The sequence below is a fragment of the Somniosus microcephalus genome, unplaced genomic scaffold (genome assembly GCF_052327205.1).
Source record: "Somniosus microcephalus isolate GS21.2 unplaced genomic scaffold, FLI_Smic_1.0 unresolved_chr6, whole genome shotgun sequence".
In the NCBI taxonomy this organism is placed as follows: Eukaryota; Metazoa; Chordata; class Chondrichthyes; order Squaliformes; family Somniosidae; genus Somniosus; species Somniosus microcephalus.
In genome coordinates this window covers 41,814,665-41,886,753 of record NW_028225184.1, presented here as the reverse complement: position 1 = coordinate 41,886,753, position 72,089 = coordinate 41,814,665, and the positions used below count along the sequence as shown (strand labels likewise).

At 43.7% G+C, this 72,089-nt stretch overlaps 2 protein-coding genes and 1 long non-coding RNA gene across 3 annotated transcripts; all 3 read left to right on the top strand.

Moving 5' to 3' along the window:
* Positions 1-12,264: 12,264 nt before the first annotated feature.
* Positions 12,265-56,372, top strand: LOC147087236 (Fc receptor-like protein 5). The gene is made up of 6 exons (XM_085978128.1): positions 12,265-12,283; positions 24,432-24,725; positions 26,502-26,795; positions 53,460-53,753; positions 54,425-54,730; positions 55,762-56,372. The coding sequence occupies exons 1-6, from the start codon at positions 12,265-12,267 to the stop codon at positions 56,061-56,063; spliced, it is 1,509 nt and encodes a 502-aa protein (XP_085834254.1). The 3' UTR covers positions 56,064-56,372.
* Positions 56,373-57,974: 1,602 nt separating this feature from the next.
* Positions 57,975-65,419, top strand: LOC147087235 (immunoglobulin superfamily member 1-like). Its single transcript, XM_085978212.1, has 3 exons — positions 57,975-58,258; positions 62,410-62,706; positions 64,306-65,419. The coding sequence occupies exons 1-3, from the start codon at positions 57,982-57,984 to the stop codon at positions 64,464-64,466; spliced, it is 735 nt and encodes a 244-aa protein (XP_085834338.1). The 5' UTR covers positions 57,975-57,981; the 3' UTR covers positions 64,467-65,419.
* Positions 65,420-68,019: 2,600 nt separating this feature from the next.
* On the top strand, positions 68,020-70,788 carry LOC147087234 (uncharacterized). Its single transcript, XR_015075602.1, has 2 exons — positions 68,020-68,203; positions 69,260-70,788. It is a non-coding gene; the product is annotated as an uncharacterized LOC147087234 (long non-coding RNA).
* The last annotated feature ends 1,301 nt before the right edge of the window (positions 70,789-72,089 follow it).

Sequence of the window (72,089 nt, the reverse complement as noted above, 5' to 3'; positions counted from 1 at the left end):
ATTCACCGGAACTACACCATGTGGTCCCATTTTCCACATTGTGTCCACTCTCTGGGTGTTGATGGGTCTCCTAATCTCCTTTTTGGAAAAGTTGAAGTAAATGATCATCTCTCGGTTTTATACGGCACTTTTTAATTTGTTACTGGAATGGATTTGGAGAATTGTGTATATTGTCAGGAGAATAGTGGAGCATATTGGTCTCCTGATAGCTCAGTAAGTGCCTGCAGTGCAGAGCTAAGAAATAAATCATAGTAAGACCGAATGATTAACATCCGCTCCTTGCTGTGTTCCCTGATCTCCAACAAGCGGAGGTACTGGCGCTACCATTCAGCTTAATGCTCCGAGGCCACTGAAGGAAGCCTCAACCAAATGTCGTGATGTAGCTCTTTGATATCTGTTGCCTGCTGCAGAGCGAGCATGTGCGGTAGGAGGTTAAAGTTCTGCCGGGCTCACCACTGCTGAACTCGCGTCAAGCAACCCACTCAGTGTCTGGACTCAAACATGAACAGATAATGCCGGGGGTATTAAAGATTTCGAGAGAGAAACTGGATGAGAATGATTTTAACACAGTCACTGTATATTGTAGTAAATATATTTTAGTATTTTCTTTGGTTCTGAGACTTTGTTCTTTCTGTGAGCAGCTAAGTGCCGCTTTTTATGAATTAAAGCTCCTTCGGCTTGAAACCGCAGGCTTCCGTTTTCACACCTAACTGCTGCTACTGTTGTCTGCAGCACTGACCATTTTCCTTTATTTGATTATACTTCTTTCTCTTTTCTGTCTTGCATCTCAATTTTAGGTGCTCTTTGATATAGTTGAGCGTCTGTCTACTGTCTGTACAACTAATGCTTTCTGGTGAATAATTCAGGCAGCTTTCAGATCCAGGAATGTATTTTAATTCCATTTCCTCATTCAGTCTGCTGGAGCTGAGCATATCACTGAGACAGATATCTGCACAGTGGGCGGTGTTGAAAGTCCTTCGAGTAATACAGTGCTGCATCTGCCTTTGGTGCTGAGAGTTTATCTCTTAAACTCCAACGCTTTCAATCTCAATTCCTACCGTTATTGCCAACAAACATTCCGTAATTGAGTTTCCACAATAGCCTTGCCATTCTGTTTCGTGCTATGGTCGCCTGTGGAGATCTGTACAGAAGATCATTCTTTGCACACAGACTTCACCCAGCTGCTTTCCTTTGTCTTTCAGTGATGGTTTCACTCTGTCACACAATGGACCATTGGTCAATCTGTGCATCATTTAATGGTGTTTTGTTTCTTTAAGGCAAAGGCACATTTTGTTCCTAGCTATGGATTATTGGAATTGTTTGCACATGGCCGTCTCGATAGATCTTCTTTAGTTAGAGTCACTGAATCTTAAAGTGCCGAAGAAGGCCATTTAGTCCCAGGCTCGAGCTTTTAACCAATAAACTTGCAAATTAGTGCTCTTCAAATAGATTTCCAATGGTCTTATGAAATTTCCTATGGAATCTGACTCCACTAGCCTTTCAGGTGTTGTGTTCCAGATCTTAACGACCCTGTGCATCAAATCATTTCACCTGGTCCATATAATCCATCAACTAGTGGGAACAACATTTTCCCATCTAGCCTATCCAAACCCGCCATAATTGTGCAAACCTCGATCAATCGCTCCTCAACGTTCTTTGCTCTAATGAAAACAAATCAAGCTTCTCCAACCTGTCCTTTTAGTGAAGACCCCCATCCCCAGAACCATTACGGTAAATCTCCTCTGCACCCTCTCAAGTGCCTTCACATTCTTCCTAAATTGGATGCCCCTGCTTTATCTGACAATTCCTTTGGCCAGTAGCCCAACCATCCCCTGAGGCTCTCCCACCTCCTTGCCCTGATCCTGAGTCTGTTCCAATTTCTCTCCTAGATCTACATATGCAATGTTTGTGTTGAGTTTGCCCAACAATCCAGCTCCTGCTCCCTTGTTATTATTCCCAGTTAACAACTGATCAGACAACTTCCTTTCCAGTGGACAAGACCATTGAAGTTCCAATCACTCCGTTTCCTCATCTTGTTTCATCCTCCAGCAAAACTACCTCATGCAGTTTGAGTGCTCCGATTTCACCCATTCGCTTTGCACCGTCTCCCTAATTGTGTCCGCTTATTTACAGGAGATGTTATGTGGCAAACAGTGATGATAAAATCAGTCGACTGCAAAAGGACATCAAATGGCTGGCAGAATGGGCAGACAAGTGTCAAATGGAATCAGTACAGGGAAGTGTGCGTTGGTGCATTTTGGCAGCAGGAACAGGGAGAGGCAAAATACACTTAATGGTGCAGTTTTAAAGAGAGGGACCTGGGGGTTAATGTGCAAAGGTCCCTGAAGTTCGCAGGACTTCTTGAGAGACTGGTTGACAAAGCATATGTGATATTGGGCTTCATAAATAGAGTGCAAAAGTAAAGAAGTTATGCAGAAGTTTTATAAAGTGCTGTTTAGACAATAACTGGAGTATTGCACCCAGTTCAATTCACCGTAATCTGGGAAAGAGGTGAAGGCCCTTGAGAGGGTGAAGAGGAGATTTGCTGCATTGGTTCCGGGGATGGGGGTCTCAACTACAAGGACAGGTTGCAGAAGCTTGATTGTTTTCATTAGAGCAAAGAAGGTTGAGGAGTGATTTGATAGAGTTGTACACTATTATGATGGGTTTGGATATGCTAGACGGGAAAAAATTGTTCCCATTAGTTGATGGATTACTTTGACTAGGGAACACAGATTTAGTGTTTGAGGTCCCTGAAGGTGGCAGGACTTATTGAGAGAGTGGTTAACAAAGCATATGGGATCTTGGGCTTCATAAATAGAGGTTTTATTTTCATTAGATCAAAGGAGGTTGATGAGTGATTTGATAGAGGTGTGCACTTTTATGTCGGGTTTTGATGGGCTAGATGGGAAAAGGTTGTTGCCACTAGTTGATGGATTACATGGGCTAGCGACACTGATTTAATGTTTAAGGTCCCTGAATGTGGCAGGACTTACTGAGAGAGTGGTGATGAGTGGGAAAGTATTACGCAGCGAGTGGTGATGACCTGAAATTCACTGCCAATGGAATTGGAGGATGGGGAGACCCTCAATGTTTTCAAGAGGGGACTGGATAGTCACTTGAGGAAATAAAGCTGCAGGGATACGGGGATAGAGCAGGGGAATTAAACTGACTGGATTGCTGTGCAGAGAGCCAGCATGGACTCGTTGGGCCGAATGGCCTCCTTCTGTGCCGTTATGACTCTATGACTTTATGACCCGAAAACAACGTTTATTTATATAGCGCCTTTAACGTTGCAAAACGTCCCAAGGTGCATCACAGCAGTATTATAAGACAAGAACATTGACAGCAAGTCTCATAAGGAGAGATAAGGGCACGTGACCAAAAGGTTGGTCAAAGATGTAGGTTTTAAGGAGAGACTTAAAGGAGGCAAGAAATGGTGCGAAAAGGAAAGGTTTTGGCAGGGCATCCCAGAGCTTAGGGCCTAGGCAACAGAATGCACGGCCACCACTGGCTGAGCGATTATAATCAGGGATGCTCAAGAGGACTGAATTAGAGGAGCGCTGATATCTCGGCGGGTTGTGGGGCTGGAGGCGTTACAGAGAATGGGAGGGGAGAGGTCTTTAAGGGATGTTAAAACAAGGTGGTTTACAACGTATTCATTATTTATTCATTGAATGTGTATCAGAAGGTTTGTCACAACGTATTTATATTCAGTACATTTAAACACATTCTTGGCTCTCAGGCACTGTTTCTACTGTCGGGGTAAACTTCCTGTTTGTCCGAGTGAAGAGTTTCTGAGCTGAAACCGCAGGTTTCCATTCTAAGCATTTGTTCCCATTGTTAACATCAGCCTGAAATATTTTCATATTATTTAATTATTGTAATTAAATGTTTCTTCCTTCTTCCATGCTGATTGCACACGCATTGTGACATTTGTGACAGTGCGTAAACTGGCTTTAAAAGTTTCGGTTTCCAGTGAATTCTAACACCATTCGGTTCTACTTATTTAAACTCCACTTCCTCATTCAGTATACAAGAGCTGACATATCACTGAGATATAGGTCTGCCCAGTGCGCGGAGACTAATACACTACTAAGACACAGAGCTGCATTAACCTCTTAATCAACAACGTCTCCAAACAAAATTGCCACTGGTAATGCCTGAATCCATTCAATAATGGAGCTCCGGCTCTGCCATTGCCATTCTGTATCGTGGTGTAGCCGCATGTGGAGATCTGTAAAGATGCTCAGTGTTTGCACCCACATTCCATGCAGTTGCATTCATTTGTCTTTCAGTGCCGTTGTCACAAAGCCACAAAATGGATCTGGTATCATTTCACGTGTTTTGTGTCATTAGGCCCAAGGGCACATTTTGTTAATTGCCGTGCATTATTGGAATTAGATGCAAATGAACATCTCGGTAGAATTTCTTCAGTCACGGTGGGTGAATCTAAAAAAAGGAGCAGGATATCTAAACTGATGCCAAATAATTTGGAGTGAAAACTGGAAATACTTTCTCACACAAAGTGTAGTGTAAATCTGGAACTCTCTGTAATTCGTGTCTGCCTACATTATGTGTTCATGTACTGGAGCGGGAGTTGAAGTAAAAGGAGCCAGAATATCACCAACTCAGTCACACTGTGAAATGTCCATAAAACAATACACGGCAGTCAGTCAGTATATTCAGCCGCTAAAGGTTTTGGTGTTTGAGTAACTGATTCATGTTCTCTCTTTTTAGTGGTTTTTGGGGCTCGGAGAATCGTTACTCAAGGTTAGTGTCGACGCTTTTCTCTAATATAATGAAATTGAGCAATTAAATTTCAAACTGCTCAATAAATGAATTTGTTATTATGTAATTGAAATTCATTGCTCTAATGCATCATCTTGTGAAGTTTGTAGCAGTAATGCATGTCTGCATCTCAGTAGCTTTCATTGCTCAGGTACTATGAGAGATGTCTTTGTTTTCTAACATTTTGGTCAGCGATTCAAGGAAAAGTACAATAAATATAGGAAGACATATCTAGGTTCAATATACGTAAAAAAATGGTGATGGAGAAGATAATGAAATCAAAGATAGAAAAAAATTCCAGGACCCGAGTGTTTCTACCCGATGGGCGTGTGGCGGGAGGGGTGGGGGCGGTTAATATAACTAGGTGAGGAAATTGCTGATGTGTTAGTCATGAACTTCCAAAAGTCTCTCGATTGATGAATTGGCCAATTCGATTGGAAACTAACAGGCACTGTTTATTTACGACGGGAGGAGAGATGAACTTGAAAATTTTTGGCCCATCAGTCCACATCAGTTTTGGGGAATGCACTACAATCTATTATTAGGAACAGCATGACTGAGCATTTGGAGAGACATGAACTGACCAGAGAGATCCAGCATGGATTTGTAAAGTGCAAATCACGTCTATTGAACCAATTGTTATTTTGAGAAGGTACCTAATTGGAGTTAAACAACTGTCTATGAATGCTATTTATAGGGACATCCAGAAGGCATTCGAGTAGCCATGCGTGCAATTGAAGGCAACGTATTGAATTGGAAATGAAATGGTTATTTTGTTGGAGAGAGTTAGTAGGGATAATGGCTCTGAACTCACATTGGCAGGATGTGAATAATGGTGTCCCCGGGGATCTGTACTGGGAACTCAGCTTTTCACCATATTTATAACTGACTTGGATGAAGGAATAGAGAGCCATATATCAAATTTCGCTGGCGAAAATAAGTTAGGTTGCACAGTACATAATGCACACGTGAGCAAAAAGTTGTAAAGGGGCATTGTTTGATTGGGTGAGCGGGAAGACAGTAGCAGATGGAATTTAAAGAGAGAAATTGTGAGTTCTTTCCCTTTGGACGTACAAACAAGATTCTTCGATTTTCTAATTGCTAAAAAGCTCGGGAAATTGGAAACATGGAGTGAATTAAAGGTCCAAGTACAGGGATAGCTAAAATCTAGTGGACAGGTACAGATAATTACAAAGTTTAATGGAATAATGTGTTTCATCTCAAGAGAGCTGGAATACGTGGCGGTGGAAGTTAAGTTGGAGCTGTACAGAGTCTGGCTAGACCCCATCTGGAGTAACTGGAGCTGTACAGAGCTTTGGCTAGACCCCGTCTGGAGTAACTGCATTATGATCAGGGAAGCGGGCCTCAGGAAGGATATAATGGCCCAACAATTGCATCGGGCGCATAGATACAGATATAGAGATTCAGAGAATGGATAGTTGCTCCTTGGCGATGCAGAGTTGTGTGCCACGTATGACATCACTAAGGCCAGGAGTGCAGCGTACATCCTCTGCGTAAGGGAAGAAACACCCATAAATTCTGTTAAAAATAAACCACGCCCAGAAAAGGCTCTTTCAGTCTCTTCCATTGATATTATTTTTTCAAAACTTATCAAAACTTCTAAAAAAAGATAGTTTATCTGGTCTTACTTCATATATCAATCCTTTGTTTTATGCTTTCATCCAGACCCACAATCTATTAGTCCCTTTGGATACAACTTCCTTTTTTGATCCTCAGTAAAGGGCTAAAATTGTCCTTTATCTCTTACAGGTAATGTTGTTGAACTTCAGAAAGAGATTCCCAACCATATATTCAAAGTTAATTTTCAGTATTAAATATATTATTCAGACCTCATTTAGGCTGGTAATAAACAAATCTATTCTCCATGATAAAGAGAGATTATTATATAAGTTATCTTGTTCATTTATTATTTGGAATAATTTTTTCACTGAAATTTGTTAGAATTTCATTTTATTTTACTTTCTTTTTCAACTTCCCAAATAAGTAAAATTAAACTCAAACAACAAAAAAGTCTCCTCCACCAAAACGTCCACAATTTACAGTCACAGATCTTTTAAAATGTGACACAGCCTCTTGTGCCCATTTTCAGTAACCATAAGATATGCGGATGTAATTGCTAGGCAGTTTGTAATTCGGCCAAATCTGCACCTTTCATTAGTACTTCCCCATCGGTGCGGATCATGTGTTAAGGCGAACCTGGAACAATCACAATTTCGGGAGTTAGTGCCTGTGCAAGCACTTGTGGAAATCCCGAACTTGCAGTAAATGTGACGGAGCACTCTCAGAGTACGCCGCCATACACACTGCAAAATCTGCCCCATTGGCTTTGGAGGGGGTGCAGCGGAGATTGACCAGAATGATAACAGGTCAATAAGGGTTAATTATGGGGAGAGGTTCCATAGTCTAGGCTTGCATTCGCTCGAGTACAGAAGCTTAACGGGTGATCTAATTCAGCTGTTTCAGTTCATTAACGGATTTGATCTGTTAGAAAGAGAGAAACGATTTCAGCTGGTGGGAGAGTACAGAACAAGCGTGCATAACCTTACAGTTATAGCTAGGTCCTTCAGGGGTGATGTGATGAAGCACTTCTATACACAAAGTAAGCTGAAAACATTGAACTCTCACTCAAAATTACGATTGTGACTAGATCAATAGGAAATGTCAAAACTGAGATTAGTAGATTTGTATTAAGAAAGGGTAATACGTTTTATAAAACCAAGCCAGGTAGATGGAGTTAGGATACAGATCAGCAATGATAGTATTGATTTGTGAAACAGGCTAGAGGGGCTCATGACCTAGTTCTGTTCATATGTTCTTACATCCTTAATCTGGTGTTGGTTTATAAAGTGCACTCAGCATTCCAAGTGGAATGTATATCTTGCTTAGGTCTAAAGTGGGTGGCCTCATACTCCAACCACACTGAAGTGAATCGACTTGAGTTTTGCACACTCACTTAATCTAGCAAAGTCCCCTTGCAACATTCTGCTGCTAGCTCCTGAATTTGCAATGCCACCTAACGTAGTTTCGACATTAATTTGGATGTAATGAACTATATTCATTCCTGTAACTCATAGAGCAATGCAGTGAAAACATGAGGCCACATTACAGAATCCTGGGGACACCACTTATCACATCCTGCCAATGAGATTACATACCCGTCATCCCTGCTCTCTGTCTCCTAACTCCTTATCAATTCGCTACCAATGTCAATAGGTTGCATTCAGTTCCATGTGATTTACCGGACAAATGCTCTACTTAATGTCACGATTACTGATTTTGATCACACAAGTGGATCATTTTGTTAGCACCCCATATACTGACATTTGGCTTGAGCCAGAGATGAGCTGCAGGAGTTCAAGTGTCAATCTGCCATGAGTCCCATATCCCTTTTATTAATTCGCTCTTTTCTGTATTTCTCTATTCTGCCCTTACTTAACGGCCAATATCCCAACACTTCACTACTCCACTAGGTTTCCAATCCCCTGCATTTCTAGAATTGAATTATTCGTGAACAGGTCCACAGTGACCCTCTGTGCCTCTCCTGGCATTCTTTGAAAGGCCCATCGAGAGTTTTATCAATCGTTTCATGCGAGCTGCAAAACCAGTTCCCGCTCCTTCGCTGTTGCTGCTCCTCACACACATCACCTTTACTGAGGCCAAATCTCACCAACTACTAATCCGTCCCAGTCAATGAATCCTCCACTGATCCTCACACACATCGCCTTTACTGAGGCATAATCTCACCAACTACTGATCCGTCCCAGTCAATGAATCCTCCACTATCCCCTTGGACTCTTCAATGGATCAACGAACGCCCCTGCCAATTTCCATCCAGAATTATGGTTTACTATTATATATGTATTTATATAAAAAGTCTGATGTGGAAGGGTATACTTGGTATAACCAATATACTTGTGATATGGATGGCAATTACTCCTTGGAAAAAAAGTATCTAAATGGTGTAGAGGAGAAGAGGAAACTGGGGGTACAGGCACACAAATCACTTCTAGTTGAGACGCAGGTTAATAAGGCCATAACTAAGGTGGGTTTGCTCACGTTGTTTTCTATGGAACAGAGAAGTCTGAGGAGAGACTTGAATAAGATGTTTAAAATGATGAGGGGCCGAGATTGAGTGGACAGGAAGCACCTGCATCGCCTAGCATAGAGGACAATAAAGAGGAGGCATAGATTTAAAGTAAATTGTAAAAGGATTAGAATGGAGTTGAGGAGAGCTTTTTTACACCCAGAGGGTAGTTGGGTTCTGGAACTCACTGGCTGAAAGGGTGGTAGAGGGAGAATCCCTCATCACATTTAAAACGTGCTTGGCTATGCATTTAAGTTCCATAATCTACAAGGCTATGGACCAAGAGCTGGGAAATGGGATAAGGCTGGATGGCACTTTATCGGTAGACTCAGACACGATGGCTCGAATGGTCTCATTTAGTGCCAGAAATTTCGGTGATGCTATGATTCTAGGAAAGCAAAGAATACCCTGGCATTCACTTCTAGAGGCCGAGAATTGGAAAGCAGGGAAGATAAAATAGGGAGCTTCATTAAAAGTCATGAAGGTGGATAGGAAAAGACAAAAATTTAAGGAACGAATGCATGAATTTCAACAGTTATACATTCCTTTCTGGCGCAAAAACAGAAAAGGAAAAGCAGCCAAAACACGGCTAACAAGATATATTACGGATAGTATTAGATCCAAGGAGGAGTCACAAAAATGTGCCAGTAAAAGTAGCAAGCCAGAAGATTGGGAGCAGCTGAGAGTTCAGCAAAAAATGACCAAGAGATTGATTAAGAGGGGAAAAATACAGTATAAGAGTAAACTTGCAAGAACCATAAAAGCGTATTGTAAAAGCATCTTCAAGTATATAAAAAGAAAACGATTAATGAAAACAAATGTATGTCCCTTACAGTCAGAAGCGGGAGAATTTACAATGGGGAACAAGGAAATGGCATGGCAATTAAACAAATCCTTTGGTTCTGTCTTCACAGAAGAGGACAGCAATAACTTCCCGAAAATTCAAGGGACCCAAGGATCTAGTGAGAAGGAGGAATTAAAGTAAATTAGTATTATTAAAAAAATAGTGGTGGAGAATTTAATGGGACTGAAAGTTAAGTGAGGTTTAAACAGATGCTGCGAGTTGGGAATTGGTTCTTACTTTGCACCAAGGAAAGTGTCCGAGAGCGGGAGCAGTCAGACAACAACCTGCGAAAGCGAAAAAGCAACGGGACAATCAGGGAAGGAGCTGATTGTTAATAGGACCTGGTGACTATTTCTACAGTCCAGTCGTTAAAGTAAAAGTAAAGTCTCTAGTTCAGAGTAAGTAATATTTAAAGGGAAGTAAGGTCCCTAGTGTATTTAATATTCTTTAATTTAAAGGAAGAAAAGGGAGTATATTAAGGGTAGGACATGGCATGGCAGCTCGGCAATGTGGAGTGCTCCTCCTGTGCTATATGGGAAGTCAGGGACATTTTCGGTGTGCAGTGCGAACACATGTGCAGGAAGTATCTATTACTACAGCTACTCGAATTCCACACTTCGGAGCTGGAGCTGCGGCTGGAGTCACTGTGGAGCATCTGTGAAGCTGAGATCTTCGTGCATAGCACGTTTAACGAGGTCGTCATACCGCAGTTAAACAGTGCACAGGCAAACAGGAAATGGGTGAACGCCAGACAGAGTGAAAGAGCTAGGATGGTAGTGCAGAAGTCCCCTGGGTCCATCTCCCTCTCCAACAGTTTTTCAGTTTAGGATACTGATCGGGGAGATGGTTTCTCAGGGGAATGCAGCAAGATCCAAGTCCGTGGCACTACGAGTTGCACAGCTGCACAGGAGGGAAGGAAAAAGAGTGAGAGAGCAATAGTGATAGGGGATTCTATCGTAAGGGGAACAGATGGACGTTTCTGTGGCCGCAGACGTGACTCCAGGTTGCTATGTTGCCTCACTGGCGCTAGGATCAAGGATGTCACTGAACGGCTGCAGGGCATTCTGAAGGGGGAGAGCGAACCTTCAGAGGTCGTGGTTCAAATTGGTACCAACGACATGGGTAGAAAGAGGGATGAGGTCCTGCAACAGCAATGTAGTGAGCTAGGTAGCAGATTAAAAAGCAGGACCTCAAAGGTTGTAATCTCTGTATAACTCCCGGTGCCACATGCTAGTGAATATACAAATAGCACGATAGAGCAGATGAATGCGTGGTTGAAGAGTTGGTGCAGGAGGGAGGACTTCAGTTTCCTGGATCATTAGGTCTGCTCCTGGGGAAGATGGGGCCTGTACGAATCAGACGAGTTGCACCTGAACCGGAACGGGACCAAAATATTTGTGGTGAAGTTTGCTAGTACTGTTGGGGGGCGGGGGTTCAAACTAACTTGGCAGGGGGACGGGATAAGGAGTGGAGCTATAGTAGCGGGTGATGCACACCTACATATATCAGAAAAAACAAGTCAGCCTGGAAGACAGAGCAAATATGTAACAGCACATGGGAGTATGGCAACGCTGGATGGCATTTTTTTAATGCAAGGGGTCTTGCGAGTAAGGCAGATGAATTGATGTTGGTGATAAAAACATGGGAGTCAGATATTGTTGCAATAACAGAGATATGTTTGAGAACTGTCAGCTCAATATTCCGAGGTGTAGAATTTTTAGGCGAGAAGGGGGAAGTGTAAAAGAGGAGGGGTTGTCGCATTATTAATCAAGGAGTCAATTACTGCTGTAAGGAGGGAGGTTATCTTAGCAGGTTCCTCTAACGAGGTCATATGGGTAGAACTTAAAAACAAAAAGGGGCCAAGCACTTTGCTGGGGGTGTACTACAGGCCGCTAAACAGTCAGGGGGAGATAGAGGAACTGATATGTTGGCAAATCTCAGAGAATTGTAGAAACAATAGCGAAATAATAGTAGAGGATTTCAACTTCACCAATATCACCTGAGATAGTCAGAGTGTGAAAGGCATAGAGGGGGCAGAATATTTACAGTGCATCCAGGATAACTTTTTGAGCCATCATGTAGAAAGTTCTGAAAGAGAGGGGGCGGTACTGGAGCTAATTCTAGGGAATGTATCCGGGCAAATGTTAATAGTGTCAGTAGGAGAGCATTAATTGCGGTGACAGCGACCATAATTCGGTGATATTTAAGGTAGACATGGAAAATGACAAAGATGGACCGGAAATAAAGTGTGCAATTTGGGGGAAGGCCAATTATAATATGATAAGGCAGGATCTGACCAAAGTGGACTGGGACCAGCTAATTGTAGGGAAATGCACATCAGAGTAGTGTGAGTCTTTCAGAAAGGAAATAGAGAGAGTACAACGGCATCATGTTCTCGTACAGGTCAACGGTGGGACCAACAAACCCATCGCACACTGGATGTCAAGGGACATACAAGAATGGATTAGGAAAAAAAGGCAGGCTTCTGGCAGATACATAGGAATGAAAACATTGGAAGTCCAAGATGAATAGAGAAAGTGCAGGTGGGTACTTATATATGCGATTAGGAGAGCGATGAGGGGCATGAAAAAACACTGGAGGGCAAAATAAAGCAAAATCTCAAGTTGTATAATAGAAAAATAGAAACATAGAAGATAGAAGCAGGAGTAGGCAATTCGGTCTCTCGAGCCTGCTCCGCCATTTAATGAGATCATGGCTGATCATCCAAATTCAGTATCCTGTCACTGCTTTCTCCCCATATCCCTTGATCCCTTTAGCCTTAAGAAATATATCTAACTCCTTCTTGAATATATTTAATGAATTGGCCTCAACAGCCTTCGATGGTAGAGAACTCCAGAGGTTCACCACTCTCTGGGTGAAGAAAATCCTCCTCATCTCTGTCCTAAATGGCTTACCCCTTATCTTTGGACTGTGGCCCCTGGTTCTGGACTCCCCCGCCATCGGGAACTGCCATCCTGCATCTAGTCTATCCAGTCCTGTTAGAATGTTATAAGTTTCAATGAGATCCCCTTTCATTCTTCTAAACTCCAGCGAGTATAAGCCCAATCGACCCAATCTCTCCTCATACGTCATTCCTGCCATCCCAGGTATCAGTCTGGTGAGTCTTCGCTGCACGCCCTCCATGGCAAGAACCTCCTTCCTCAGATAAGGCGACCAAAACTGCACACAATACTCAAGGTGTGGTCTCACCAAGGCCCTGTACAACTGTGGAAAGACATCTTTGTTCCTATACTCGAATCCTCTCGCTACGAAGGCCAAAATACCATTTGCCTTCTTATCCACCTGTTGCACCTGCATGCTTATCTTCAGCGACCGGTGAACAAGGACACCCATGTTGCGTTGCACTTCCCTTGCTCCCAATCTATTGCCGTTCAGATAATAATCTGCCTTCCTTCCTGTTTTTGCCACGATAGTGAATAATCTCGCATTTATCCACATTATACTGCATCTGCCATGCATCTTCCGAATAATCCGACCTCTCCAAATCATACTGGACTGTCTCGGCATCCTCCTCACAGCACACACGCCCAACCAGCTTTATGACGTCTGCAAACTTGGAGATATTGGCCCAGTAATTCCGTTCCAAACGCGTGCCTACGGTCGGGGTACTCACGCGTCTGGCCGGCGGAAATGCCGGTTTTCAGCATGCACAGCGCATGCGGAGAAAACTGGCGTTTCCTGTCCTCTGAACGAAGGGGTTCAGAGGCACAGCGCATGCGACTGCACAGGCAGTGCGTGCGCAGTGAACTTCATCAATTTCATTCATGGATTCAGTGAGGTTCAGTCCTTACAACTTACACATGAAGAAAGCATGTGTAAAGTTGATCCAGAGGCTCCGGAGGAAGATATATTTTATCGTGGAGCTTCCGAAAGGCAATATTTTTGTTTGGGAAAGGGAGGAAAGTTATTTTAAGAAATGATGAGATAAGTTTTAATGTTTAATTTCTTTTTTAATCGGGTTTTCAGTACTGTAGGTAAAAGGAGCAATTGTGGCTGTGTGAATTGAATTTGCTGTGTTTATTAAATGTGAAAATGACTGTTCTAAATTGAGTAATGTAACATTTCCAACATTTTTAAGAAAGAAACGGTTCATCAGTAATATATTCTTTTAAGTAATTATGTATATATATCCGAATATATTCCTTTACGTATATGTATATATTCCTTTACTAATGTGTATGAAGGTATGTATTTAATTATGATTTTCCAATAAGTTACTTTCTCTGAAAGTCATAATTAAAAACATACATTCATACACAAGTAAAGGAATATATACATACATATACACAAAGGAATATATACAGACATACATACATAATTACTTAAAAGAATATATTACTGATGAAAAGTTTCTTTCTTAAAAATGTTGGCGTCATTTTCACATTTAATAAACACAGCAAATTCAATTCACATAGCCACAATTGCTCCTTCTACCTAAAGTACTGAAAACCCGTTTTAAAAAAAAAAAAAACTTTAAAACTTAGCTCAGCATTTCTTAAAATAACTTTCCTCCCTTTCCCAAACAAAAATATTGCCTTTCAGAAGCTCCACGATAAAATATATCTTCCTCCGCAGCCTCTGGAGCAACTGTACTCATGCTTTTTTCATGTGTAAGTTGTAAGGACTTAACCTCAATGAAAGCATGAATGAAACCGGCGAATTTCACTGCGCACGCGCTGCCTGTGCAGTTGCATGCGTTCTGCCTCTGAACCCCTTCATTCAGAGGACAGGAAATGCCGGTTTTCCCCGCATGCGCTGTGCATGCTGAAAACCGGCATTTCCTCCTGCCAGATGCGTGAGCACCCCGATCGTACTCACGCATTTGGAACGGAATTACTGGGCCAACATTTTACATGTCAATAAAATGAAAAATTTAACAATTGCACGATTTGCCCCCTCGCATCTGCGACTGTGGGTCCAAGGAGGTGCATTGCGCAAGAGGTTATCGTCGTACGTATCCTCACACTGTTCCCTTTCGGGATCTGTATGAAGTGGTGGAAGGATTTCTGGCCATGTTAGCACTCTTTCCGTGACCATAACCATCTTCATACCAGCCATTAGGGTGGTTAGTCCTATGGCGTGAGGGTTTTACGGGCTCCCACAACCCATCTGAGGGGGGGGGCACCCACACCCGCGGACGCAAGTATCCCACTGGATGTCCACCCAGAATTTATAGTTGGAGCTCCGACTCCACTTGCCGGGACTGTCTGGAGCGGGGCTCGCAACCCTATTCCTTCTGGCCCAGCAGCGGGGATGCTTACCGCTATGCAAAAGGCCCACTCCGTGCAAAAGGTGACACCCATACATTTCCTGCGCCTTTTCCCTCCCCGTGCCTGGAGCCCTATGCTGCCACTTGAAAGACCAAGCTATCATCTGTCCTTTTTGCGGCGCCTTGGACTTCTCATTACCAATGATGAGCAGGCGCTGCGCCTCCACCGCGTTGAGGAGATTGCTGAGGTCATCATCAGTTCAATTGTGAGATATTTTAATGCCGTGAATTGTGCTCATTCCAGCCATTTCACGTTGCTAATGTGAGTGGGCCTTTGGCGTAGTGGTAGCATCCCCGCCGCTGGGCCACACGGCGTAGGGTTTCTAACCTCACTCAAGACAGTCCCGGCAAGTGGAGTCGGAGCTCCGGCACTAAATTCTGGGTAGACATCAATTGGGATATTTGCGTCCATAGGTGTGGGTGGCCCCCCCCTTCATATAGGTTGCGGGAGCCCGTAAAAGCCTCCCGCCATAGGTCTAACCACCCTAATGGCTGGTGCAAAGATGGTTACGATCACAGAAGGAGCGTTAATCACGGCCAGAAATCCTTCCACCACTTCATACATTTCCCCAAAAGGGAACACTGTGAAGACACATACGACGACGACGTTGCTAATTAAATAAATGGAATGAAAAAAATGCTTTCACGGCTTTTAAAAGGCTTTAATTCTGTTTAAAACTACTTCAGATTCTTCAAAAAAAGTAAACGTTTATAAAAGTTATCAAAAACTTCTTAAAAATACCAAAAACCTGTTTAAAATGCTGCTCTACATGTAAAAATGCTTTGCAGCTTGTGAGAAACAATGGGGGCGTGTCCTTTTAAAATGAGACCTCAAGGGGCGTGTCTCACTCGCACTGCGTGCTCCAGGCTTCGCGCTGGCTGCACTCCTGGGCGGCGTGACGTCAGACGCTGCCCGGGAGTCAACATTTTAAAACAGGAATTCCAGGCGTCACTGATGCTCAACGGCCAGCGCGTCGGGTAAGTGTAGATCGGGGGCATGCACGCGCGGCAAGCCCCCGACCCGAATTTCTGCCCCATTACAACTAGTTCCATCGTCTAGATCATTCATATATATTGTGATTAGCTGGGGTCCTAGCACCGATCCCCACTAGTCACTGCCTACCACTCGGAAAAATAACTGTTTATTCCAACTCTTTGCATCCTATCTGCCAACCAGTTCTCTATCCAATTCAGTAACTTGCCCCCAATCCCATGTTCTTTAAAGTTACACGCTAAACTCTTGTGCGGGATCTTATCGAAAGCCTTCTGAAAGTCCAAATACACCACATGCACTCGTTCTCCCTTATCTATTCTACCAGTTAAATCCTCAAAAATTCCAGTAGTTTAGTCTATCATGATTTAACTTTTGCAAATCCATGCTGACTTTGTCCGATCCTGTCACTATTTTCCAAGTGCTATATATAAGTATATTAAATGCAAGAGGATAACCAGGGAAAGAGTAGGGCCCATAGGGACCACAGTGGCAATTTGTGTGTAGAGCCAGAAGATGTAGTTGAGGTTTAAAATGAATATTTTGCGTCTGTGTTTACGATGGAGAAGGACAATGTAGACATAGACATCAGGCAGGGGAATTGTGATATAAATGAGCAAAATAATCAGAGATTCATACAGTTATACAGCACAGAAGGAGGCCCATCGACCCATCGTGTCCACGCCGGCCATCAAGCCCTATCTGTTCTAATCCCACTTCCCAGCACTTGATCCGTAGCCTTGTATGCTATGGCGTTTCAAGTGCTCATCTAAATGCTTCTTGAATGTTGTGAGGGTTCCTGCCTCTTCCACACTTTCAGGCGTGAGGTCCAGATTCCAACCACCCTCTGGGTAAAAAAGTTTTTCCTCAAATCCCCTCTAAACCTCCAGCCTCTTACCTTGAAACTATCACCCTGGATATTGACCCCTCTACTAAGGGGAAAAGTTCCTTTCTATCTACCATATCTGTGCCCCATATAATTTTGTACACCTTAATCAGGTCCCCACTCAGTCTTCTCTGCTATAAAGAAAACAACCCTAGCCTGTCCAGTCTCTCTTCATAGCTGAAACGCTCCAGCCCAGGTAACATCCTGATGAATCTCCTCTGCGCCCTCTCCAATGCAATCAAATCCTTCCTATAGTGTGGCTTAACTAGCGTTTTGTACAGCTCCATCATAACCTCCCTGCTTTTATATTCTATGCCTCGGCGAAGGAAGGCAAGTGTCCCATATGCGTTTGAACCACGTTATCTACCTGCCCTGCTGCCTTCAGGGATCTATGTACATGCACACCAAGGTCCTTCTGATCTTCTGTCCTCCCTACGATCCTGCCATTCATTGTATATTCCCTTGCCTTGTTAGTCCTCACAAAATGCATCACCTCAGAATTATCAGGGTTAAATTCAATTTTCCACTGTTCTGCATATCAAATCAACCCGTCTATATCGTTCAGTAGCATGAGGCTTCCCTCTTGCTGTCTTCCACTCCACTAATTTCCGTGTCATCTGCAAACTTCCTGATCATACCTCCTACATCCATATCTAAATTATTGATATTGTGGAGATGCCAGTGTTGGACTTGTGTGGACAAATGTGAGAAATCAGAAAACATCATGTTATAGTCCAACAGCTTTATTTGAAATCACAAGCTTTCGGAGCGCTTCTCCTTCATCGGGTGAAGTGGAGAGATGCATACAAGCACAGAATATAGAGTCAGAGTGCACTGCCAGATGGTTACAGGTAAACCTTCTAACTGCCCTTTATCACACCTCGGCAGAGAGATAATCATAGCAATCGAAGGTGTGAATGGTGTCCAAACAGATCAGTCAGGAAAACATTACATCAAAGAACAAAGAGGTGGTGTCATAAGGGGTCAAATGCTGCAGATGCTGGGGTCTGTATGAAAAACAAAAAACAAGCAAAAAACAATTTTTTGCTGGAAATCACAGCAGGCCCGGCCGCACATGTGTAGAGCATTGTCGTGTGTCTTGAAGGCCGCTTTGGAGAATGCTTACCCGAAGTTCGGAGCTGAGTGTTCCCCGACTGGAAGGGAACACTCCTGCCTGGCGATTGTTGTGCGGTATCCGCTCATCCGTTGTCGCAGTTTCTGCATGGCCTCGCTGATGTACCATGATCTGGGGCATCCTTTCCTGAAACGGAAAATCTCATGATGCTCCACTTCTCCAGCTTCCACCCTAACCACGTTAGAGATGCCATCCCCTATAGACAAGCCTTGTGAATACAGAGGATCTGCTCAGAGGAGGAGGAACGCGATGGACACCTACAGACGCTGAAAGACGCCCTCGTAAGAACGGGATATGACGCTCGACTCTTCGATCGACAGTTCCGACGGGCCACAGCAGAAATCGCATAGACCTCCTCAGAATACAAACACGGGACACAACGAACAGAGTACCCTTCGTCGTCCAGTACTTCCCCGGAGCAGAGAAACTACGCCATGTTCTTCGCAGCCTTCAACATGTCATCGATGACGACGAACACCTCACTAAGGGCATCCCCACGCCTCCAGTACTCACCTTGAAACAGCCGCCTAACCTCAAACAGATCTTCGTTCGCAGCAAATTACCCAGCTTACAGGGGAACAGTGACCACGACATCACACAACCCTGCCACGGCAAACTCTGCAAGACATGCCAGATCATCAACACAGCTACCATCATCACTCGTGAGGACACCACCCACCAGGTACATGGTACATGCTCATGTGACTCGGCCAAAGTTGTCTACCTCATACGTTGCAGGAAAGGATTCCCCGGAGCATGGTATGTCAGCGAGAACATGCAGACACTGTGACAACGGATGAATGGACAACACACAACAATCGCCAGGCAAGAGTGTTCCCTTCCAGTCGGGGAATACATCAGCAGTCAAGGACATTCAGCCTCTGATCTTCGGGTAAGCATTCTCCAAGGTGGCCTTCGAGACACACGACAACGCAAAATCGTCGAAAGAAACTGATAGCCAAGTTCCGCACTCATTAGGATGGCCTCAACCGGGATCTTGGGTTCATGTCACGCTACAACTAACCCCACCTGACGTATAGTCATCCAGACTCGAGTAGTCATTGGCTTGTTATCTCTACACAGCTGCGGCCAGACCTGCTGTGATTTCAGGCAAAAAATTGTTTTTTGCTTGTTTATTGTTTTTCATACAGACCCCAGCATCTGCAACATTTGACCCCTTATGACCCCACCTCATTATTCTTTGATGTAATGTTTTCCTCACTGACCTGTTGGGACTCGATTCACACCTTTGATTGCTGTGATTATCTCTCTGCCGAGGTGTGATAAAGGGCACTTAGAAGGATTACCTGCAATCATCTGGCAGTGCTCTCTGACTATATATGCTGTGCCTATATGCATCTCTCCACTTCAGCTGACGAAGGAGCAGCGCTCTGAAAGCTTGTGATTTCAAAGAAAGCTATTGGACTATAACCTGGTGTTGTGTGACTTCTCACATAAATTATTGATGTATACTACAAGGAGCAACGGAACATGCACTGACCCCTGCAGTACACCACTGTACACAGGCTTCCAGTCATAAAAGGAACCTGCGATCATCACCCTCTGCCTCCTGCCACTAAGACAATTTTGATCCAATGTGCCAAATTGGCCTGGATCCCATGGGCTCTAACCTTCTTGACCAGTCTCCCATGCGAGTCTTTGTCAAAAGCCTTACTTTGAAAAGAAAACCGTGTTTGACCAACCTACTGGAATGTTTGAGGATGTAACTGGCAGATATATAAGGGAGAAACTGTTAACATGGAGTATTTGGATTTTCAGAATGCCTTTGATAAAGTTCCACACAAGAGTTCAGTGTGCAAAAATAAAACACATGCGATTGGGAGTAATATACCGGCAGGGAGAGAAAATTGTTTAACAGACAGGAGACTGAGGGTAGGAAGAAATTGATCTTTTCAGGGTGCCATAGGGATCAGTGCCTGGGCGCCAGCTATTCACAATATATATCAATGATTTGGATGAGGGAAATATGTAATATTTCCATGTTTGCTGACGACACGAATTTGGTGGGATTTGTGAGTTATGAGGAGAAGGCAAAGAGGATTCAAGGCGATTTAGACAAGTTGAGTGAGTGGGCAAATACATGGTAGTATAACGTGCATAAATGTGAAATTATCCACTTCGGTTCGAAAAACAGAAATGTAGAGTATTACATAAATGTTGAAAATTTGGGAAATACTGATGTACAAAAGGAACTGGCTGTCCTTGTACACCAGTCACTGAAAGCAAACATGCAGGTGCTGCAATCAGTTAGGAAGGCAAATGGTATGTTGGCCTTCATTGCAAGATGATTTGGGAGGGAAAGCAGTGAGTGAGGGGGACATAAAAAACCTTGCAAATGGACATAGACAGGCTAAGTGAGTGGGCAGAAATTTGGCAGATGGAATATAATGTTGGAAAGTGTGAGGTTATGCACTTTGGCAGAAAAATCAAAGAGCAAGTTATATCTAAGTGGAAAGAAACTGCAAAGTGCTACAGTACAAAGGGATCTGGTGTCCTGGTGCATGAAACACAGAAGGTTGTTATGCAGGTACAGCAGGTGATCAGGAAGGCCAATGGAATCTTGGGTTTTATTGCAAGGGGAATGGAGTATAAAAGCAGGGAAGTCTTGCTTCAGTTATACAGGGTACTGCTGAGGCCACACCTGGAATACTGCGTACAGTTTTGGTTTCCATAATTAAGAAAAGATATATTTGCTCTCGAGTCAGTTCAGAGAAGGTTCACTCGGTTGATTCCGGAGATGAGGGGGTTCACTTATGAGCACAGGTTGAGTAGGTTGGGCCTCTACTCATTGGGACTCAGAAGAATGAGTGTCGATCTTATCTAAGCATATAAGATTGTGAGGGGGCTTGATCGGGTGAATGCCGGGAGGATGTTTCCACTGATGGGTGAGACTAGAACTAGGGGTCATAATCTTAGAAGAAGGGGCTGCCGTTTCAAAACTGAGATGAGGCGAAACTTCTTCACTCAGAGGGTAGCAAATCTGTGGAAGCTGCAACATTAAATACATTTAAAACGGACATAGACAGTTTCCTAGCTTATAAGGGAAGTAAGGGTTATGGGAGCGGGCAGGGAAGTGGACCTGAGTCCAGGTTCGGATCAGCCATGATACTAATGAATGGCGGAGCAGGCCCGAGGGGCCATATGGCCTACTCCTTGTCCTACTTCTTATGTTCTTATGTTCTTATTTGAATACAGGAAAAAAGCTGTCTTACTACACCTGTACAGGGCCTTGGTGAGACCACACCAGGAGTATTGTATGCAGTTCAGGTATCCTTACCTCAGAAAGGATATACTTGCCATAGAGGGAGTGCAGCGAAGGTTCACCAGACTGATTCATGGGATGGCAGGGCTGTCGTATGAGGAGCGATTGGGTCGACTAGGCCTCTATTCTCTAGAGTTTAGAAGAATGAGAGGGGATCTCATTCAAACGTATAAAATTGTGACAGGACTAGACCGACTCGATACAAAGAGGATATTTCCCTTGGCTGGGGGTATATAACGAGGGTTCACAGTCTCAGGATACGGGGTAGTACATGTAGGACTGTGATGAGGAGAAATTTCGTCACTCACAGGGTAGTGAACCTGTGTAATTCTCTACCTCAGAAGGCTGTGGCGGCCAAGTAACTGATTGTTTTGAAGAAGGAGATAGATAGATTTCTAGACGCAAAAGGCATCAAGGGGTATGGGGAGAGAGCGGGAATATGGTATTGAGTTAGAGGATCAGCCATGATCATATTGAATGGCGGTGCAGGCTCGAAGTGCCGAACGGCCTACTCCTGCTCCTATTTTTCTCTGTTCTTTGTTTATAAGTTAACCTTGTATAGACCAGGGTATTACTACACTTGGAGCATTCTGCAGAGTCCTGGTCTCCATTTTATAAAATGGATATCGAAGCACTGGAGAAGGTGCAATGTATAGACCAGGGTTTAACTACACTTGGACATTGTGCAGAGTCCTGGTCTCCATATTATCACATGGATATCGAAGCACTGGAGAAGGTGCAATGTATAGACCTGAGTTACACTAAACTTGGAGCACGGTGCAGAGTCCTGGTCCCCATTGTATAAAATAGATATCGAAGCACTGGAAAAGGTGCAATGTATAGACCAGGGTTTTACTACACTTGGAGCACTTTGCCGAGTTCTGGTCTCCATATTATCAACTGGATATCGAAGCACTGGAGAAGGTGCAATTTATAGTCGAGGGTTTTACTGCACTTGGAGCACTGTGCAGAGTCCTGGCCTCCATTTTATAAAATGGATATCGAAGCACTGAAGAAGGTGCAATGCATATTGACAAGGAGGATACCAGAACTGAAAGGCTATATCTATCAGGAAAGATGGAACAGGTTTGCGTTCCTTTCTCTAGAAAAGGGAGGACTGGAGATGGGGATCTGATGTAGGTCTTTAAGTTTTTTTAAAAGTTTTGCCAGGGCAGACGCAGAAAAGATCAGTCCACATGTGGGGGAGACCAGAAATAAGTTCCATAAATAGAAGCTCGTCACTAATGATGCTAATCGGGGATTAAAGAGAAACTCTTTACCCAGAGAGACACCAATGCAAATGTAGATCAGTAATTTAAATCCCTTTTATATTTCGGTTGATCATACAATCATGGAATCATGAAGATTTACAGCACAGACGGAGGCAATTTGGCCCGGCCTGCCTGTCCCGGCTTTTGGAAAGAGTGGCCCATTTTAGTCCCATTCCTCAGCTTTTCGCTTAATCCTGCAAATTAGTCATCTTCAAGTACATGTCCAATTGCCTTTCGAGAGTTCCTCTGGAATCTGTTACCACGACCCTGTCAGATAGTACGGTCCAGAGCTTAGACTTGTACGGCCTTCAGCCCTCGCTCTCCCTTTATCTCCCTTATCCAGTCTCGCTGATTCCCCCTCGTTCCATTGCTCAATGATTCTCGCAGTCCTTCTCTCTCTGTTTCTCTCCCAATCCTGTTATTCATCTTTCTGTCGTCTTCTCTTTCTATCGTGTGCTCTCTTCCACTTCATTTGCGAATCCATTTAACCTGTTAATTGTTCTTTCCTCTCTCTGGATGCTATCTTTGATTTGTCGTGATCTCTCTCTCTTCCTCTCCCACGCTGTTCCTGTCTATCTCTGTCTCAATCTCTCTCCCTCTCTTTGTATTTCTCTCTCTGCTAGCCATCACGTAGCTCTGTGCCTTATAACCCCGGGTAGTTTGATGTGGACAGACTAGATAAGGTGGGGTTATACGCTTGGAGCAGAAAATAATAATTGGAGTATCAATAGAGTTGTTCCAAACTATGACGCGTATCGATAGAATGAATAAAAAGAAACTGCAACCAAAGGACAAAGATTTAAATTAATTGGCAAAAGAACCAGGATGGATAAAAAGTGAATTGTTTTCCAAAGCGAGTTTTTATGATCTGGAATGAAGTGCCTGAATTGGTGGTGGAAACAGATTGAATATTACCCTCCAAATAGAATTGAATGAATACCTAAAAACGGAATAGCTGTATGGCTCCGGGAAAAGGGCAGCGGTTGAGACTAATTGGAAATCTCTTTGAAAGCTTTTGGTGGGCCCACAGTTTCAAATGTGAATCCAAGGAGTTTAGCAGGTTGTTCACTCCTTTTTTTCGAATTAAGGGCAGCAGGCACATGGGAACACCATCACCTCAAAGTTCCCTCCAAGTTCCACACCATCCTGAATGGGTTCAATTAGAAGGCCACCGACCTTCTGAAGGGAAAACTAATGAAGGTCAGCAGTTGCTGGCCATGCCAGTGACTGTCACAGCGGTAATGATAACAATATTGCGGGCCCACCAAAACTTGTCAATTATTTGAAATGTGTGACCGTCACAGCCTCGCTGAGATTGGTTTCTAATGCCCTTCCCTTGGTGGAGGATTCATAATTGCATTGGTTCCAGTAACGGTGCGGGTACAATGGTGACTTTCGCTCTCTCAGATCGCATCATCACCTGGGCTAAATTCGCAGCACTGGGCTTTTCAAAGCAAACTTCTTTGTTCTGCTCGTATCCCAGAGTAAAATGTTCAGCCTTAAACCAGACTTTTGACAGCAAACTCGAGCTGATTTAGGTTCTTTGGCACCGCCGTTTGATTTCCTACATTACAACAGCGAATACACTGCAAAAGTAATAAATTGTCTGCAAAGTGATTTTGGACGTCCCGCGTTCATGAAAGGTGCTACAGAAATGCAAATCTTTCTTTGTTTCCTTGTAATCAAATCCCGAACTCACCTTTTGTGGAATCTCTGTAAGCAATGTGAAACTGCACTTTAACACTGCACAATCAACATTGAGTTCCCAACCTGGCACTGCACATGAAAGTCCGCAGATCCAATTCTAAAGGCTATTTCTATGTATTTTACCACAGATCCGCTAACAGCGCCAGTGATATCTGTTGACCAACCGACTGGGCTTTATGTAGTAGGAGCGACAGTCACCATTACCTGCACTGTGACCGGAGATTATCGCTATAAAACCATTTACTTTTACAAATATAATCAACGGCTGTACTCCGATCAAATTGTCACAAAGGACAATGTTGGAACATTCCCGGTTACCAGTAAAGACCAAGGAGGGCGGTACCAGTGCCGATATGATATCTTCGTTCATGGAAGGTGGTTAGAATCTCACCTCAGCGAGTCTGTGACGGTCACTGTAACAGGTGAGTGACAGGGAGCAGAGGATTTTAGTATGTTTTTTTCAAGCTCCTGAAATTCTTTATACAATCATGCTTTAATCATTGGAACAATATGAATGGTTTATTATTAGGAGAGAAGAAGATAACCTAATGGGATTTGATCTTATTGCTCAACTGTAGACAGGATTTGTCCACCCGTTTTATGCCTCGCCTGATAATGATTTCCATTTATTTATTTGTGTAAAATCGAATCGTGACCACTTGTTTCAAGGAACCACCTAAGAAAAATTATCCTCTACATGTTCGAACTATCAAAGTTTAATGCCACAATGACAGCACGGCGCCAGGGATTTACGTCCACTGAATGTAACGTCACGTCAGAAACCTCTCCAGACTGACTGGCGTTGAAACATTACAGGTTACGCTGTCAGGGAACAGAATCTGCGTGCCGAGACTTGCAAAATGGTCCTGTATTTTAATCTAATTACATTGTGAGGTTCCAGATCAGTCTCTGCATTGCATTTCGGCAGCAACTCACAAACAGGTGACCTTCTCCACCCAGGAGGACCAGGGCAGCATGCACATGGGGAAACCATCACCAACAAATTCACAAACAAAAACATCAATTGCAAATTTCCCTCCATATAAACACTACGGCTGCTAGAGCAGATCTGAGGTGAGAAATTCTGCGGCGAATAACTCACCTCCTGACTCCGAAAAGGCACTCCACCATCTGCATGCACAAGTCAGGAATGTGATGGATTACTCTCCACTTGCCTGGATGAGTGTAGCTCGAACTCAGGAACCTTGACACCAACCAGGACAAAGCAGCCTGCTGGATTGGCACGCCAGCCACCACCTTAAACATTTACTCCAACCACCACCAGCGCAATGTGGCTGCAATGCATACCATCTACAAGATGCACTGCAGCAACTCATGAAGACTTCTTGAGCAGCACCTCCCACACCCACGACCTCTCGCTCCTAGAACGACAGGGGTAGCAGGCGCATGGGTGCACCAACACCTCAAAATCAACTCCACATCACACACGATCCTGCTGTTCCTTCATCGTCGCTAGATCCAAATCTTAGTACTCACTATTTTGTTATACACTTTGACCTCACCGGACTTGCTGCGATTCAATTAGAAGGCCACCCGTCACATTCTGAATGGGAAGCTAGGGATGGACAGTAGTTGCTGGATATGCCAGCGACTATTCCAGCGGTAACGATAACAATAATATCGGGCCCACCAAAACAATTCAGTTATTTGAAATGTGTGACGGTCTCAGCCTCACTGAGATTGGCGGAGGTTTCATACTTGAACTGGTAGCGCTCGCACTGTGAGTACAATGGAGCCTTTTAATCTTTCTGATCGCATCTTCATCTGGGCTAAATTAGATGCACTGGGCATTTGAAAGCAACCTTTTACGTGTTCCGCTCGTATCCCAGAGTAAAATCTCTGGCTTAAAACCGGGCATTGTACAGAGAACTGGAGCTTATTTAGGTTATTTTGCTCCGCCATTCAAAATCCTATGTTACAACAGCGGCTACAGTTCAAAAGTACTAAATTGGCTGTAACTTGCTTTGGGACGTCACAAGGTCATGAAGGGCACTATAGAAATGCAAGTCTTTCCTTCTGTGTAATCAAATTCCGAACTCCCCTTTTGTGGAATCTCTCTATCTGATATGAAACTGTGCTTCAACACCACACATTCATCAGTGAGTTCCCAACCTTGCACTGCACATGAAAATCCGCAGATCCATTTCACATTGTACTTTCTATTTATTTTACCACAGGTCCACTAACAATACCACTGATATCGCTTGATCAACCGACTGGGGCATATGTAGTAGGAGAGACGGTCACCATTACCTGCAACATGACTGGAGATAGTCGTGATAATAACTTCTACTTTTACAAAGATGATCAATATCTGCAATCCGAACAATTTGTCACAAAGAACAACATTGGAACAATCCCGGTTACCAGTACAGACCAAGCAGGGTGGTACCAGTGCCAATATAGGACCTCCGTCAATGGAAGGCAGTTTGACTCCCTACGAAGCGCGTACGTGACGGTTATTGTAGCAGGTGAGTGACAGGGAGCAGAGATTTTTCATATGTTTTATCATCACTCGTGGTATGTTTATTAATTTCTGCTTTAATCACTGTAACAGAATTAATGGTTTAATATTAGGAGAGAGGAATATAACAGAATTGGTTTTACGAATATAAGAACTTAAGAAATAGGAGCAGGAGTAGGCCATTTGAACCTTCAAGTCTGCTCCGCCATTCAATAAGACCATTGCTAATGTTCTACATCATCTGTACTTTCCTGCAATATCCCCATATCCCTTGATTCTTAAATATTCAAAAACATATCTACCTGTCTTGAATATACTAAACGACTGAGCCTTCACAACCCTCTGAGGTAATGATTTACAAAGATTCTTGACCCTCACAGAGGAGAAATTTCTCCTCATCTCATTCCTAAATGGCGGACCCCTTAATCTGAGACTGCGCACCTTGGAGGTAGCCTCACATTTCTCCACATTATGTTCAAATTGCCGTGTTCTTGCCCAATTACATAGCCTGTCTGTATCCCCTTGAAGCCTCATTGCATCCTGCTCACAACTTATGTTCCAACCCTGCTATGTATCATCAGAAAACATAGATATAATAAATTCGGTCCCCTCATCCAAATCATTGCTATAGATTGTGAATAGCTGAGGCCCAAGCACTGATCTTGCGGTATCCCACCAGTTACAGCCTGCCAACCTGCAAATGACCCGTTTATTCCTACTCTCTGTTTTCTGTCCGTTAACTGATCCTCTATACATGCTAGTATATTACCACCAATCGAATGAGCATTAATTTTGTTTAATAAACTATTGTGTGGCAACTTATAGAATGCCTTCTGCAAATCCAAAAACACCATATCCACTGGTTCCCACTTATCTATTCTGCTAGTTACAACCTCAAAAACCTCCAACAAATTTGGCAAACACGTTTACCATTTCATAAATCCATGTTGACTCTGCCAATCCTATTATTATTTTCGAAGTGCCCTTTTACTAAGTCCTTAATAATAGATTCTAGCTTTTTCTCGAATACTGATGTCAGGTCAACTGGTCTGCAGTTCACCATTTTCTCTCGCCCTCCTTTCTTAAATAGTGGGGTTACGTTTTGTCCTTATTGCTCAAATCTTGACAGGATCCCTGTAACACTGACCCTGCATTCAGACCCTATGAATCTATTAGCGGCAAGGGGCGTTACTGGAGATAATGGGATGAAAATCGTCACGGGCGGAAGCGCAAAACGAGCGAATGCAAATCAGCCTCCCGTTTCACACCCCATGAATTCAGATTCCATTGTAGGCAATGGGAACGAAAGTCCGGTGATGTGTAAAACGGGCTGATGATGGGCTATCGCTTGTTTTAGGCTACTGTACAGGACTAATGATTACCTCATTGTGTCAGAATTTTGTTAATTCAACCCGGCCAAAGAATCATGACAGCGCAGCCCGTGGCCAAACTTGGAGAGTAACTGTAACCACATTCTCCAGGCGGGAAAGAGGCGGAGAGTGATCGGCCTCCCGTTTTATTCTCCGCCCAATTATAACCTGTATTGACTTGAATGGATTGTAATATCGTGCTAGTTTACAATTGCCCCTGTGACTGAGTACTGAGGGAATGCTGTGTGATGGAGCTGAGAGACCCGATAATTAGCGATGTGAAGACAAGCCATTCTGACAGGGGAACTGCAGGCTGGCTATTATAATTACACAATCAAAGTCCCTGATTTCAAATTTTACTCCCTAAATCTCTGGGCCTACCACAGCGAAATGTTTAATGCCAAATGTCATCATCCTGATATGTTTTTATTCCACTGAATGTATGGTCAATTCACGAGACACCGCCAGATTGGCTGGCCATGTCAGATTACAGATTCTCAGTCAGAAAACCGGAACTGCAGAATGAGATTTTCAAAATCATCCTGATATGTGAAATATTTAACTTAAGCACATTGTAACATTCCATATCACTCAATGGGTTGCATTTTGACGGCACTCCGCACACCCACGACCTCCATCATCAGAAAGGACGATGGCAGCAGCTGCATGGGAACAGCATCATCTCCCAGTTCCACATCCAAGTCAGACGCCATCCTGACTGGGAACTTTATCTGGCGTTCCTTCTGTGTCGCTCGCTCAAAGGCCTGAAAGTCCGTACCAAACAGCATTGTGGGAACACAAGTGGATTCAAGAAGTGGGCTGGCAATCATCTCAAGGGCAACTGGGGTTGGGCAGTAAATGTCGGCCTTGCCAACGACGCCCACGTCCTAAATTCCAGCAAAAATGAATTCCTTCATATGAAATGCACATCCCCACGTTTCATGGGAGTTGTTCACTCTGGTTAATCAGGTTATGGCTCCACAAAGTTAGTAGAATTGTGAATTCAATCCAACCCTTCTCTTGGTATCAAAGAGGGACATTGCATCGATGAGCCCACGTTATTGAACTGGATCCCCAGCTGGTTTATTTTATGTCCCACTTCTGTTTGAAACCATCAGTTCCCCTTTTATAGAATCTCAACCACTGATACGGACCTTTCAATTTTTCACGTCACAATGGTAATTGAGTTACCAACATTTGACGGCACAAGAAAATGCAGCAATCCATTTCTGTTGTTCTTTTCATTTACTTTACCACAGATTCGCTAACAGCAGCAAATATATTAATGCAGAAGAGTGCGAGGTGATACATTTTGGCAAGAAGAATGAGGAGAGGCAATAAATGGTAAAATTCAAAATGAGTGCATGAACATAGACATCTGGGGTTATATGTCGACAGATCGTTGAAGGTGTCAGGGTAGGTAGAGAAAGCGGTTAAATAATCATACCTGATCCTGAACTTCACAAATAGAAGCATAGAGTACAAAAGCAAGGAAGTTATGATGAATCTTTACAAAACACTGGTTCGGCCTCAAAGCGATTATGTCTAATTCTTGGCACCACAGTATAGAAACGATGTGAAGGCAGTAGAGAGGGTGCATAAAAGATTTACGAGAATGATTCAAAGGGTGAATTACATCAGTTACGTGGATTCAGCAGAGAAGTTGGAGTTGTTCAGCTGAGAGCAGTGATGGTTGAGAGGAGATTTACTTTACATAGGATTACATAGGACTAAGTCGGATATACGACACAGAAACAGGCCATTCAGCCCAACCAGTCCATGCCAACGTTAATGCTCCACTCGAGATTCCTCCCGGTTTACCTCATCAAAATCTATCAGCAGAAACCTCTCTTCCCTTTTCCCTCATATGCTAAACTCGCCTCCCCTTAAATTCATCGATACTTTTCCCTTCAACCAATCCCTGTGATAACGAGTTCCACATCCTCACCATTCTCTGGGTAAAGACGTTTCTTATGAATTCGCTATTGCATTTCTTGGTGACTATCTTATATTAATGGCCTCTATTTATGAACTTCCCCACAATTATAAACATTCTCTCTTTATCGAATCTATCAAAACCTTTCATAATTTTAAAGACCTCTTTCAGGTCACCCCTCCACCTCCTCTTTTCAAGAGAAAAGAGACCCAGCCTGTTCATCCTTTCCTGATATGTATACCCTCGCATTTCTGGCATCAGCCTTGGAAATATTCTCTGCACCATCTCCAGTTCCTCTATATTATTTTAAAATATGGCGACCAGAACTGAGCGCAGTTAGTGTGGTCTATCCACGTTTCGATTCAGGTTTAGCAAAACTTCCCTACTTTTCAACTCTAAACCTCTAGAAATAAACCCTAATTCTTGGTTTGCTTGTTGATGGCTTTGCTAACCTGTGTCGCAACTTTTAGTGAATTGTGTAGTTGTACTACGAGATCACTTTGCTCTTCTACCCAAACTAGACTCGCACCATCCAATTAATATTTGACTTCCCTGTTCTTCCTACCAAAACGTAATACATCACATTTATATGTGTTTATGTTCATTTGCCAATTATATGCCCATTCTGCAAGTTTATTCATGTCAGCCTGTAGTTTGTTGTAGTCCTCCTCAGTATTGACTATACCCCAACCAATTTGGTGTCATCCACAAATATAAAAATTGTGTTTTTGATTTCAAATCTAATTCGAAAATATAAATTGTGAACAACAGTTGTCCCAGCACTGATCCTTGTGGAAAACCACTACACACTTCTGCCACTGTGATAAGCTACCCTTTACTCCCACTCAATGCTTTCTGTCTTGAAGCCAGCTAACTATCCATTCTGCTACTTGTTCCCTGACTGCACATTATCTGATATTGTATATCAGTCTATTATGGGTTACCTTATGGATGGCCTTTTTAAAATCTAGGAAAATTAAACCTACTGCATTATCATTGTCGACACTTTCTGTTAACTCTTCAAAAAATTCAATGATAATGGTCAAGCAAGACTTTCCCTTTTGAAATCCATGCTGACTAATCATTTCTATGTCTTTTGTTTCGGGATGTTCTTCTATTTTATCCTTTAGTAAGTGCTCCATTTTTTTCTACTATCGATGTTAAGCTGACTGGTCTATAATTCCCTGGACATGTTCTATGCCCCTTCTTAACTATAGGTATTACATTCACTATCCGCCAATCTCTGGCACAACACTTTTTTAAACGAATTATTAAATGTTTGTTGTAATACCTCTGCTATCGCTTCGCTAGATTCTACTAAAATGTGTGGACGCAATCCATCCAGATCAGGGGTTTTATTCTCTTTGAGTTTGATTAGTTTAGTTAATAAATCCTTTTTATTTTAAATGCACTTATCTCGTTACTAATCTCATCATCAAATGAGATGCCCACCTGTTCTATCTCCCTGGTAAATACTGAAGCAAAATAATTATTTAATGTTTCTGGCATCTCTCTATCGTCACCTGTGGTATTATCCTATCTACCCGTTAATGGCACTATTCCCATCCCAATTCTCTTACTTATTGAGGTGCCTGTAAAATATTTTACTGTTGTGTTTTAAAGATGGTTCTAGATGAAATGTAAAAGCCAATTGCTGAATTAAAGACAGCTGCCATGTGAGGGAAAGAAACCAATTGATACAGGCAGAGGTTATGATCTGAAATTGGTGAAGTCGATGTTGAGTCCAGACGGTTGTAATGTGATTAATCGAAGAGGAGGCAATGTTCCTCGAGCTTACGTTAAGCTTCACTGCAACAGTGTAAGAGGCCGAGGATGGAGATTTCAGAGTGGGAGTGAAGTGGAGAATTATAGTGACAGGTGACCGGGAGCTCAGGTCACCCTCACGGACTGAATGGGGGAGTTCCACAAAGCAGTCACACAATCTGCGTTTTGTATCCCCAATGTGGAGAAGACCACATCGTGAATACGAATACAATATACTAATTTGCAAAACATAAAGTAAATCGTTGTTTCAGCTGTAAGTAGTGTTTGGGGCTCTCGACAGTGGGAAGGGAGGAGGCAAAAGGGCAGTTGTTGCATCTCTTGCCCTTGCACGGGAAGGTGCTGGGCGAAGGGGGAGGGGTGTTGTGGGGGGGGAGCTGTGGACCAGGGTGTCGACGAGGGAGCAGTGCCTTTGGAATGCACAAAGCAGAGGTGAGAGGAAGATGTGTTTGGTGGATGAGATCACGCTGGTGGTTTCGTAAATCCTGGAGGATGATCCATCGAAGGTGCAGGCTGGTGGGATGAAAGCTGAGGACAAGGCGAAACCTACTGTCGTTCTGGGAGGGTTGGGATGGAATGAAAGCAGAAGTGCGGGAACTGGAATGAACACAGCAGTGGGCCATGTGAACCATGGTAGAGGGGAATCCTCGGCTGAGGTAAACGAATTACAAATCAGAAGCACTAGTAGGGAAGGTGGCATCGTCAGAGCAAGTTTGAAGGAGACACCGGGAGAATGGAATAGTGGATGCATTGGTTGTCATCTTCCAAAATTCTATAGGTTATGCAATAGTTCATGTAGATTGGAGGGCGACAAATGTAATACCACTACTTAAAAAAGGAGGGAGAGTGAAAACCGGAAACTACAGGCTGGTTAGCCTAACATCAGTAGTATGGAAAATGCTAGAGTCAATTATAAAGGATGTGATATCAAGACACTTTGGGCTACATTTTCAGTTGCTAGCGCCAGCAGTTAGCGCCTTAAGAGAAGTGATTTTCGGGCGCTATGCGTGTAGTGCCCATGCGCAGCGCAGTTTGCGCACCGCCCCAAATTAAGTTGCCCGTTAGCGCCGGCGCAAAATTTAGCGCCCGCCCGGATGCGCACGCAGAAAATGACATCACATCCTCGTGCAACGCCCTTTGGCCGCCCCGATTCCAAACTTCAGTCGGACCGCCCCATTGTGCGGCTGGCGGCCGGAGCGTTTGGAAAAAGGAACGCAACACAATCAGCGCGGGCCCTGGGGGGCGCAAATTAAAGGGGATGTGCACTCCAGTATAAAGGCCAGCCTTTTTTCAGAAAACACTCTTGTGCAACGCATTTCTGGAGACACAACAAGGAGGATAGCTAACTGGTTTCAAGCAGCAAGAGCCAGGTATTTTTGGACTCAGGCCAGAGCGCTGCAAGTGGCCTTTTGGAAATTTGAGTGTTTGCCAGGATTTTACGTGGGTTGCATGGGGTGCCAACGCGGAGCTGCAGCTCCATGCCTGTAGGGCTCGCAGACGCATTGTGAGAGGGGCAGCCCTGGCTAGAGGCAGAGGGGGCTACAGGCGTCGGCCACGTAGGCCTTACCCAGTCAGGCTATACCGCCAGCAGCACTCCTACCTAAACATGAGTGCTGCGCGATGTGTTAAAAGGATCCGATTCCGAAAGGAGGTGATTGCAGAGATCTGCCACCTGCTTCGCCGAGATCTGCGGCCAAAGCTCAGGTGCAGGACGTCTCTGTCGGTGGAAGTGAAGGTGACGGTGGCATTGAACTTCTATGCCACTGGCTCCTTCCAATACGCTGCTGGGGACATAGCAAACATCTCTCAGTACAGCACGCATCACTGCATCCGCCAGGTGACCGAAGCACTGTTCAGAAGGAGAAGCCAATTCATCTCCTTCCCCATGGCCCTGGAGAGCCAGCATCAGCGCGCATTGGGATTTTCCAGACTCGGGGAATTCCCCTTGGTGCAGGGTGCCATTGACTGTACGCAAGTGGCTTTGTGGGCCCCTCTGGAGCATGGCGAGCAGTATCGCAACAGGAAGGGCTACCATTCTCTGAATGTGCAGCTGGTGTGTGACCACAAGCAGCGCATCATGGCAGTCAAATGCAGCTTCCCAGGCAGCAGCCACGATGCCTTTATCCTGCGGCAGAGTACTGTGCATGACATGTTCCAGGCACAGCCTCCCCCAAGAGGATGGCTTCTCGGGGACAAAGGCTATCCTTTGTGCACCTGGCTCATGACCCCGCTCCGCGCGCCCAGGACCGCTGCTGAAGAGGCCTACAACGAGAGCCATCAAACCACCCGCAACATCATCGGGCTAACTATTGGGGTCCTCAAGCAGCGGTTCTGCTGCCTTGGTCACTCCGGAGGAGCTCTCCAGTATTCGCCGGAGCGGGTCTCCCAATTTGTGGTGGTTTGCTGCATGCTACACAACCTGGCTATCCGCAGGACTCAGGCACTGCCACCTGACGTTGGAACAGCACCTCAGGAGGAGGAGCAGGATGAGCATGAGGAGGAGGAGGAGGAGGAGCAGGTGTACATTCCCAGGAGGGAGCGACCAGGGTCAAGGGCCGCACGACGCCACCTTATTACACGGTACTTCTAAGCCCCCTGTCAGGGAATGGCCAGGGGCCATGAGGGAAGATTAATGCAGCCGCTCTGCAAGCCCTGAGCCGGCGAAGCCACCAAACACTAAGAAGAACAACCATGGAGACTGCATGAATAAAGATAATTTTTTATTGCACAAAAATGAAAAGCCCTTCCCACATGAAACCCCAAAAACAATAAACGGGCCCCACAAAAAGCCCAACAAACGACTCACTCCCACAAACTGGGGAGGAGTGACTCCACCTTTCTTCAAACCGGGCCTCAACGACGGCCTAATGCAAAAAATAAGCCCTCCAAAAGCACAACCATGGGCAAAATAAAGATGGCCACCGCCATATTAAAGGAAAGCTGTCCACACCCTCTACTGAGTGGCCCGCGAGGGCAAGACCTTGGCCAGCTTTTTGCCTCCCCTGCCCGGCCTGCTGCTCCTTCGCAAGCTCTGCCCAGTGGCTGCTGCGAGGCTGGGGGAAGTTGTCTGAGGCTCAGATGCCCTTCCACCAGATGCCGCTGGGGGGCGGCCTACACGGCGTTTGAGCCTCGAGGGGCCGTCTGCTGAGTGGCGCACCTGAGCCTGGCCACCATCAGCTGCAGCCGCTTGCCCTTGACGCCCCAGAGGGGGAATGGCGGCGACGGATGGCGTAATGTGGGCCAGCTGGCGTCTGGGATGCGCTGGCTGGTGCTGTGGCGCGGTGGCACTCGGCCGGGCCCGCACTGCAGGATCCGCAGCAATCAGCCGACGGGCGACTTGCTGGGATGGTCCAGTGCGGCGGCTGTCCTGGCGATGCCTGCCTGAGACAGCGTGTGTGGCAGCAGTGAGTGCCACTGTGATCCTGGTGTGCGTGCACATCACAACCGCCAGGCTCTTGACGGCATCAGTCAGCATGTGGCCACTCGCGGCAGTTGCTGCCCCGAACTCGCGCACACTGGTCGCCAGCGACTTGATGGCCTCAGGAATGCGCCCCACCACGCTCATGAGCTCCGTGTGTCGCCGGTCCGAGTCGTCGGCCATCTTATCCAGCTTCCGCACCTCCTCCGAAGTGAAGGTGTCCGGACTGGAGTCGCGACTCTCCCGCTGGGGAGGAGGGGGCCGAACTAGGGGACCCTTGCCGCGTTGGTGACGGCGAGTGTGCCGAGCAGCAGCACTCCCCTCTGATCCTTCCCCCCTTTGGGGGGAAGGCCACGGGCCATGCGCACGGCTGCTGGGTGGCTGGACGCCACTGGTCCCAAAAGCTGCATTGCCCTGCGACAGTTCCTGCAGGCACTCGTCCAGTGAGGAGGTGTCAAGCATTTCCTCCTCTCCTGCGGGACGTGACTGTTCCCCCGAAGGTCCGGCTTGCTCCTCCTCCTCCTCCTGGTCGGAGTTGTTGTCACTGGCAGCTTCAGGGTCCTGGTCGTCACCAGCTGAAAGCAGGAATGCACAAGAGTAGCTTCAGAGTGAGGAGACGGCGTCAGCGAGGGAGTTCGGACTGGTGGGATTCAGCGCATTGGTGGGACAGTGGCAAAGGAGGTAGCTCGGATGGGCCAGTGCGACGCGAGAGGGCCAAAAGGCGAGGTCCTTACCATTGCCGGGCAGTGGAGGGTCGGATACACCGCACACTGTGGGGACAATCACACGGGCTCCCATGAGCACACACACGCGCTCCTCCAGCCGAGTGAGCTTCTGCAGCTTGGCGCGGCCACCCCTGGCACGGGCCTGGCGATTAAACGCTACTTTAGCCTGCAAGGGAAAGAACGGGCTGTAAGTGCGCAGTGAAGCCCTGATGTAGTGTGCACTGCCTCCCATGGTGGAATAGCTTGGACAGAGTGAAGCCCTGATGTAGAGTGCACTGCCTCCCATGGTGGAATAGCTTGGACAGAGTGAAGCCCTGATGTAGAGTGCACTGCCACCCATGGTGGAATAGCTTGGACAGAGTGAAGCCCTGATGTAGAGTGCACTGTCTCCCATGGTGGAATAACTTGAACAGAGTGAAGCCCTGATGTAGAGTGCACTGCCTCCCATGGTGGAATAGCTTGGACAGAGTGAAGCCCTGATGTAGTGTGCACTGCCTCACATGGTGGAATAGCTTGGCCAAAGTGTAGAGTGCCGAATGGCCATTTGATGCTCATGGCTGTCCCAATGCTGCTGGCTGAGGGCTGGCCAATAGGACTTTCAGCTCCCTTTGCACATCATGTCACGTGTACATGCAAGAATGAGGAGGAGACTGGAAAGGCTACTCAACTTCACAATCCTGGTCAGATCGTTGTATTTTTTACGACATTGTTTGTGGGTCCTGGGGGCCTCGCCGGTGAACGTCACCCTCTGGGCGATCTGCTTCCAGGCTTTGGTGTAGTCATGGTGGGTTGGATTCCTCCCACTCTCTGGAAACAAGATCTTGCGCCTCACCTCCAGAGCTGTGACCATTATGTCCAGATCACCCTCTGAGAAGCGCAGGGCACGCTGACGGGCCTTCTCTGGCGTTGCCATGACTCCCTGGGGCTGAGCAGCAGTGTTGAGGCCTCTTTGCAAGGCTGCAGTGTGCAGGGCGTGGCAGCAGACCAATTCGTCCCTTCCCCCTTTAAGAGCTGGTCGGCACCACGGGGTCTGCTGTCAGTGCAAAAATGACCGCACCCGCGCTGCGCCCCGCCTGGGCGCTATCACTCTGGACCGCCGGCTTAGCGCCTAAAGGTAGGAGGGGAACGCCTCTTTTAGCGCTCCACCACTCTCTTAGGGCGAAGCCACTGAATTTCCGGCAACGGGGCGCTACTTTGGGGCGGGCGCTAACTTCGGGCGGGCGCTAAGGTTAGCGCCCCAAAACTGTCTATACTGAAAATCTAGCCCTTTGTCTCTTAATGTGAGGAGCTTTCCTAATAAGGTGGATGAATTAGCTGTGCAAATAGATGTAAAGGGATATGATATAATTGGGAATACGGAGACATGGCTCCAGTGTGACGATGACTGGGAATTCGACATCCAGGGGTATTCAATATTCAGGAAGGACAGGAAAAAATGAAAATGAGGTGGAGTAGCAGTGCTGGTTAAAGATGAGACTAACACAATAGTAAGGAAGTTTATTAGCTCTGATGATGTGGAATCTGTAGGTGCAGAGCTGAGAAATGCCAAGGGGCAGGAAACGATAGTGGGAGTTGACTACAAACCCCCAAAGAGTAATGCAGAGTTTGGCGATGGAATTACACCGGGAATTAGAGATGCGTTCAATAAGGGCACAGCAGTTATTATGGGTGACTTTATTCTACATGTAGATTGGGCTAACCAAATTAGTAACAATACTGTGGAGGAGGAACTCCTAGAGTTTATACGGGATGGTTTCCTGGAACAATATTCGAGGAACCAACTAGAGATCAGATCATCTTAGACTGGGTATTATTTAATGAGAAAGGATTAATTAGTAATCTTGTTGTGTGAGGCCCCTTGTGGAGGAGCGATCATAATATGATAACATTCTTCGGTAAAATGGAGAGTGAAGTAGTTGACTCAGAGACAAGGGTACTGAATTAAAAAACTGGAAACTACGATGGTATGAGGCAAGAGTTTGCTAGGATGGATTGGGGAACGTTACTTAAAGGGTTGACGGTGAATAGGCAATGGCAAATATTTAAAGATCGCATGTATGAACTATAGAATTTTTTCAGCCCTGCTTGCATAAAAATAAAACAAAATGTGACTCAACCGTAGCTAACAAGGGAAATTAGGGATTGCATAAGATCCAAGGAGAGGACATACAATTTGGCCAGAAAAAGCAGCAACCCTGAGGATTCGGAGCCCTTAATATTCAGCAAAGGAAGAGAAAGGGATTAATTAAGAATAGGAAAATAGTTCATAAGTGTAAGCTTCTGGAGAACATAAAAACAGACTGTAAAAGCTTCTATAGATTAGTTAAGAGAAAGAGATTGGTGAAGTCAAGCGTCGGGTAACATAGGTCTAATGAGAGGGAGGAATTGAATGAAATCAGTATTTGTTGGGAAATGGTGTTAGGGAAATTGATGGGATTGAAGGCCGATAAATCCCCAGGGCCTGATAATCTACATCCAAGAGTACCGAAGGAAGTGGCCCTAGAAATAGTAGATACATTGCTGGTCATCTTCCAAAATTCTAAATATTCTGGAACAGTTCCCATGGATTGGAGGATAGCTAATGTAACCCCAAAATTTAAAAAGAGTGGTAGAGAGTAAATGGGGAATTAAGAAACGGTAAGCCTGACATCAGTAGTGAGGAAAATTCTAGAGTCCATTATAAAAGTTGTAATAGCAGAGTACTTGGAAAACAGTGACAGGATCGGACAAAGTCAACATGGATTTACAAAAGGTAAATCATGTTCAGTAACCTACTGTAATTTTTTGAGGATGTAACTCGTAAAATAGATAAGGTATAACCAGTGGATGTGCTGTATTTGGACTTTCAGAAGGCTTTCGATAAGGTCCCACGTAAGAGATTAGTGTGTAAAGTTAATGCACATTGGATTGGGGTAAGGTACTGTCTTGGGTAGTGAAGTGGTTGGCAGACAGGAAGCAAAGAGTTGGCACAAATGTGTCTTTTTCCGAGTGGCAGGCAGTGACTAGTGGGGTACAGCAGGGATCGGTGCTAGGACCCCAGCTATTGACAATATATATAAATGATCCAGAGGAGGGAACTAGATATAATATCTCCAAGTTTGCAGATGACACAAAGCTGGGTGGGCGTGTGTGCTGTGAGGAGGATGTAGAACAACATCAGTACGATTTGTATAGGATGGGTGATTGGGCAGATGCATGGCAAATGCAGCATAATGTGAATACATGCGAGATTATCTACGTCCCTGGCAAAAACAGGAAGGCAGATTATTACCTGAAAGGCAATAGATTGGGAAAAGGGGAAGTGCAAAGAGACCTGGGTGTCCATGTGCACCAGTCGCTGAAGGTAAGCATGCAGGTGCAGCAGGCTTTTAAGAAGGCAAATGGTATGTTGCCCTTCTTAGCGAGAGTATTCGAGTACAGGAACAACGATGTCTTGCTGCAGTTGTACATTCCTTGATGAGACCACACCTTGAGTGTTGTGTGCAGTTTTGGTCGCCTTATCTGAGGAAGGATGTTCTTGCCATGAGGAGAGATTCGGTCGATTTGGCTTACATTCGCTAGAGTTTAGAAGAATGAGTGGGGATCTCATTGAAACTTGTACTATTCTAACAGGACTAGACAGACTAGATGCAGGAAGGATGTTCCCCATGGCCGGGAGTTCAGAAGCAGGGTTCACAGTCTAAGGATAAGGGGTAAACCATTTAGGACTGAGATGAAGAGGAATTTCTTCACCCAGAGAGTGGTGAAACTGTGGAATTCTCTGCCACATAGGGCAGCTGAGGCCAAAATCATTAAATATATTCAAGTAGGAGTTAAATATATTTCTTGAGGCTAAAGGGATCAAGTGATATGGGGAGAAAGCAGGACAGGTACTGCATTTGGATGATCAGCCATGATCTCATTAAATGGCGGAGTAGGCTGGAGGGGCCGAATGACCTACACCTGCCCCCATCTTCTATTTTTCTATGTTTCTATACTGTTCTAGGAAACCATCCCAGATACACACTATGAACTCCTCCTCAAGGCTACCTTGGCGAATTTGATTTGTCCAATCAATAGACTACCGAATAAGGTCAGAGTATGTGGAGTCAGGAGATAAGTAGCAGAATAGGTTGCTAGCTGGCTTCAAGACAGAAAGCAGAGAGTGGGAGTAAAGGTTAGCTATTCACAGTGGCAGAAGGTGCGTTGTGGTGTTCCACAACGATCAGTGCTGAGATCACTGCTGTTCACAATTTACATTAACGATTTAAATTATTCAATCAAAACACAATTTCTGAATTTGCAGATGATAACAAATTGGGGCAATAGTCAATAATCTGGAGGAGTGCAATCCATTATAGGGGGATGTTAATAAACTCGAAGAATGAGCAAATAATTGGCAAATTAAGTTCAACATAGATACATACGAGGTAATACCTTTAGGCAGGAAGAATAGGGAGGTCACTTATCACTTGGTAGGTTCGAATCTAGGTGGGGTAGAGGAACAACATTTCCACTGATTTCAAATACATACATTCACTTAAATTTGCGACATAGGTTAGCAAGGCCACTTAGAAACAAATCAAGCACTAGGGTTTATTCTAGAAGGACACAACAGAAAAGTAGCGAAGTTATGCTGAGCCTGCATCGAACCTTTGTTGGACTGCATTTGGAGTACTGCTTGCAGTTCTGGTCGCCATATGTTAAAAAGGATTTAGATTCAAGGGAGAAAGGGCAGATGAGATTTACAAGAATGATAAAAAAATGTGATGGTATACATATAGGAAAAGATAAAATTGCTGGGTCTCATTCCTCTTGAAAAAGGAAGGATGAGGAGTGAGCTTATAGGGGTCTTTAATATTATGAAAGGTTTTAATAGATTGGGTACGGAGAGAATGTTTCCACTTGTGGGGAGGAGCATAACTGGAGGCCATCACTAGAAGAGTGACACCAAGAAATCCAATAGATAATTGAGAAGAAACTTATTTTCCCAAACAGTTGTGAGAATTTGGAACTCGCTTCCAAAGTGAGTGGTTGAACCGAATAGTATAGATGCATTTCAGGGAGGCAGGACATGAAGATGAGGGAGAAGGGAACAGAGTGTTACGCTGACAGATTTAGATTTAGACAGGAGGAGGCTCGAGTGTAGCATAAACGCCGGTATGGACTGATTGGGCCGAATGGCCTGTTTCTGTGCCGTATATCTGAAGAAATCCTATGTAATCCTATCGAGTCATCATCTTCCAAAAGTCTCTCGATTGAAGAATTGAACGATTGGATTGGAAAATAGCAAGACGCAGAGCATTATTTAAGAGGGAACGAGAGATCAACTAGGAAATTATGGGCTCATTAGACTGCTCTCAGTTGTGGGGAATGTACAACAATCTATTATTAGGACAGAGTGACAGAGCATTCGGAAATAAATGAGCTGATCAGAGAGATCCAGCATGAATTTGTAAAGGTTAAGTCACCTCTGTCGAAGCTAGTTCATCGTTTTGAGGAGATACCTAAAGTGGTAGGTAAAGGACTGTCTATGGATGTTATTCAAATGGAATCTCAGAAGGCATTCGACTAGCTTGTGCATGGAATTGGAGGAAACTTATAGACTTCAAGGACAGGAAATTTACTATATTGCTGGAGACAGATAGTAGGAATAATGGCTCTGTAATCACACTGGCAGGATGTGATTAGTGGTGTCCACCGGGGATCTGAACTGAATCTCAGGTTTTCAGTAAATTTAACAATGACTTGAAAGAAGGAATAGGGAGTCGTATATTTAAGTTTGCTGGTGAAATTAATTTAACTGACGCAGTAAATAATGCACTCTTGAGCAGAAAGTTGTAAAGGGACATTGATGGATTGGGTGAGTGGGAAAAATGTAGCAGATGGAATGTAAAGTTAAAAAGTGTGAGATCTTCCATTTTGGACGTAAAACAAGATTCCTGTATTTCCTATTTGGTGAAAAACTGGGGAAAATGGAGGATCAGATAGATTTAGGAATCAAAGTACAGAAATTAGTAAAATCTAGTGGAAAGGTAGGATCATCATTACAAAGACTAGTGGAATGTTAGCCTTTATCTCAAGATGTGGAGATGCCGGAGTTGGACTGGGGTGGACAAATGTAAGAAGTCACACATCAACAGGTTATAGTCCAACAGTTTTATTTGAAATCACAAGCTTTCGGAGCGCTGCTCCTTCGTCAGGTGAAGTGGAGGAATGCATAAAGACACAGCTTATATCTCAATATATAGTTTTATCTCAAGATATAGTTTTATCTCAAGATAGCTGGGATTCGAAGTGGAGGAAGAAAGTTGTAGCTGTACAGAGCACTTGATTACGGAGACATGGTTGCAGCGTGACCAAGACTGGGTGCTGAATATCCAGGGGTATTTGATATTCAGGAAGGAAAGTCAAGAAGGAAAAGGAGGTGGGGTGGCACTGTTAGTAAAGGATGACATCAGAGCAACAGTGAGCAAGGATATTTGCTCAGAAAATCAAGATGTAGAATCAGTTTGGGTGGAGCTAAGAAGCACCAAGGGGCAGACAACATTGGTGGGAGTTGTCTGTAGGCCTCCAAACAATAGTGGATCTGTAGGGGATGGCATCAAACCGAAAAATAGAGATGAGTGCAACAAGGGTTGTACAGTAATCATGGGTGGTTTTAATCTACAAATAGGCTGGCCAAACCAAATTAGCATTATTAGAGTGGAGGATGAATTACTGGAGCGTGCACGAGATTGTAATTTAGGCCAGTACGTTAAGGAGCCAACCAGGGAACATGCTATCCTAGATTGGGTACTGTGCAATGAGAAGGGGTTAATTAATAATTTAGTTGTTATGGATACTTTAGGAAGAGTTACCATAATATGATGCAATTCTTCATTACGATGGAAATTGAACAATTCCAATCAACCGAATTTTTAACATTACTGTGGAGTAGGAATTCCTGGAGTGTTTACAGGATGGTTTCCTGGACCAATATGTCGAGGAACCAAACAGAGATCAGGCCATATTAGAATGGGTATTTTGTAACGAGAAAGGATTAATTAGCAATCTTGTTGTACGAGGCCCCTTGAGTCAGACGATCATAATATGATCGAATTCATCATTCAGATGGAGAATGACGTTGTCGACTCACAGGCTTGGTACCTAAATTTAAATAAAGGAAACTACGACGGTCTGAGGCGCAAGTTGGGTAGGATTGCTTGGGGAATGTCACTCAAAGGGTTGATGGTGGATATGCAATGGCAAACATTCAAAGACCGCATGGATCAACTACAGTATTTGTTCATCCCAGTTTGGCATAAATATAAAATGAAAAATGTGACTCAACCGTGGCTACCAAGGGAAATTAGGGATAGCATAAGATCCAAGGAGAGGACATATAAATTGGCCAGAAAAAGCAGTAAACGTGAGGATTGAGAACAGTTTAGGATTCAACAAAGCAGCACAAAGGGATTAATTAAGAAAGGGAATATAGAAATAAGAGTAAGCTTGCAGGGAACATAAAAACCGACTGTGAAAGCTGTTATAGATATGCGAAGAGAAAAACATAGGTGAAGTCAATCGTAGGTCCCTTGCAGTCAGAATCAGGGGAATTTATAATGGGGAACAAAGAAATGTCCGATCAATTAAATACATATTTTGGTTCTGTCTTCACAAAGGAGGACACAAATTACCTCCCAGAGATGTCGGGGAACATAGGGTCTGATGAAAGGGAGGAACTGGAAGAAATCAATATTTGTACGGAAATGGTGTTAGGGAAATTGATGGGATTGAAGGCGGATAAATCCCCAGGGCCTGATAATCTACATCCTAGTGTATTTAAGAAAGTGGCCCTAGAAAAAGTAGATGCATTGCTGATCATCTTCCAAAATTCGATGGAATCTGGAACAGTCACCATGGTTTCGAGTGTAGCTAATATTACCCCACTATTGAAAAAAGGTGGTAGAGAGAAAATGTGGAATTACAGACGGGTAAGCCTGACATCGGTAATGGGGAAAATGCTAGAGTCCATTATAAATGATGTAATAGCAGAGCACTTGGAAAACAGTGACAGGATCGGACAAAATCAACATGGATTTACAAAATGTAAATCGTGCTTGACTAACCTACTGGAATTTTTTGAGGATGTAACTGGTAAAATAGATAAGGGAGAACCAGTGGTTGTGTTGTATTTGGACTTTCAGAAGGCTTTCGATAAGGTCCCGCTTAAGAGACTAGCGTGTTAATTTAAGCAACATGGGATTGTGGGCAAGGTATTGAATTGGATAGAGAACTGATTGGCAGAGAGAAAGCAAAGGGTTGGAATAAGCGGGTCTTTTTCCAAGTGGCAGGCAGTGACTAGTGAGGTACCGCAGGGATCAGTCCTTGGACCCCAGCTACTCACAATATATAATAATGATCTAGACAAGGCAACTAGATGTCATATCTCCAAATTTGCAGATAACACAAAGCTGGGTGGTCGTGTGTGCTGTGAGGAGGATGCTGAGAAAATCCAGGATGATTTGGACAGGTTGGCTCATTGGGCAAAAGCATAGAAGATGCAATATAATGTGGATATATTTGAGGTTATCCATTTTGGTGGCAAAAACAGGAAGGCAGATTATTATCTGAATGGCAATAGATTGGGAGAAGGGGAAGTGCAACCAGACCTGGGTGCCCTTGTGCACCAGTCGCTGACGGTAAGCCTGCAGATGCAGCAGGCATTTAAGAAGGCAAATGGTATGTTGGCCTTCTAAGTGAGAGGGTTTGTGTTCAGGAAGAGTGATGTCTTGCTGCAGTTATACAGGGCCTTGGTGAGACCACATCTTTAGTAGTGTGTGCAGTTTTGGTCGCCTTATCTGAGGAAGGATGTTCTTGCCATGGAAGGAGTTCAGCGAAGATTCACCAGGCTGATACTTGGGATGGCAGGAATGACGGGTGAGGAAAGATTGGGTCGATTGTGCTTGTACTCGCTGCAGTTTAGAAGAATGAAAGGGTATCTAATTGAAAGTTATAAAATTCTGACAGGTCTGGACAGACTAGATGCAGGGAGGATGTTCCCGATGGTCTGGGAGTCCAGAACCAGGGGTCACAATCTAAGGATAAGGGGTAGGTTATTTACGACAGAAATTAGGAGGAATTTCTTCACCCAGAGAGTGGTGAACCTGTGGAATTCTCTATCACAGAAGGCAGTAGAGGACAATACATTAAATATATTCAAGAAGGAGTTGGATATATTTCTTAAGGCTAAAGGGATCAAGGGGTATGTGGAGAAAGCAGGGGCCGGGTTCTGAATTTGGATGATCAGCCATGATCGCATTGGATGGCGGAGCAGGCTCGAGGGGCCGAATGGCCTACTCCTGCTCCTACCTACTATGTTTCTATGTTTCTAATCCGAAAGTAGGGTCCTTAATCTAAACAATGGAAAGCACGAAATATGAGGAGGGAGTTGGATATAATAGATTTGGGAGCTTAATTTAATTGCATGACAGTGGATTGCAATGATTAACGTTTAAGGAACGAAAGCAAGAATTGCAAAAGTTATAAATTCCTTTCTGGTGCAAAAATCGAAAAGGAAAAGCGGCCCAACAATGGATAAGCAAATAAATTTAGGATAGAATTAGCTCCAAAGAGAATCCATATAGAGTTGCCAGAAGTAGCAAGCCTGAGGATTGGGAGCAGCTTAGTGTTCAGTAGAAAAGGACCAAGAGTTTGATAAAGAGGGGAAAATAGAGTATGAGAGTAAACTTGGAAGGAACATAAAAGCGGAGTGCAAAAGCTTCCACAAGTATCTAAAAAGAAAACGATTAGTGTAGAAAAATGTAGGTCCCTTACAGCCAGAAACGGGCGAGTTTATAATGGGGAACAAAGAAATGGCTGGGCAATCAAACAATACTTTTTTCTGTCTTCACGTAAGAGGGCATTAATAACATCCCAGAAATTGTAGGGTACCTGAGGTCTAGGCAGAACGAGGAATTAAATAATTTAGTATTAGTAAAAAAATAGTGCTGGAGAAATTAAAGGGACTGAAAGACGATAAATTCCTAGCATCTGATAATCTGCATCCCAGAGTACCATAATAGGTAGCCATGGAAATTGTGGATGCATCGGTTGTCATCTTCCATAATTCTATAGATTATAGAACAATTTCTGCAGATTGGAGGGTGGCAAATGTAACCCCACTATTTAAAAATGGAGGGAGAGAGAAAACCGGGAACTACAGACCGGTTAGCCTAACATCAGCAGTAGGTAAAATACTGGAGTCTATTATAAAGGATGTGGTAATCGGACACTTAGAAAATATGAACGGGATTAGAAAATGTCAACATGGATTTATGAAAGGGAAATTGTGTTTGACAAACCTACTGGAGTTTTTTAAGGATGTAATTGGTAGAATAGATAAGGGAAACCTAGTGGATGTGTCGCATTTGGCTTTTCTGGTGGCCTTTGATAAAGTCTCATATAACAGTTTTGTGTGCAAAAGTAAGTATATGTGATTGGGGGTAATATACTGGCATGGATTGTTAATTGGTTATACACAGGAAACAGAGAGTAGGAATAAATGGGTCTTTTTCGGGGTGGCAGGCAGAGACTATTGGGGTACCGCAGAGATCAGTGCTGCGGCCCCAACAATTCACAAAATATGCCAATGATTTGGATGAGGGACAAAATGTATTATTGTGAAGTTTTCTGATGACACATAGCCAGGTTGGATTGTGATTTGTCAGGAGAATGCAAAGAGGCTTCAAGGCGATTTAGAAAAGTTGAGTGAGTGGGCAAATATATGGCAGATGCAGTATAACGTGGATAAATGTGAAGTTACCCACTTAGGTATGAAAAACAGAACGGCAGAGTGCTACTTTAAAGGTAATAGATTGGAAAATGTTGATGTACAAAGGGACCTGGGTGTCCTTGTACACCAGTCGCTGAAAGTAAACATGCAGGTCCAGCAACGGTTAGGAAGGAAAACGGTATGTTGGCCTTCATTGCAAGAGGTTTGAGCACAGGATCAAGGATGTCTTACTACAGTTATACAGGGCCGTGGTGCGACCTCACCTTGAGTACTGTGTGCAGTTTTTGTCTCCTTACCTAAGAAAGGATTTATTTGCCCTAGCGGGAGTGCAGCGAAGGTTCACCAGACAGGCTCCTGTGATGGTAGAACTGCCGTATGAGGAGAGATTGGGTCGACTAGGCCTGTAGTCGCTAGAGTTTAGAAGAATGAGAGGGAATCTCACTGAAACGTATAAAATTCTGACAGAGTTTGACTGGGTGCAGGGAGGATGTTTCCCCTGACTGTGGGGACTTGAACGAGGGGTCGCAGTCTGAGTATACGGGGTAGGACATTTAGAACTGAGATGAGGAAAAACTTCTTCATCAGAGGGTGTTGAACCTCTGGAAATCTCCACCAGAGAAGGCTGTGGAGGCCATAGCACAGAATATATATAAGAAGGAGAGAGATAGATTTCTAGACACAAAAGGCACCAAGGGATAAGACGAGAGAGTGGGAATATGGTATTGAGATAGAGGAACAGCCATGATCATATTGAATGGTGGAGCAGGCTCGATGGAACGAATGGCCTGCTCCTGCTTATATTCTCTATGATAGACCCCGTCTGGTGGAACTGCATTCAGTTCTGGGCAGTGAACCATATGAATGATATGAAGGCCCAAAAATTGCGGTCAGTCTCGATGGAGCTGCAGAGAACTGAGACTTGCTCTTCGGCACTGCTTAGTTGTGGGCAGCATATGACATCACTAAGGCCAGGCGTGCAGCCTACAGCCAATGAGTAAGTAAAGACACGCCCACAAAAGCAGTGAAAACTAAGCCACGCCCACATTAACCTCTTTCAGCCTCTTCCATTTTAATTACATTTTAAAAAACTTTCCAAACTTCTAAGAACTTCTAAAAATATTTAACTAACTGGTGCTTGTACTTTTTTATATATCCGCCGTTTGTTTTATTTGTTTTCATCAAAACCACAATCTATTGGTCCCTCGCTATACAACCTCTTGTTTTGACACCCAGAAAAAGTCTAACAATATTTTATATCTCCTACAGGTAATGCTGTTGAACTTCAGAAATACATTCCCAGCCATATTTTCAATGTTAATTTCCAGTATCAAAATATATTTTTCAGACATCATTTAGATTGTTAATAAATAAATCTGCTCTCCACGTTATAGTGGGACTATGTTGTTTGTTATAGAAACATAGAAGATAGGAGCAGGCCATTCGGCCCTGCTCCGCCATTCAACGAGATCATGGCTGATCATCCAAACCCTTGCACCCGGTCCCTGCAGTGACAGTCATCCCACACAAGCTCTATCCCCGTAACCCCGCGTATTTAATCCCCCCTAACACTAAGGGCCACTTTTTATCATGGTCAATCAACCTCACCCGCACATCTTTGGACTGTGGGAGGAAACCAGAGCACCCGGAGTAAAACCCACGCAAACACAGGGAGAAAGTGCAAACTCCACATAGGCAGTCACCCAAGGCCGGATTTGAACCTGGGTCCACTGGCACTGTGAGGCAACAGTGCTAACCACTATGGCACCGTGCTTCCTTTATGTTGAAAGTACAGAATTGTTCACTGAAATCTGCTAGAAGTTAGAAGGAGTAAGGATACCGATCAGCAATGATCGAATTGAATGGCAGAAACAGGCTCGAGGGACTGAATGGCCTAGTTCGATTCCTATGTTCCTATATGCTAATTATGGTGTGGTTTGCTGAAGTGCTCACAGTATTCCAGGTGTAATATATATCTTGCTTAGGTCGAAATTGGTTGACCAAACAGCCCCCGACACTGAACTAAATTGCCCAGAGTTTTGCCCACTCATTAAGGTAGCAATGTCCCATTACAACGGTCTGCTGCTATCGCCAGAATATACAGCTTAGTGCCGTCAGTGGAGTTGGATATCTGGAACTTTATTCGTTCCTGTAACTCATAGATCAATGCAGTTAAAACATGAGGCCGCATTACAGAATCCTGGGGACACCACTTGTCACTTTTTGCCAGTTAGATTACAGACACATTATCGCTGCTCTATGATTCGTAACTGCTAATCAATTCATTACCAATGTCACTAATTTGTCTTCAATTCCATGTGCTTTACCGGACAAATGCTCGACTTAATATTACGATAACTTATTTTGATCTAACCTGTGTATAATTTTGTTAACAACTCAATTCCCTTTTTATCCAGCTTCCCTGGCATTCCACTCTCCTTAATTTGCATGAATGATTTATTGGTGAACAATCCACAGCGGCATTCTGTGCCTCTCCTGGCATTCTCTGAAAGGTCCATCGAGATTTCTGTCAATCTTTTCATACGAGCAGCAACGCCCACTCCCGCTCCTGCTCTGTTGCTGATCACGACACCCATCACTCTTGCTGAAGCCTAATCACACAATCTATTTATCCATCCCAGTCAAGTAATTCACCACTAACCCCTTGGGTTGTTCAATGTGTCAACCAGCACCGCTACCAATTTCCATCCGGATTAATTGTTCACTATTATTATAATATGTACAAAGTGTGAAGTGGAAGGATATACGTGGATCAACATATGTAAGTGAAATCAGGATAACACTTACTACGTAGAAACTAATTTCCGAAATGGGGTTGAAGAGCAGAGGAATCTGGGGGAACAGGGCACAAATCACTAAAATTTGAGACACAATTTAATTAACACATAACAAAACAAAGAACGCCCTGGGATTCATTTCTTAAGGCAAACCACATTGGAGCACTCTCAACAGTTCTGGTCTTAATATTATAAACTGGATATAGAGGCACTGGAGAAGGTGCAATGTATATTTACTACGATGATACCAGACCTGAAATAATGTAACTATCAGAAGAGATTGAAAAGGCTCGGGCACTTTTCTCTAGGTATATAAAGACGAAGGGGTGATGTGAAAAAGCTCTTTAGGATTATGAACGGGTTTGATAGGGCAGTTGTAGAGAACATTTTTCCACTTCCGTGGGAGACCAGATCTAAGGTCCATCAACATAAGATCGTCATTGATGAATCTAATAGGGAATCCAGGAAAAACCTCTTTATCCAGAGAGTAGTTAGAATATGGAACTCGCTAGTTGAGGAGAAGGATATGTTGATGGGGTCAGAAGGAGAGGGTGGGAGGAGGGTCGTGTAGAGCATAACAGCAGACATGGAATTAATGGGTCGAATGACCTGTTTCTGTGCTGCCATATAATGTAATGCAAACAAACAAGGCAGTTGCAATCCATGTGGGTGATTGCTGAATTGCTTTGATCTATTGGCTTTGCCTGAGACATGACTCACAATGGCAACATCATGAACCTCGCTGAAGCCTCCCGACGTGCTTCCGCATTCTAGCACGTTTGGTAGCACTGTGGCCCTAATCACCAACTCTCAACGCAGACTCTACTCTTGCTCATCTGTTACCTACACTTACATTCACCCCCTCAACATGATCCACGCTCCTGGTCTCTCCACAAGACATAGTTGCCTTAAAAACTCCAGTCCCATCCGAGTCTCTTACTAAGATATGCTTTCTCCCTTTCATCCCAGGACCTGTTCATTGAGCGACTCCTTGTCCTCAGTGTTTTCAGTTCCCATGTCAGTTTCTCTCCCCACCCCGTGTGTTCGGAGCTCGGCTGTGTTCCTAAACCTTTCCCTCCTCTAATACCCAAACCCACCATCACCTCCCCTAGAAATTTTCATCTCAGTACACTCCTCTATTGCTAAGGTCATCCACCCAGCTGCCTCTGATCCTTCAACTCCTTCCCTTGCCCTGCAAAAGAAACCATCCCCTTATCCCGCTCACCCTGCCCTGAACTTGAATTGCATTTTATTTCCTATTATCTCCCATCTCCCCATATGCCCTATCTGAACTCGTTCTGAGCACGAACACCACCTCCTACTCCCTTGACACAAGAGAACACAAGTACGTCCCTGCTCTGCAGAAAGTGCCAGGGAATATTTACCATTCACCTGTGAGGAAGGTAAGGACCTCGGGTTAAAGTTTCATCCAAGGTTTGGTATCTCCACAGTGCATCACTCCCTCAGTACTGCAGTGGGCGTGTCGGCCCAGATTATGAGCTCCAGTGTTTGGAATGGGGCTCGAACCCACAATCATCTGACTCAGAGACGAGAGAGTGATAAACACTGACTGCACTGAACTTCGCACATCACAAAGACGGAGAATTCTAAGATGTTTCTCCACTCGCTTTGATGGGTTATCCCACCATTTGCTTGCAACTTTAGATGCCCTGAAAAGTGCATTAGCGCCTTCTGTCGGCGAACAACGCCATCACAAAAGCAGGTCACTAACATCAATCCCTTTCTATTTCGGTAGAGCATAAATTCATAGCATGATACCGTCTCTCAGGAACAGAAGTAGTCCACTGCACCCATCATGTCTGTGAAAGCTGTGTGAAAGAGCTGTACAATTGTGTCCCACACCCCAGGTTTTAAATTAAAGCTGGACATTAGCGCCCTTCAATACATGTCCAATTGAATCATGAGTGTTCCAGTGGAATCTGTATCCAGCACCTTTTCACTTATTGCTTTGCCAATCTTAAAATCATCTGAGTGAAGAAATTCTCCGCCGGTCCCTTCTTGTTCCTTTCTCAATTATTTTAAGTCACTGAGCTCTATTTATGGACCCAGTTTCCAGAGGATACAGATTCTCCCTATTTGCTCAAACTTACCCCTCTTAATTTAAAATACACCAATAAGGTTCTCCCTTAACCTTCTCTGCACAATCGCAGATTCTGCAATCTCTCCACGTAACTGAAGTCCCTCACCCCCGGATCATCCTGGTAAACCTTCACTTTACCCTACACAAGTCCTTGACATCGTTCTTAAAGTTTGGTGCCCAGAACACTACACTATACTCCAGCTGCCAGCAAGTCAATGCTTTATAAATGTTTAGCATGATTTTTACCGTAGAACTTCAGCTGAAACCTGAAATTACCCTGAATGAAAAATCTGGCGTGTATTTACCCGGAGAGAACATCACAATTACCTGCAATGGCGACATAAATTCCCCGGGTAGCGATTATACCTTTTATAAAGATGGGGGCAAACTTCCATTTCCCACTACCAGCAGAGTGTCTTACATTGCGTCAACCAGCAGATATCAGCAAGGAGATTACCAGTGCAAGTATGGATACCTTGTCAACGAGCAATGGACCTGGTCCTCACTTAGTGCCTCGGTGTGAGTAACAGTAACAGGTGAGTGAGACGGGCAGCGTTTTTGCAATATCACAACTGGTAAGTTTTTTATTTATCTGGAGAGACTAGATGAGATGGTTTTGTACCTTAAAGCTGAAAAGAATAAGGGGCGGCTCAATAGAGATGTTCAAAATTATAAGGGTTATCGACAGAGTAAATAAAATAGAAACTGAACCAAAGGCACAGATTTAAGATCATTGGCAAAAGATCCAGAGAGGAACTAAAGAGCACTGTGTTACACGGCGAGATGTTGTGATCTGGAATGCCAAGCCTGGAAGGGTGCTGGAGACATATTCAATAGCAACATTCAAGAGGGAATACATTTTTGATGCATAGTAATGACCTGGACTTGGTTATACAGATCATAAGTCTCAAAGTTGGCAGACGAGAGGAAACTCGGAAATATAGTGAGCAATGAGGAGGACAGTAATAGACCTCCGGAGGACAATTACACAATCCCAAACCAGCGACCTCCACCAACCAGAAGACAAGAGCTTCAGGTGTATGGGAACACCATCACCACCAGGCACCCCTCCCACTCTCAGACCATCCTGACTTGGAAATATATTGTAATTCCTTCATTTTTCATTGCATTAAACCGTGGAACTCCCTGCGGGCGCACTGTGTGAGCACCTTCCCCACACAGATTGCGTCGGATCAAGAAGAATACCCACCCCCATCTTCTCAAGGCCAACTTGATATAGGGAACAAATGACGGCCTTACCATTAGCGGCCTCATCTGGAATGATTCAAAAATATTTTGGGACCACCGAAATAACTCCATTATTTGAAATGCGAATCCGCAGAGTTAACGTGGAGGTTCAGTAATCTTACCACATGTTCATCTTCGCTAAATTAGCAGAAATAGCGATGCCCAATTAAGCATTTTCCTTGTTCCGCCTGTATTCCAGAGTAAATTTTCTGGCCTAATATCTGACTTTGGAAAGAGAATCGAAGCTGATTTATTTTCTTTGACTTTGCCATTTGATTTCCTACATTTCAGCTGTGACTTGAGCTCCAAAGTATTACATTGTCTGTGAAGCGATTTAGGAGTTGCTGAGTTCCTGAAAGGTGCTATATAAATGCAAGTTTTCTCTTGCTTTTAATCAGGTCCCGAACTCCACTTTTGTGGAATCTCAGTCCCCAATGAAAGGACTTCCCTCCAACGTAGCACAATCACTTTTGAGTGAACAAATGACATGAACAACCGCAGATCTATTTCTAATTGTGCTTTCCGTCAATTTTACCTCAGATCCGCTAACAAAGCCAGTGATGTCTCTTGAACAACCGAGTGGGGTGTATGTAGTAGGAGAGAGGGTCACCATTACCTGCACTGTGACCGGAGATTATCGCAATAAAGCCTTCTACTTTGACAGAGATGGCCCAATGCTGTCCTCTAGCCCAATCGTAACAAAGGGCAACATTGCAACATTCCTGATTACACAGCATAACCAAAGAGGGCGGTACCAATGCCAATATGGAATCTCCTTCAATGGAAGGCAATTATTTTCCCCGCTGAGTGAGGCTATTACGCTGACAATAGTAGGTGAGTAACAGGGGGCAGAGTTTATTAATATGTCTATGCAACATGCTTGGTATTTTCAAAAATCCATGTGTTATTCACAATACCAAAATGAAATGTTTAACGTTAGGAGAAAGGAATAAAAGCGAATGGCCTTTGATCTCATTGCTCAAAGCTTGACAGGATCCGTGTAACAATGGCCCTGAATACACCGTTGTGCATCTACTGTTATTAACAGCAATACTGAGATATTGCACCTGAAATTTGTCTCGGGTGGAGGAGCAAAAAAGACGAAAGTGAATCGGCTGCACGTTTTTACGCTATCCGATTCCATTGTGTGTGATATTAAACCTACTCGCTCAGCAGAAAACTGGCCGGTGGTCATTTACATTGTCCTGGCTATATCCAGCTCACAGCTTACAGCTCATGGTGGGCAATTGTGAGCAAATCCACCAAGCGGGAAAGAGCTTATTTCGGGCCGGTTTCACGATTTACACTCCGCCCGATTTTACCATTAATTTACTTCAGTACAACGTAAAATCGGGTCGGCTGATTGGGTCACAACCTTTCGGAAATTACTTTCATTTGACTTCAAGGAGAGTATAATAGTCTGGGGTGAAAAGCGGATTGCAGAACTGTTCACGCACGGCGGGATATTGATTTTACATTAATGTGTTTCCTTGTTATCCTCACAGCTCATCCTCACAAACCATTAATATCACTTAACCTTCTGGATAAAATATTTGTGAGAGGGGAGATGGTCAGAGTTACCTGTAGAGCCCGATCTCCATATTCAGGGAGCATGTTCTATTTGTACAGAGGAGGGCAAAATAATCCAATCAAAATGGTCAAAGCCAATTCATGGGAATCCGCGGTCATCTTTGACATCACGGACAGCATGGGGACTGGGTCAGAAGATTACTCCTGTGTGTATAAGGGAACAATGTCAGAGCGGCAGATAACCTCAGACCGAAGTGATACCGTGGAGGTAACGGTAATGGGTAAGAATCAATTTTTTCACTGTAATACAATCGGATATCACTGCTTGTCTCTCACATAATGACAATATAGGAGAATGAAACATATGGCCTGCGGTAGCATTACATGGGCGATAGCGATTTGCCGCTCATTTTATGACCCGCCTGATTATGTTTTCCATTTAATTATGTGTACAAAATCAAATTGCGGCCGCCTGATTCAAGGATCCGCCTAAGAAAATGTTTATCACTAGAGGTTCGAACAATCAACGATTAGTGCCACAATGACAGCACGGCGCCAGGGATTTAACCCCACTGAGTGTACTGTCATCTCAAGAAGCTCTGCAAGCTTACAGGAGAATCTGCGTGCTGAGATTTTCAATAAGATCTTGATATGCACGATATTTTAATCTAATTATCTCGTGGGTTTCCATCTCTCTCCCTGCATTGCATTTCGATAGTATTTCAATTCCACGGGACCTTCACCAGCCAGAACGACAAGGGCAGCAGACTCATGGGAGCAACATCCGCTCCAAATTCACCTCCACATAAACACTGTGACTACTAGAGCTGGTCGGAGGCAGGGAATTCTGTGGCGAGTGTCTCACCTCACCACAAAGCCTTTCCACCATCTCTTTGCACAAGGCAAGAGTGGGTTTGAATACTCTCCACATCTCTGGATGAGAGCAGCTGCAACTCAGGAAGCGTGACACAATCCAAGACAAAGCAGGTCACTTGATTGGCAAATTATGCAGCACTTTAAACAGTCACTCTATCCACCACCGGCACAAAGTGGCTGCAGTGTTTACCATCTACAAGTTGCACTGCAGCAAGTCACCAAGACTTCTTCGGCAGCACCTCCCAAACCTGCAACCTCTCCCACCTAGAAGGATAAGTGCAGGAGGCGCATGGGAACACCACCACCTCCAAGTTCACCTCCAAGTCACAAATCAGCCTGACTTGGATATATATCATCATTGAGATCCCAACCTTGCGCTTTACATGAAAATCCCCAGATGCATTTCTAATTGTACTTTCTGTTTATTTTACCACAGCTCCGCTAACAACGCCAGTGATAACTCTTGATCAACCGAGTGGGGTGTATGTAATAGGAGAGACGGTCACCATTTCCTGCACCTTGACTGAAGATTATCGAGATAAATTGTTCTACTTTTACAAAGATAATCAATATCTGCAATCCGATCAAAATATCAGAAAGGACAACATTGGAAAAATCCCAGTTACCAGTAAAGGCCAGGGAGGGCGGTACCAGTGCCACTATAAAACCTCTGTCAAGGGAAGACGGTTAGAATCTCATCGTAGCGAGTCTGTGACGGTCACTGTAGCAGGTGAGTGACAGGGATCAATGGATTTTGTATGATTTTATCAAGCTCTTGGAATTTTTATAAAATCATGCTTTAATCATTGGAACAACATGAATGTTTTAATATTAGGATAGAGGAAGAAACCGAATGGGTTTTGAACCTATTGATCAATTCTCGAAAGGATTCATGTAATTCTGGACCTGTGTTCAATTGATGTGAATCCATTACCGACAAAGGGCATTACTGGAGATAAGGCGATGAAATTCGTCACGGGCGGTAGCTCAAAACGGGCGCTAGCGATTCGGCCGCCCGTTTTCAGCCCTGCCTGATAAAGCTTTCCATTTAATTATGTGTATAAAATCGAATCATAAACACTATGTTCAAGGCTCCGCCTCCAAAAAAATGTCCCACTTCATGTTTAAACTTTAAATTTTATTGCCACAATGAAAGCACAGCGTGTGGGATTTAACTCCACTGAGTGTAGTGTCAGCTCAAGAAGCTTTCCAGATGGGCTGGCCATAACAGATTACAGGTTTCTCTGTCCGAGAACAGAATCTGCGTGCCAAGACTTTCAAAATGATCCTATTATGTGTGATATTTTAATCGAATTACTTTGTGGGTTTCCATATCTCTCTCTTCATTGCATTTCGTCAGCATTTCACTTGCACGGGACCTCCACCAGCCAGAAGGACAAGGGCAGCAGGTGCATGGGAACAACATCCACTCCAAATTCACCTTCAAATAAACACAGTGGCTACTAGAGCAGGTCTGAGGCAGGGAATTCTGCAGCGAGTGTCTCACCTCCTGACTCCACAAAGCCTTTCCACCATCTCCTTGCACAACTCCAGAGTGTGATTGAATACTCTCCACATCTCTGGGTGAGAGCAGCTGCAAATCAGGAAGCGTGACACAATCCAAGACAACGCAGCTCATTGATTGGCAAACCATGCAGCACATTAAACATTCACTCTGTCCACCACCGGCGCAAAGTCGCTGCAGTGTTTCCCATCTACAATATGCACTGCAGCAAGTCACCAAGGCTTCTGCGGCTGCTCCTCCCAAACCAGCGTTCTATTCCTCCTAGAAGGACAATGGCAGCAGGTACATGGGAACATCCCCGCCTCAAAGTTCCCCTCCAAGTCACACACCATCCTGACTTGGACATATATTGCTGTTCCTTCATCGTTGGTACATCCAACCCTTACAATTCATTACATTGTTGTGCACTTTGACCACACTGGCCTCACTAAGGTTCAATTAGAAGGCCACCCACACCTTCTGGAGGGGAAACTAGGGATTGACAGTAGTTGCTGGACATGCCAGCGACAACCACAATGGTATATATAAAAATAATTGTGTGCTCGCAAAAACGGCTAAATTATTTCAAAAGTGTGACACTCAAAGCCTCGCTTAGATTGGTTGCTCACTGCCTTCTGTTGGCGGGGGTATCATACTTGCAGTGGTACCAGTCGCTGCTATGGGAATAATGAAGACTTTCACTCTCTCTGATCTCATCTTCACCTTGCTAAAGTAACAGCACTGGGCATTTCAAAGCAACCATTTCCTTGTTCCGCTCGCATCCCCGAGTAAAATCTCTGGCCTGAAACCGGACTTTGGACCGAGAACTTGAGCGGATTTTGGTTCTTTGGCACCACCATTTGATTTCCCACATAACAACAGCGAATACACTTCAAGATTACTAAATTGGCTGTAAACTGCTTTGGGACGTCCCATGGTTATGCATGGCGCTAGAGAAATGCAAGTCAATCTTTTTTTATAATCAATTCCCGAACTCCCCTATTGCGGAATCTCTGTATCTGATGGGAAACTGTGCTTCAACACCGCACAATCATCAATGAGTTCCCAACCTTGCACTGCACGTGGAAATCCGCAGATCCATTTCTAACTGTACTTTATATTTATTTCACCACAAATCCGCTAACTACACCAATGATATCACTTGATCAACCGAGTGGGGTGTATGTAGTAGGAGAGGCGATCACCATTACCTGCAATGTGACCGGAGATTATCGAGGCAAATCGTTCTACTTATACAAAGATAATCAATACCTGCAATCTGATCAAATGGTCAGAAAGGACAACATTTTAACAATCCCGGTTAACAGTACTGACCAAGGAGGGCGGTACCAGTGCAAATATGGGACCTTCGTCAATAGAAGGTGGTTAGAAACTCAGCGCAGTGAGTCTGTGATGGTCACTGTAGCAGGTGAGTGATAGGGAGTAGAGGATTTTAGTATTTTTCCAGCACTCTTGGTATGTTTATAAAATCATGCTTCTATCACTGTAACTGAATTAATGGTTTAATATTTGGAGAGAGGAATAAAACAGAATTGGTTTTAAGAACATAAGGATATAAGACACAGGAGCAGGAAAGGCCATTTGGCCCTTCAAGCTTGCTCTGCCATTCAGTAGGATCATTCGCAATCTTCTACAGCATCTCCACTGTCCTGCACTATCCACATATCCCTTGATTCCCTTAATATTCAAAAATCTATCTACCTCTGTCTTGAATATACTCAACGACTGAGCCTTCACAGCCCTATGGGGTACTGAATTCCAAAGATTTATCATCCAGTCAGTGTAAAAATTTCTCCTCATCTCATTCCTAAATGGCCGAAACCTTAACCTGAGACTGTGGACCTTGGATCTAGACTCACACTTCTCCACATTCTGTTCCATTTGTCCTGTCCCTGCCCACTCACTTTGCCTGTCTATATCACCTGGAAGCCTTCTTGCATTCTCCTCACACCTTAAGTTGCACCAGCTCTGTATCATCAGCAAACTTGAATATATTACAATTGGTCCCCTAATCCAAACCATTGATGTAGATTGTGAAAAGCTGAGGCCCAAGCAAAGATCCTTACATAACCCCACTTGTTACAGCCTGCCAACCCGAAAATGAATCTTTTATTGCAACTCTCTGTTTTCTGTCCGTTAACCAATCCTCAATACATGCAAATATATTATCCCCAATCCCATGAGCCCTAATTCTGTTTAGTAACCTCATGTTTGGCACCTTATCGAATGCCTTCTGAAAATTCAAATACACCACCTCCACTGATTCCCCCTTATCAATTCTGACATTTACAACTTCAAAAAACTCCACCAGATTTGTCATACATGATTTCACTTTCATAAATCCGTGTTGACTCTGTCAATGCTATTTGTATTTTCTGAGTGACCTATTACCATTTCCTCAATAACAGATTCGAACTATTTCCCTACTACTGATGTCAGGCTAACTGGCCTGTAGTTCCTCGTTTCCTCTCTCCCTCCTTTCATACATAGTGGGGCTAGGTTTTAATCTGATTCCTCAACTCTTGACAGGATTCATGTAACATGCCCTGCAAACACGCGCTGTGCACCTGCTCACCGCAAAGGGCATTACTGGAGATACTGTGACATTCCTCACGGGAATTAGCGTAAAACAGGCGAAAGCGAAACAGCCGCCCGATTCACACCCGACAGATTTCTGATTCCATTGCAGGCAATTGAAATGGAAATCCGGCGATGTGTAAAACGTGCTGATGTTGAGCTATCGCCTGCTTTAGGCTACTGTACAAGACGAATTTATACTCCATTGCGTCTGAATGTTGTGCATTCAATCCTGACGAAAAACATGAGCTCACAGTCCATGGCGACACTTGGAGGGTAACTTTAACCACATCCTCCAGGTGGAAAAGAGGCGGATAGGGATCGACCTTCCATTTTACTCTCCGCCCAATTATACCCTCCATTGACTTAAATGGAATCTAATATCGTGCTAGTTTACCATTGTCCCTGTGACTGAGTACTGAGGGAATGCTGTTTGATGGAGCTGAGAGATTGGATATTTAGCGATGTGAAGACAACACATTCTGACAGGGGGCGACCGGCTATCTCTTAAAATCACGCAAAATCTGACCCTGATTTCCAATTTTACTCACTAAATGTCTGGAACTACCACAGTGGAATGTTTAACGTCAAATGGCTTCTTCCTGCCAAAGTTTTAACTCCACTGAATGTATGGTCACCTCACGAGGCACCGGCAGTGTGGGTGGCCTTGTCAGATTACAGATTCTCAGTCAGATAACCGAAACAGCGGAATGAGATTTACAAAAACATCCTGATAAGCAAAATATTTTAACTTAAGTACATTTAAGGTTTCATATCACTCAATGGATTTCGTCTGCACCTCGAAATCCCTCGACTTCCATCATAAAAAAGGACGATGGCAGTCGTAGCATCTGAACAGCATAATCTCCTAGTTCCACCTCCAAGTCACACACCATCCTGACTTGGAAATATATATGGCGTTCCTTCATCGTCGCTCGCTCAAAATCTTGGAAGTCCATACCGAACAGCATTGTGGGAGCATAAATGGGTTAAAGAAGAAGACTGAACATCATCTTCTCAAGGGCTACTGGGTTCGGGCACTAAATGCCAGCCTTGCCAGCGAAGCCCACATCCTACAGCCGAGCAACTCTGCACTGCCTGATGTGAAATGTAAATCCACACAGTTTATGGGAGTTGTTCACTCTTTTTATTCAGGTTATGGCTCGACTAAATTAGCAGAAATGTGAATTTCAAAGGAAAATATCTTCTCCTGGTATCAAAGATGGTAATTTCAGCGATAAGCCCAGATTTTGGAACAAGATCCCCAACTGATTTATTTTCTTTTTGAAACCATCAGTTCCCTTTTTGTCGAATCTCAATTGCCGATACGAACATTTCAATTAAACACGTCACAATCGTTATTGAGTTACCAGCCTTTCATGGCACAAGAATGTGCAGAAATCCATTTCTGTTTTTCTTTACATTCATTTACCACAGATGCAGTAACAATACGAAATATATCAACGTGGAAGAGTGTGACATGATATATTTGGTACGAAGAACGAGGAGAGACAATAAAAACTAAAAGCTACAACGCTAAAGTGTATGTGTATCCAGAGAAATCTGGAGGTATTTGTGCACACATTGTTGAAGGTGGCAGGGCAGGTTGACAAAACAGTTATACAAGCATACGGGATCCTGAACTTCTTAAATAGCAGCATAAAGTACAAAAGCAAGGATGTCATAATAAACATTTATAAAACACTTGTTCGGCCTCAACTGGAGCATTGGGTCTAATTCTGGGCACCGCACTCTAGGAAGGGTTGGAAGGCCTTAGAGAAGGGCAGAGAAGGTTTACGAGGACGATTCCAGGGAGGACGAACCTCAGTTCCGTGGATAGAGTAGAGAAGCTGGGGTAGTTCTCCTTAGAGCAGAGAAGGTGGAGAGGAAGTTTGATTTGTACAATCAGACCTGCGTCCCCTGGTTACCTACCTTGCTGTTACTGGAAAAACGTTCTCCTTATTTAATCTATCTAAATGCTTCATGACTTTGATCACCTCTATTAAATCTCTACTCAACCTTCTCTGCTCTGACGAGTCAATCACAGCTTCTCCAGTCTCTCAATATAACTGAAATCCCTCTTCCCTGGAACCATTCTGGTAAATCTCCTCTACACCATCTGTAAGGCATTGACATCCTTCCTAAAGTGTAGTGCCCTATTCTGGGACACAGTATTCCTACATGGCGTCTAACCAGTGATTCCTACAGCTTTAGCATATCTTCTTTGACTTTGTAGTCTAAGCCTCTGTTTGATACAGCTTTTCTTTAAATGTAACCTCAGCCTATCCCGCCACATTCAAAGACTTGTGCATGTGCTCCCCAGGTCCCTCTGATCCTGCACCACGTTTGAAATTGTACAATTTCGTTTAAACATTCCCTCTTAATTATTTCTACGAAATTGTGTCACTTCACACTTATCTGCATTAGATTTCATCTGCCATGTTTCTCTCAATTTCACCAGTCTCTCTATGTAATCCTGAAATAAAAACAGAACATGCTGTAAATACTCAGCAGGCCAGGCAGCCTCTGTAGAGAGAGAAACAGTGTTAACGTTTCACATCGATGATCTTTCCTCAGAACTGGAAAACTTAGAGTTATAAAACATTTTAAGCAAATGCAGAGGCAGTGAAATGGGGAAGGGAGGAAAGATCAAATGGGAAGGTCTGTGTTAGGTTGGAAGGCAGGAAAGATTAAATTACAGTAGGTCTGATTGTACAATGCAAAAGGAGATGGTATGGGACCAGTAAAGAAACAAAAGCTGGGTCTAGAGGAAGTGTAAATGGGAATAGCAGAATCATGTCCCCTTGATGTGTGTTGATATCATCCTCACTGCTCACTATATTTTCGACTGTCTTGTCTTCTCCAAACGTTTCAGTTATCCCCTGTGTACACAAGCCCAGCTCATTCATATTTTGGTTCTCAAGAATAAGTCTATATTGCATTTTGAATCGATGGTCACTACTTGTTCCTTTCGAATTACAGGTCTACCCAAACCAAATATATCAATGGATTCCAATGTTCTTGTGAAGGGTGGAGAAGTCACCTTTAACTGTACAAGCCCACGGGAGCTTCCTGGCATCACATTTTACTTATACAGACATGGAGAAACGAATCACTCGGATGTCCAGCATGCTGCTGCAGGGTGTAATTCTTTCACCTTCACCATCAGGAATATAGGTCATTCCGATGGAGGAAGTTACACCTGCCTGTACAAAGCGGATGTGAGCGGAAGGCGGCTAACATCGGCTCTGAGTGACCCTGTACATATAACTGTAGGAGGTGAGTGAGATTCACAGAGTCACTGTATTTATCGGACCCCAGCACAAGGGGTGCTTGCATCATAGTTAGTGTGCATCAGTTGTTCTGTTTAAGGATTAAAACTGGCATGTAAATGACATCAATATGTTAAAATTCTTATTGGATGTTGACTCATAGGCTGCCCACTTTACACCCCGTCATACAGGACTGAACAGGTGGGCGATGTGACATTGCCCACTTTTATGCCAGTGCTCGAATACCCTTTGACTCTTATTCCATTAAGTGTTTGCTACTTACTGCGTGACTGATGGCAGAACTAAAGCGCTAACCATTGGATGGTTTTACTTCTCCAACTCCGATTAAAAGTTTGATTCACTCGCTTTCTCCTGTAGTTCCTCATCGATTCTATAATAGTGCAAGATTAACCCTCGGGAAGCTGAGAAAAAAAAATATTCACGTTACCGACTTTAACAAAAGGTCATTTTAACCTGGTAAGCAATAAGCAAAACAAACAATCTGCTGTTTGAAATATACAACAGTTCAGTCGGCGTCTGTGGAGAGAGCAGGATGTTGTGACAAAGGTCCGCACCTAAAAAATTAGCTCAACTCATTCTCTCCTCGCATGCGCAGTTTTGACCCAATGACCAGAATGAAACTTACAGAATGAAACTGACTAATTTACGTGCAATCTGTTATATTTTTGCCGCCAGCTGGGAACAGTCGCTTTGTCCCAGAACACGGTTAATATCCAATGAAAGAATCAAAGAATGAACGAGGCAACTAATCAATCGAACAATGAGAATCAGCTTCGTGCTGCGTCATGTTCTCCCAATGCATTGTGACGTCAACTGCATGCCAAACCCCCGCTGACTTTATTACTGATTCGCTGATATTGCAGCACTGATTTAATGCGGGTCATTTATTATAAAAAACAGAGGAGGAGAGAACGACTTTGAACATCTGAGGCACGTTTTCGAAACAGTGAAAATCCAAGGAACCGCTAACATTAAGTATCGTGAGTGTTGGAAATGCTATGCCATTTTATGTGAAGAGACAAGGGAATCTGAGGTCGTTCTCCTTAGAGCAGAGAATGTTAAGGGGAGATGTAATAGAATGGTTCAAAATTATGAGGGTTTACGATAGAGCAGATAAGGAGAAACTGATTCTACTGGCAGTAGGGTCGATAACCACAGGGCACAGATTAAAGATCACTGGCAAAACACAGAGGTGAGATAAAATTATTAAATAAACAAGCGAGTTGTTGTAATCTGGAATGCACTGCCTGAAAGTGAGGTGGAAGCAGATTAAATAGTAACATTCCAAAGGGAATCGGATATATACTTGAAAGTGAGAACAAAATGCAGGGCTGTGGGGAATGAGCAGAGGTGTGATACTATTTGTATAGCTCTTTCACAGGCACGATGGGCCAAATGGACTCATTCTTTTCTGTGCAATTCTATGATATTATATCAACCTTTTAATTTCTTATGTGTTTTTTCTGCTTTGGAATTCACTCCGGATCCACTGCCTATCGGTGGCTTCTGTTAAGCTGCAGATTATCTATTTTTTGTAGAAACTGTTGTTTAACTTGGTTACGCTGTGTCCCTTTACATCACTTAGATAAATCCTTTGCGCTGGAGGCTGGTGTTGGCTCTGCTGTGGGTCTGATTCTCATCTTTGTTCTGTTGGGTGTGTGCTTCTGGAAGAAAGGTGGGTTAATCAACATGCATTATCCGTTCATTACAGACACGCAGACCATGCTTACTGCCGCCTCTCCATGAACACAGTACTGACAACCTCCTCCAACCATCTCCCACTTCACCCATAAGCTCGGACTGTAAATATTTGGAAATCGTAGACTGACAGGCGAAATAGCGAGGGTCGAAGCAGAAAGGGTCCTGGGTAGAAATGCGTCTTTGGTGGAAGCACATAACGGGAGTATTTTAAATAGCCGCCTGTTATTTGCTCCATCCGATATTTAGTATCATTGATTTCAATAGAATATAGATTTTAACGTAGAATGGGCGGCTCAACGCTACTGCTAATTTTGAGCAACTGCATTACTGGGGTACAAATGTGTCTTACTTGATCGTGCAAGATGGATGATATCGCATTTGCCACCTATGGTATTCCCCATGTATGGAACTGAATGTCCTGTGGGGTGTAGAACATGCAGAGTGAGCGATACCGCCCATTTTCCTTTACCAGTCAAGTGGAATTCCAACCCACAGTGTCACATTGTAACGAATGAATCGAAAAACTCGGTATTCTTAGTCTGGAAGGAGACGGCTGAGAGGTGATGTTGTGGAGGTGGTTAGGGTAGTACATGAGTATGGAGGAGGAAAATCTGCAACACAGCATGGAATGAAATTATAGTTTAGCGGAGCAGGAGATGGGCGCTGTGTACAATGGAAATCCTGCCTGAATTCGACCGTTTCCCACCGGTGGGTTAATTTAAAAGTACCCACTTCGGGTTCCTTCATAAAACATTGGGTGGTTGTGTCGGGACAGTTATGGTGCTGGGGCACAGGTTTCTGTGTCCAAAAGACCTTTTCAGCTCATTGACTCTACTCTTATTCCTATTTTGTAAACCATTATTTGGCTCAGATTTCTAACACTTACATTTTCTTCTCAGGGAAGTGGAGAAGCAGCAGAGAAATGAGGTGAGATCATTGACTGTTGAATTGTCAATTACAACCACACCTGGCCAAGATAAAACTCAGATGCAGATGTTCAGGAATAATTGTACCCTGTATACTTCACTTCCTTCTCATATTAGAAAGAAACTCCCCCACTCACACTCACGCACACACTCCAACACGTGTGTATATACATACATACACTCACAAATTCATATACATATACACAGACTGGTATACATAATCACATATATTCACACACAAGAACACATATATTTTCTCATACGTTCAGTGAAAGACACAGATACACGCTCATAATAAAGCATACACTCAAACTCAAACACACACATATTAAAACACACATACACACACTCAAACACACAATCATAATAAAACACACACACACTCAAACACACACACAATCACACACACTCAAACACACACACAATCACACAAACTCAACCATATTCAAACACTAATCCAGGCAGTTTTCACTTACTTCAGTAATTTTGTTTGCATCTGCACTGCATCCCTTTAAATGTGTTTTTGTTCATTATCTCATTAAACTATAGCCTTTCTCATCTGGGGATCCCATATTAACGACAGCTCAATGAGAGATGAAATCCCTCTTTGTGCTCACTGAATCGATATCACGAATCGGTTTGTGATGATTTCATCAAATTCTTATTTTTAGCCCAATGGAAATTCTGCTCGCCAAAAAGATTGTCCAACGGGAGGAAATATTCACAAACTATGTAATGGTGCCGCTCCACATGGTGAGAGCAGGAGATAGGTCCTCATTAATCACACTAGACGTCAAACTAATCATTAGTTCCAGGGTAACAAGGAATAACCTGGCCTGGGAACAGTTGGATAAACACATGTTCCAGGACGTGGGCAGAGAGATACTTCTACATATAACATGGGATCCATGTCTGAAATCCAATCAATACCTGTATCAAGAATTTAATGATCTGTGCCATCGAAAATAAAATGATTAATTGACGATATATGTTGTTTTAAGGAACACAGCGCCTCCTGGTGACCAAAGCAGTGAGACCCTAACATGTAAGTTCAGTTTTGTATTCCTACATCCAAAATTCTCCTTTGCATTTAGCTTTTCTTGCAGTTAACGAAAAGGAATGAACACAATATTATTGTTACATTTCTAGTAACCGTTTGTAGACATTTTATTGTATTAGCAAACCAACTGTGAATCACATAAACTGTCAATCATTCTGAATCATTTAGTGAATCTGACCAAGAATCAAAATAAACTCTGAATATATATTTTCATCATTCAATGAAAGTGATTTTTCAGACAGGGAGTGATGAGGGAGTGTAGTCAACAGATGCAGAGAGGATAGTCGGAAAGAGGTCGCTGGACCCGGCACATAGATGTAAAACAAACCCCTTTTTTATTCCGACCCACTGTGCTAATTTGTTTCTAATAGGAAATCTGATCATGCATTGTTTTAAATATTTATATATTTACAGTACAGTAGTGTAATAGATGGCAATTGCTGAAGCAAGTGGAGTCGGTAAAAGCATCACAGGTTTTTGCAAACATGCTGAGAAGCTGCACCACGCCACCACTGGTGGATAGATGTAATTACAGTATGCCAAATTTCTGTCGCAGATTTTGGTTCGACAAGTGAATCAAGCAGAGCAATTTATCATGAGCAATGTGAAGCAACTAATTACAATCGGAAGTGCGATTTATAAAGAGCACAAAAGATTTGTATGGTATTGCTCATCGAATTCGCAGTACAATAGGCATGTGGAGTCCGGGCTAAGTAGAGTCTTCAAGTGCAGCATTGCAGGGTCATCTTCTTAGGGTGTCAGTCGGAACCGAGGATGACTTGCTTCCACACTAAAAATTAGTTCTCAGGTGACTACACGCTCTGCCAAAGGTGGGGCAGACGGTGGTTGAAGGGGTGGGTTGGTGGGCTGCATGGGTTGACGTGCGCTCCTTCCACTTTTTGCTCTTGTAGGGTAGTGGATTACTGGACCGGGGTACACAGATGTAATTAAATTCCAATGTTGGCCGTCTTTCCCTTTCGTACAATACTTCACGTTTTATTGTTATTTAATGTTAAATAGCAAAACCCTTTCAAAGATGTGAAGCTAACACATTGGGTTAGGAGGAGCATCGAACTTCTTCTCCAGTAACGTTTAATGCGTTGTAGTGCCACCCGTGGTTAGATGGTGTAACAACAGTGTGAGACATTTACATAAAAAGTTTCCAGAATAATGATCACATAGGTTATTATAATGAGCAAAGATTGAACAAAAAGGATGACAACATTTTTACAACAGCAAGTAAGATTTTGTAGAGAGGTAGCAACATGCCTGTATGATGTAAATATTTCGGAATCAGGTGTTTCCTTATTCAAATAGCTAAAGTTATTATCATGGATAAAAATGCATTAATATTCAACAATCGAGAGTTTAGCACTCATTGAGATCACAGGACAACTCTAGATTAGGCAAGCTATCGCTGCATCAGCGATAATCCGAGAAACATCAAGTCATACAGTGAAAATCTACTGCCCATGTCGAGAGAAACCTCAGCCAACCCATCCACTTCCTGGAGAAAACGAGGAATTGAGAAGGGAAGCTCAGCATAGGAGGTGCATTCACTTCCTAGTGGATAGTCAAATACCCATTGGTAGTTGTCAATGGCCAGCTAGTTCCAACTATTGAGTGTGGAGATGGTGTCCCATCCATATGATGATAAACAAAACCTCCATAGGAATAAAACTCTTTAATAAAAGAGGGAAATGCTCTAAGTATTTAAACATCAATCCATTTGTTATTGTGTTTTGTTTTGTTTAGATGCTGTTCTTAACCTGCAAACATTGCCGAGAGTAAATGCTGTAAGTTAAAAATGCACTGGGATTTTATTTTTCCATTGATGTGGACTTTTATCTCGCTCATTCCATCTCCTGGAACGATGTGTCCAAATATTTGTTGCCTTCTCCAAAAGAGTTCTTCTTCTTTTGAAATATCACAATTGCCTTGTCCAGTAATTAATATACATGAGGACAAAAATGTTTTTGATCACACTTCAATATGTCTTTAAACGGCGACAGAAAGATGTCCAATGCAGAATAATGAACGGATCTCTATTTTTCTAAGCGGATTGAACAAATGTATTTGCAATAGAACAATAATATTTGAGGGGTGAGGTGTAGATTTGGGCCCGCTATAGGAACTGAAGGGAAATTACAGAGTTCAATTACCACGAATGCAGCTGCAAACACACTCCTGTACAAGCGAATCTAGGCAGTGTACAGCATTTACAGTTTAACAATTGGTTAATGTCTGGAATATGCAGAGCATTTTGACATAAACAAGACCATTTTCTATTTCACCCACTGAACCAACATGCGGTTTCCACGTCTTACACACAACATCCTAGTATCCCACCTGGAAAGTTAAGTTGTCCCTTCATTTTCCGATGCTGTCAGAGATAGGCGCTGGAACTTTTGGCTTAGAGTGGGCCTAAAACAGTGATCTGGATTCAGCCGCCCATTTTACACCTTACTGATGTCCCTTTCCATCGATGTCAAAGTGATCGGTGGCCGAACCCTTATCGTCCCTTCAGCACCTCTGATCAAGTAGAAAATTCCTCCCGCTCTCTGTTTCCATCATGTCCTGTTGCCCTGCTGCTGCTCGAGTGTCCCTTCTTGTTTTAAACAAACAGCATTACCTGAGGTGAAAACTTCATCTGCAAATGTAACCGTTAGCAGACAGTTAATACCCTTTAGAGCAGTGCAATATTCCCCGTTTAATACTGCTCACTCCAACAACGCTGCTTTTGACATTTTTCGGCTTCTGCCTTGGAGCATCAGCTGATAGAATTTCGCTGAACTGTTACCAGAGTGTAGTTGTTCGATTGCATTTCTGACCATTTGCACCATTCCTTTCAGAGTCAGCGAGACACCGTCCAAAACCTCGCTGAGGACTCCGTCCTCTATGCAGCAGTGAAGCTCTAGAAAACCAGGCACATCCATCTCAACAGTACCGGACAATGCCATGGTCATCAGCATTTCACCCATTAAAATATTATTCAGCGAGACTTTTTGTTTGCAAGAAGCCATCTACAGAAATGTAATCTTTGAGAAATGTCTGACCCCACTCCAGTTATTTAGTTTACTTTGTGCGTAATTTAAACAAACATTTTAGAACATGGTAACCAGGAGCCGGCCATTCAGCCCCTCGAGCCTTCTCTATGGAATGAGATCATGGTTGGTCTGAACCTCAACTCGGTTTACCCGGTTTGTGCCTAATCATTTGATACGCTGACCTAACAAAACTTTTCAATCCCTTTCTCGAAAACCATTATTGTCCCCCAGCACAGAGTCTTTCTGCGGGTAAACTTCTAAATTTCTACAAAACTTTGCGTGAAGATGTGCTTCCTGAATTTGCTTCTGAGCGGCCTACCTCTAATTTTATAATTACCTTGTTATAGATTTCATTACCAGAAGAAATTGATTACCTATAGCCAACCTATCAGATAGTGTAAACATTTTAAGAACCTTGATTAATTTACACAATAATCTCCTGTACTCAAGGGAGAACAATCCAAGTCAATGCAACCTATCCTCAGAATGTAACTCTCTAAGCCCCGGTAACATTCTGGTGAATCTGCGCTGCACCCCTTCCAAGGCCAATAGATTCTTCCTGAAGAGCGATGCCAGAAATGACCGCAGTATTCCAGACCGGGTCTGACCAAGGATTTGTACAACTCAAGTTTAAATTCCATCCTTTTTGCCATGTTCCTTGAGATAATTGTGACTGAATCGCTGTTTCTGTGTAGCCGGGCACAAAATGCAAACTTGGCCCCCAGTCCATGAATTTGAATAATCGATTAACCACCGGATTGGGGGCTATCAATTTCGCCAATACTCTCGGCACCACCTTGCAGCAGGCGGGTAGAAGCGGTGTTTTAGTAAAGTAAAACTTCTTACTAAGCTTGCACATTACAGAACGGACCTCACTTTGGGGAAATTAGAATAGATCAGGAAACTTCATGAACATCTTTGCCCTCTCCGCTACTGCTGGAGTTTCCTCCAGGAGGTCAATTCTGCTCTAAATAATTTGGTGTAAAATATGTTTTTGCTTTTACTGCCTGGGTGCTAAGTTTCACCATAGCAGAGTGCCGAATGTTAAATCTGGCGCAGAGTATCGCGCGCACCTTGAGGAATGGGATTGACTTTCCTTTCACTGATAAAAACGGGGTTTATTATGTTAAAACTGTGCGATTCCCCTCTGCCCTGCCAGAGTTTCCTCTCTGCGCTCTGCCCGGGTGATGCTTTGTTGCAGGAAATAATTATAACTGTTAATGGCATGGAAGATGATTTAATAGCTTTATAATAGCATATGCATTTGAGCGTACAGCAATGTCATGTGTTCAATATCTGAATAAAGGCATTACAATTTCGCAGAAGTCTAATTACACAGTAGTGGTGTTTGTTTATTTACTATAAGGTCCCATGAGGTTTGAAAGTCCAATAAAAACAATTTGCATTTATATCCTTTCCTTAAACGGTCCAAGGTGTTTCACAGGAAGGTAATCAGAAAAAAATTGAGATCGAGGTATCTGAGAAGATATATATTCCTCGGCTCACCTAGAGTGCAAAAATCAATCTGTCTCAGCCTTGAATATGCTCAACGAATCAGCATCCACAGCCCTCTGGGGTAGAGAAGTCCAATGATTCATAACCCTCTGAATGAAGTTATTCCTCCTGATCTCAGGAATGAATCTATTGAACCTTCGTTGCACCACTCCTAAGGCATGTATATCCTTGCTCCGATAAGGAGATAAAAATGGCTGAGACATTAAACCGAGTCCCCGCTTACTTTCTCAAGTAGACATAAAGTATCCAATGGCACTATTCGATAATGCGCAGAGGCGTTCTCCCCTGTGTTCTGGACAATGTTTGTCTCTCAACCAACATCACTGAAACAAATCATCTCCACCTCATAACAATAGAAAATGCTGGAAAAACTCAACAGTTCAGGCAACATCCGTGGAGAGAAATTTGAGTTGACGTTTCGGGTCGGAACCATTTTTCAAAATTGGAAAGAAAATAAAATCGATCGAAGGCAGGACTGCGATCGACAAAAGAAGTGAAAGAGACAATAAAAGGTATTCGAAAGCAAACGAGATGGTTATAGGCCGGTGGAGACAAAAGACAGCTGAGATTAGGTGTGAAGTGAACTAGCAGGCAAGAGACAGCTGCCAGGTGAGAGGGAGAAACAGAAGGAAATGCGGGTGGGAAGGAAGACCCAAAACAAACGGGTGGAAAAAATTATAAGTAAAAAAGTAATAGGGGACGAGGTTATGATCTGAAATTGTTGAACTCGATATTGAGTCCGGAAGGCTGCAAAGTGCCTAATCGGAAGATGAGGTACTGTTCCTCGCATTGCACTTCGTGGGACATTGCTGTGCACAAATTGGATGCCGCATTTCTGACATTGCAACAGTGATTGTTCCTCAAACGTACTTCATTTGCTCTACAGTGTTTCCTGAGTTCGTGAAATGGAAGACTTTATTTTTTCTTTCGACTTTAACAGGGTGGAAATAACTTGCCCTTACTAAAGCCCCCACAAAACATACTTTCCGCCCTCTTTCACGTCCACACATCTCAACTAACGGGCGGGTAAACCTATATCGCTCATGATACACTGGCTCCCAAAGATAAAATTACAAACGTTGTGTGGACCAGCGGTCAGCGCTTTGTAAAAGTGAGAACT

What these genes read in the sequence shown, in the direction of transcription:
- LOC147087235 (XM_085978212.1), top strand. Translation starts at nt 57,982, where the DNA reads ATGATATCACTTGATCAACCGAGTGGGGTGTATGTAGTAGGAGAGGCG. An exon ending in TGTGATGGTCACTGTAGCAG is followed by an intron (nt 58,259 to 62,409) that starts GTGAGTGATAGG and finishes TTCGAATTACAG; the next exon opens with GTCTACCCAAACCAAATATA. An exon ending in TGTACATATAACTGTAGGAG is followed by an intron (nt 62,707 to 64,305) that starts GTGAGTGAGATT and finishes TACATCACTTAG; the next exon opens with ATAAATCCTTTGCGCTGGAG.
- LOC147087236 (XM_085978128.1), top strand. An exon ending in TGTGACGGTCACTGTAACAG is followed by an intron (nt 24,726 to 26,501) that starts GTGAGTGACAGG and finishes ATTTTACCACAG; the next exon opens with GTCCACTAACAATACCACTG. An exon ending in CGTGACGGTTATTGTAGCAG is followed by an intron (nt 26,796 to 53,459) that starts GTGAGTGACAGG and finishes ATTTTACCTCAG; the next exon opens with ATCCGCTAACAAAGCCAGTG.